Consider the following 72,089-nt stretch of genomic DNA (forward strand, 5'->3'; position numbering starts at 1 on the left):
GCCAACCTTTAAAGAACAGACGATTCCAATGGTATTCAAACTATTCCAGACCTCAGAATTAGACTGAAAGTTCCTCAATCAATTTTATGTAATCAAATTAACATTAGTAGCAAAACTTGATCAATATAATGCAAAAATAACCCCCAGCTAAAGACTATCATTGATGAATATAGATGCAAACATTCTAAATAAAATAAGCAAATTCAATTCAGTAGTATATCAAAATAATATACCCTTGAGCAATTATGGTTTACTGCATAAGGAAAAAATAGTTGAATATCAGGAAATCTATCAACATAATCACATCATAGAATACAAACTCTGCTAGATGCTAAGCTGCATGAGGAAAAGAATATTGCATATTTACCTCACTGCTATATCCCTAGTACCTCAAACAACACCTATCATATAGTGTCTTTTCAATAAGTATTTGGTGAGTGAATGGATTGTGTTAATTAAATCAAAGGAAAGACTAGCATACGATTATATCCAGTGGCATGTGGTAAATGTTTACCAACCAACTCTCAAAAAACCCCCAATAACTCTGATTTGTTGCATTTGCTGATTTCTATGGTGCAAATACTTCTATCAGGGCCATTTTAAAACAGCAACCGTTAGCCAACATGATACCACTGAATGGAGCTGGGAAAGGATTTGTACAGTTGGTCTCCACAGCCTGGGGGAGCTGGCTCAGGCATGCCGCTGACCTATGGATAGAAGCTGAGAAGGCATTTGGAAAGTCAGCAGCCATTCCTAGACAGGTAATGGAGGGCTATTACTTATGTATGGTAAATCATATTTGCTAAGACCACCAAATAAGCACAATTTTAAATATGGCACCACTAGAATAATTTCAATTACAATGAAGAACTAACAGAGGTTGCTGCTATCATCATCATTACTCAACAGTCTTTTGGAGAGGCTTGCAAATGTAGAAAAATAACAATGTTAAAAAATTAGTGCAAATTGGAAAACACATCTTTTGGGGCAAATAATATAATATGTCTAGAGAAATCAAGGTACTCTATTAAAACAAACAAACAAAATCAAGACAAAGTATAAATAGTACAATAATAACACCATGAAATAAAGAAAATCCAAACTAAGCCAAAGCAAAAACTGGTAGAATTAATAAGAAAATTTGGTGAAGTGACTGGATACAAAATGAAAAATCATTACTTATATTAGCATTTAACAACTAGAAATGGAAATAGCAAAAATGGTCCATTCACGAAGACCTGATTTTCTGTTATCGACAACAGCTGCATTCAGACAAATTGCTCTTCTTGAAAGGTGGCATCGTGATTTGGGCTAATCAAAATGAAAAATATGAAAGATACAGTGGTTGTCAAAGATATGTAAACTAGAGTGAGGGGGGAAGTATGGAGTGAGGGTGTTTGTGACACATTACTTGATAATATAAAAATATCAAAATTTAATGTTTTGTTTAGGGTCACATGTTTTTTTAGGGTCACAAAGCAGGAACAAATTATTTTATCTTTCCTGCTATTGCCAAATATTATGATTGTACTTATTTTTTGCACTCATACCTTCTTATAGTAGTTGTTATGGCCCTTTAATGTTCTGAGTAGCATAGAGAACACATAGGCTGGTCTGGCTCATAGACTCTTAAGAGAGTTCATTTTCCTCATGATAGTTCATGCACCAAGCAAACATAATATATCATGTTCCAGGCTGGTCTCAAAGAAGGAAGCATCCACCAAGGTGACATGCATCCTAATAATTCAACACCTGCTCTCACATTCTCCTATTCTGCTTCTTCTCATTGTCATAACCTGCCATATACTAAAATGTTCAGGGGATGGGGAGGCACTTTAATGTTTATATTGCTGGGTCTTCTGATTTTTTCTGATGATCATTGTCTATAACACCTTCAATGAGCAAGTCATAATTTCCAGTGATTCCAGATTTCCTGGCAACTTCATAATATATTGTCTTGGATTTGCACTTAAAAAGTCCTATATTTCATAGATTTCATGCAATAAACAGTGGAAAACAAAATCTTATCCAAGGAGCCATAAAAATAGAGGTTGGGGTGGGGTAGATGGTACAAGGAAAATATTGTATCTTGGGTGGTACAAGTAAAGCACTTGTTTCTATATTTGGCTATGCTTTTGAATCCCATGGGCAAGTATGATTAGAATTAAAATGAAGTTTGGGCACTTAGAGAACTAAGCTTTAGCAATTTGGAAGGTTTCCTTACATAGAATGGATTATGCATAGTATATTTACATATTGAAATAAATCTCAATTGCTCTCAAAGCTAGTGTTCTAACACTGTTGGGTGATGTTCAGTGGGAGATAAAGAGGTGGTTTTACGGCTTGTGGACACATTATCATGAGCCCTAGACAAATAATTTTAGTACTACCAAATGTGAATGTTGTCAAATCTATCTCTGTGGAAGAAAAGATTTGGGAATGTTGATAAATAAGATTTTACCAATATGCCTTTGTGCAGAGAGTATCAATTGTACAGAGAAATGAATATATGGCCCTGAGAATGCATTTGGCTCCTGGATATACCTTAGACTGTTCCACTTTTATGACTAAAATTGTTTAGGTATTTGGCTTAGTTTTGCTTGACATGGCTTTAAAAAAACATTTTATAAATTTAAAAACATCTTAACATATATGCAGGCAAATATTACAATAAACTAATATAAAAATGGAAACTGCGCTGATAGGAATGTAGACTAGTACTGTATTCTAGTGAGCAATCTGGTTATAGTTAGATTAGAATATTTGAATGCTACTCCTTGATATAGATCCCAAAGGGTCCCACATAGATCCATAACTAGGGTGACCACAAAACCTGGTTTCCCAGAGCAGGCCCCGTAATAGTACCCCCATTCACTCTCAGAGATTACCTGGCTTGGACAATGTGGTCATCTAACCCCTAAGTGCTCATGTATGAGGATGTACATTGCAGTGGTGGATCCTTCATTGGGAGAGGGAGTAGGGAAAACACGGTGAAATACACAGAGTAAGTTCTGAGCAGCAATCAGAATCAAGTGATCAGATGTTCGTAACATAGATTAATCTTAAAAACATGTTGCTTGGTCAAAAAGGAAATAGCCAGAGTGAAATGTATGCTACTTTATAAAATAAAATGCATGCATGCATAAAAAAAACCCCAAACAATGTGCATGTTGCAAGAGCACATGCAAACAGAAAGATAGACATCAAAATTATAATTCTTGGCTAAGGGGAGGGAGAATGAGAGTGGGTTATAGAATTAAAAGGGAGTCAATAAAACAAAATTGTGCCATGTACAGACCAGTGCTAATAATGTGCTATGAACTGAGCAGTATGATTAAGACAGCACTCTGTACCTGATGTACAAAAAAAGTACCCTGTAGTCTATAATTATATCCTACATGATACAAATACAAGGAATGTGTCTTTTAAAATATTTTTTACAAGCCAAAATGACAACATTATGTACAACTAACTCAGGTATGAGAAATTGGATATAAAACGAATTTTAATGAATCTTTGCCAAAATAGAAGGTTCTGTTTTAAGACTCTCTAATTTGGGAATTTATAAAGCTATGGGGGGAGGCAGGTGGTGGCCGGAGGAATTAAATAACCTCTGGATAGAAAAGTTCATCTTAGCTTTTCATCCACACTCATGGCCAACCTCTGAATGAGAGAAAATTTCCACAACTTATGTAATTATAAGTTTCATCCTCAGTACTCAGGCATCTCACACCTAAGCTCTTTTAAGAAAATAAATACCTTAGGTATGAATCTCTCCTCTGGAGCCTTAATGATAACACTTGGAGAATTTCACAAAGAAAGAAACTGTATTGATCTTCCCTATGGACTTTCTGGGATTCCCTGGCAGGAGGCCTTGGCTGACTATTCTAGTTTGATTTGGAGATGACCTAGGTTTGACAGTTCTCATCCACAATGGATGCTGAAGCTCGGTAGGTGGGCATCCTCTCCCTTTTCCTGTATGTCCCTCTGGTTCTAAATTCTTGGTAGGAGCATGTGGCTTTTCTGACTAAGAAGGACTGGACTTTACTACAAAGAATATATGTCCGTGAATTGAAAACTTGGAAGAAATTCTCAATTCTAATGGCTCAGGCATGCATGGTTACTAGAAAAATGGTCCCCTTTATGCCTTTGATAATTGTGCCTCAAGTTTGAGATGTCATTGGGGCGCTGCAGGAGATTTTGCAGAGGGCAGTTCTCTCTGCAACTAGTTTTTTTAAACCATAGGAAAATAATTTAATCATTCACTAACCTTTTTAGAACACTACCGTTCCATTATCCTACTGGCCCTACAAAACAATTGTAACAGTAATAATGGTAACAACACTATATAATATCATAAATTGTTCCTGAGTGCTTATGGTAATGGTAGGCACTGTTTTAAGATTTTTATATGCTTTCCTTCATTTAATCCTTTCAAGAATTCTATGAGATAGATAAAGTATGGTCTCTGGTTAACAGATGAGGAAATAGAGGCACAGTGACATAAAACAACTCTTCTACGGTCACACAGCCAGCATCTGGCAGGAGGAGGAAGGGAACTTGGGTACTCCGGTGGTGGCAGGAGCGAATCTTTGTCTACTGAGCCCTACCATCTTGCTGAAGCAAACCAGGGCTCGTTCTAGGGCCTGCTGCTCCTCTGATGTCTGGAAGCTTCAAGGTAGGATGGGAAGAACGCATACTTTGGAATCACATTGACTTAGGATTTGATTAAGATTTTGATACTTTCGATTTGCTTGATTCTGGGGCAAGTGATTTGACCTCTGAATTTCAGTATTCTCATTAATAAAATGTGAGTAATTGTACTAGTTCTAATCTTACAAATGAGAGTTTTGCTTTTAAAGCTAGTACTAAGCCTCAATATGCTAATAATTATTGACGCTCAATTGTTACTTTAAAAATTACAGTGTGGCAAAGTTTATTTGATTTTTAAGCAAAAGCTTGACATTCAGAAATTAATTTTTAAAGATTAATATTAGCCAGATATTTTTGATCTAAAGAAAAATTTAGACTAATTACTATGCAAACATACAGGAGAGATGATTATATTTTGGAGCAAGGAAAGCCATCTGGTTTTAGACTTTTCATCAAATAGTGAGATAGACACTAGTATATTGGAAGTTTGATTTAACTAAATTTGAATAATTATACAATGAATGGTAATGTTTACTGAGTGCTAATTATGTGCCAGGCAGTATATGAAGTAATTTATATTGTATTATCTCATTTAGTTCTTGTATGAACACTCACATTGTATGATTAAGTATAATGATGCTTATTTTACAAAGGAGGAAACTGAGGCATAGAGAAGTCAGTGATTTGTCCAAAGCCACACAGCTAGTAAGCTGCTGAGTTAGGATTTGAACTCATGTCTCTCCAACTCCAATTATTGTGCTCTTAGTTCTTATACCTGCCTCTAAACTGAATCCAATTGTAAGAATGATTCCTAAGGGGACATATGAGCCAGCAGAAAAAGCAAAATAATTAAAAAATTGTTTCTTTAAATAAACAAGGATTTTTGTTAATTAAGATAAATAATTCATTGAGTACGTATCATGTGACATCTAACTTGTAAATTTAATATTAGCCCGTTTAGAACTGAGTTATATGTTTGCATGTAGTCTGTGTTTAGAAAAACATGTCTAGGGTCAAAAAGGTATTGGAAATTCGTGTTAAAAAGATCAAATGAACCGTGAGTGAAACCAAATACAGCAGTTCCCCCTTATGTGTGGTTTCCCTATTCTCGGTTTCAGTTACTTGTGGTCAACCATGGCCTGAAAATATTACGTGGAAAGTTCCAGAAATAAACAATTCATAATTGCAAATTGCTCACTGTTCTGAGCAGCGTGATGAAATCTTGCATCAGCCCGCTTTGTCCTGCCCAAGATGTGAATCATCCCTTTGTCCAGTGTATCCATGCTGAGTACACTACCTGCCCATTAGGCACCTAGTAGCCCTCTCGATATCAGATTGCAGCACTTGTGTTCAATAACCCTTATTTTACTCAATAATGGCCCCAAAGCGCAAGAATAGTGATGCTGGCAATTCAGATATGCCAAAGAGAAGTTATTATTTTTAATCTCTTACTGTTCCTAATTTATAAATTAAACTTTATCATAGGTATGAATGTATAGGAAAAAGCATAGTATAAGTAGGGTTTGGTACTGTCTGCGATTTCAGGCATCCACTGGGCATCTTGAAACATATCCCCCATGGATAAGGGAGGACGACTGTAGCCTATATCTTTCAATGGCATAAAGGACTTACAATGCAATGAATATTTTATTTAAAATTATCTCTGACATTTAATAATGATGATTCTGAGATAAAATATATATCTAAATTAATGGTGAACATCATCTTTCCCTCCAGGACTCCCCTAAATTTTGTCTGATTTTTGATTGTGACTGTAGTGAAATCAATGATATTCCCAGTATTCTAAAATGTACCACAAATAACTTACTATTACTTATGGTTTAAATATTTAATTTGGCAAATGCCTTACTTTGTAAATAAATTAGATCATATGCTGGGTTCTCTCTAAGCATTCATGTGACTTGTACTGAGTGGGAGAGAAATGAGTGGAGTTGTAAATAGGAATTTAAGTGTCCTGCTTGTGTGTGAAGGGGCAAAAAGTGGTGACCATCATTGTTCTAAAAGACTAGTGTGTATCAAACGTGTGTGTGTGTGTGTCTGTGTGTCTGTATGGATTCTTAGGGATCTGTGTTATGTAGGAGATATTTTAAATTTAGTGTTTTATTTGGATTGTACCCTGAAAATTGGTATAAACATTCTGGATGAGCTGTATTTCATGTGGTTTTGGTGCATCTTTGTGTATTTATACTTATTTCATACCATGTAAAGGCTAACTAGTACCTTAGCACACTGTACACACGAAGATTTTTCACAATCATTCAAATACAGAAAAACAGCGGACAAATAGCTATAATGTGGCACACTTCAGTATAGGTATGAAAATTCAAAAGCATCTGTGCCATAGAAGTTAGTGATATATTATAATTTGGAGGGAATGTATTGCGTGAATCACACTTTTGTTCACATTATTCCACAACAGTTTATTAAATATAATAGTATGTATATAAATAAAGAACTTCCTTTTCCTGCTTCCTGGTATAATTGGACCAGACACCAATTTCAACTCAAGTTTTAACAATGCCACAAGTCTAATCTTACGTTCAAGGAAACAAGATACCTTTATAGAAGTATCAAGAGAAACCTCTATTCTTATTTGTTGTTTTGGATAAGTGTGTGATCTGATTATCCTGAAATAGGAGACAGAGATTTGAGGTTATTAATAGTTTTTTTAGAAAACATACTTATTTGAAAGTCAGTCTCCACTTTATCGTCATTGAAGATAAATTGTAGACGCAAAATGGAAACTAAACCTAAAATATATCTTTTTCATTGAACCTGTATTTAGTTTTAACAGAAAAAATTATTTCCCATTTGAAATTAATGTCAGTTTTATATTGAATCAGAACAGTATGTGTTTACATATTTTATTTATATTTTGTTTTCATGTGTGCATATTAAATTGACATTGGAATAAAATAAATTTAAATCCATACTGTTAGTCTGTGAGAATCTTTTCCTTTGAAAGAAGTAGATATATTACTCATTGGAACATTCACTAACCAAAGATTATGCCATTAAAATATTTTAATATTATTCAGACAATAAACATGTAAGCATTTTTAGTTGAAGAATTTAGTTGTCTAATCATATAAGTCATTCAAACTCAGTTGTATAAAATATTCCTGAGGGGGAATATTTACAGAAATATATTCTTAGCCCTTTTATAAAATATCCACATCCTGTATTCATGCATATATTTGTGCTTATGTGTGTATGGAGGGCTAAGAAATTTGCTTATTTTTGAAAATTTTGTCTAGCACAGATCTGAAAGCAATCGTAGTGTGGAATCAATAGATAATACTTTTAAGTCTCTGAACTATTTTTGTTGGTTTTTCCCCAAATTTTATTTTATCCAATGAGGGCTGCTTCATGATCTGCTGTTTCCTAAAAAGGAGCTTCTGGAACCCATCTCCAGTCATGCTGCGACTTTTTTCATTTTAAATCTAGGCTACCTTTTGACTTTCTTACACAAAGGCATGAGAGAAGGATGATGGACATAGGGATCCAATGGTGATTACATATAATTCTTTGCTTAATTTGCTTTGCAGCTCAAGGAATTGTCTCTTCTTCTATAGCTTTATATCTAATCTGGGAGTAAAAATTGAGAAATAAATGAGGTAAAAATAAATCATTGTTCAAAGTAGCCTTTTTACTGCCTTGGAGTTTGGGAATGATTGCTCTCTACATTGGCATTTGAGAGAAAAATTTGGCTATTATGGTTTTTCTTGTTATTTTTATTAAGCGAATGAAAAAGGATGGTAGCAGTTCAGCCACTGGGGTGTTGGAACAGCAAATTGAGGGGCCCCCAAGGACCTTGATACCCGTTTTTGAAGTTCAATTCCAGTCACTAAGATTAGAGCAGCCCTTCCAAAATGAGGGTCACAAATGCATTTGTGATTTAGACTATTTGTCTGGATGCTGTCAGGGAAACAATTGGCTATTATTGAACAGAAGTGCTGATTTTCTCTTTGTACCATTTTTTCCTTTTGTTTTTGTCGTCTCTGCATGGTAAAGTCTGACAGCAAGTAAAAAAATACTAGTTATGTGGAAGAGAGAGGAACGAGGAGATGGAAAGGGAGCAAACAAAGAGATGAGGGAGAAAAAAGAGACAGCTTTTCAATTTCATATGGCATCGATTTGAGTCTTGAGTAATTTGGTTTAATTGAAAATATATTATTGAACATGTACTATATAATAGACATTTCTAATTGATGTTGGGTACAAATTAGACTAGATGAAGATCTATGCCATTAAGGAGTTCATTCTCTAGTGTGGGAGGTTGGATAGAGAGAATGTAATCAGCATGTTTCTTAGCACCAACCTCATCCACAGTCTTTCCAAGGCTGAGCCCTCACTTTGCCCCTGGTGCCTGTTTCTGATCATAGCTGGTTGGTTAGGAATAAGACACAGAGCCAGAAGAAGCCAGTGTATTGACTAAGCAGTGACTCAAGGTGCATAAGGTCTAATCTTGAATGAGTGAGCGATTATCAGAATATCTCCAGTCTATCAGCAATGTTCTTCATTTTCTCTCAAGAATATATCGCAAATCTTCTCCTTCCCTGTGCTACCATGCTATCACGGTCAACATGTTGCCATAGCCTCCTACTTGGTTTCTTCATTTGCAGCATCTTATCTGTTAAGTCCATTCTTGTTAGAGTGATGTTTTAAAGACATTATCAGATTATGTCATTCTTCCTCTTAAAGAATTTCAGTGGTTTCCCATTGACTTGAGGATAACTTCACAACATGGCCCCCCATGACCAGCCCTGGACTCCTGTGTCCTTGTCACTCCTCTCATCAGCTTGCTCTCTATCCTCCAGCCACTCTGACTTTGTTTCAATTCCTCCAATATACTAAGGTGACTTCTACATTAGGGCCTCTGCACACGATGCCTTTCCTCATGTGTTACTCTTCCGTTCATTCTTCACAGGCTGGCTCCTTTGAATACTTTCAGTCTCAACTTAAATTTTATTTTCTAGCTGATGCCTTTCCACAACATCCTAGCTTAGTTGGGTTCCACTTGTTATGCTCCCTGCATCCTGTGATTTTCTTCATGATTTGTTTTACAATTTCAACTATACACACACACACACACACACACAAATACACACATATTCTTACTTAGGTACTGTCTGATCGTAGCACTAAACTGCACACAGTGTTATTCCCTATGTAGATCCTGTGCCTTACACAGAGCTTAGACCCATATAAGAAGCACAATGGCATGTTCAGTAAATAAGTGAATTTATTAAGACACATAGAAATGGTCCATCAGTGGGGAGGCCTAGAATTAGCAGATAATACAGTTCTTGGTTGTGGTGACCATTTTGGGGTCCTGAGTAAGTTTCGCAGTATCACGTAGAGGCTGACCATGAAGTTTTAGAGTCAAAGACATTTGGGTTCATGCTCTAGCCCCACCACTTACTAGCAGCGTTACCTTGGGCAAGTTACTTAACCACTATGAATCCTCTTCCTAATGTGTAACAGGGAGGAAATAATATTCTTTTAGGAGATTGTGGTAAGGATAGATAATAATGTGTGCAAGGTAATTAGCGTGAAAAATAATAAATAACATTTATTTAACAGTTCCCTGTGCCAGGTCCTAGACTGAGAGCTTTACAGTGCTATCTCACTGGATCTCTTCATCAATTCTGCTAGATAAAAGCTATCATTCTCATTTTACTAATGAAGAACTTGGAAAAAGAAGATAAGTTTAAGGTCCTATGGCCAGTGAGTGGAAGAATCGGAATGAAGTCAGGACTTTTCATTACAGAATTTAATCTTACAAGCACTAAGCTCTACTGGCTTTCACATAGGATATGGAAGAAACTTCCCAATGGAAGTAAGAATTTATTATTCATTATGTAAGTATAGTATTTAGCATGTAAGTGGATAAAGGTTAATCTGAAAAGAACAGAGAATTAAAGAAATGTACAATGAGACGTCACATCAAGGCAGCATGTGGCTCCTAAAAGAGACAGCTTTGCAAAGAATAGTTGCCTGTGTTTTGACAGTTTTCAGTTTCCCAGTCTAGTCCCACAAGGCGCACTTGAACTCCGTATCCTCTCCTTCCAATATTTCTCAGATTATTCAGCTATCTCTAGTTTTGGTCAACTGTTCTCTTGTTTGTTGCATTTTCTAGGGTCATGCTGCAAGTTTTATTCCCGGGGTTTGTAATTTTTTATTGTAAAATCATATTCTGTGGATGTTGTTTTGTTCTGGGAATTGTCCATGGGTATGGAACTGTGGAAGTATCCTCACTGAATAGATTTCCATTTGCTTCTTCCTGGCTCTATAGATTTAACAGCATAGACCAATTTTTTATTTTGGTGTTTCTTTATAGCACAGGTCATGCAAATTTAGATCCAAACTCATTCTGACATGAACCTAGGTTTTGACTTCTGATTGACCTCTCCTCTGCTGCCCCCAACCCCAACAGGCCCAGTCAAATGGCTGTGTTCCTTGGAGCTTTTTCTGGCCTAATGATTGGAACTTTTGTAGTCTCATTTTCATAGATGGACAAGATCTTTGAGGCTGTTGGGTTTATTCAGGGTTTTAGATCTGGTTTCCTTTTTTTTTAAAGTATGCTTTTTGGTGAGGAAGATTGGCCTTGAGCTAACATCTGTTGCCAATCTTACTCTTTTTTTTTTTCTTCCCAAAGCCCCAGTACATAGTTGTATATCCTAGTTACAGGTTATTCTAGTTCTTCTATGTGGGATGCCACTACTGCATGGCTTGAGGAGTGGTGTGCAGGTCTGTGCCCAGGATCTGAACTGGCGAAAACCGGGCTGCCCAAGTGGAGCATACAAACTTAACCACTCAGGTACAGGGCCGGTCCCTGGTTTCCTTTTTGATAGTTCAAAGACTACATATTTTCTCCGTGTACATATGTTAGAACCTCAGCCCCCATCCTCCTGGGTCCTTGTCTGGGGCTGAAACCCTTAAGGACATCATACTCCGCTTATTATATTGACCTTACTGTCACTTGTTTCTATAACCTGGATCTTACTCTTCCTTCTTTTGAGGTAGCTATGTATTTAAATTTTTTGGTGTGCTTTATTTTATCCAGAATTTCCGTGTGCTTCTTGAAGGAGGTGTAGCCAGTTACACCATCCCAGTCTATCATTTTACCAGGAGTCTCAAAGCATGGAAGTATGAAGTGAACGATTTCTCATGTGGATGGAACATGTTATGTAAAGGGGTAGAGAGAATTATGTGGCTAGAAAGGTAGTGTGGAGCTGAAGAAGCCATGCAAAGAGATAGGCTTTATTCTGTAGGCCATGGGGAGCCACAGAAGACTTTTGAGTAAGTGTATAACATAATAAATTCTATAGTTTTAAGAAACCAACTTGGTAGCACTGTAAGGAATGAATAGAACACTGAGAGATCAGTGACATTGAAACAAATTAGAATGCTATTGAAAATGTCTAAGACAAAGAGAGTTGAGAGACTGGCCTAAGCATTGGAAATAGAAGGAAGACGATCCAAGAGAAAAAGAAAAGACAGACTTTACATTGCTTGGAGACTTATTGCTTAGGACAGAGGAGGGAGAGGGAATTGAAGATAAATCCTAGCCTTCTAAACTGGATCATTAGGAGGATATTTGGTTGTATTTACAAAACTGTCTTGGAAATATAGGTTCTCACTGGCTACAGGCCTGTCATTGCCCGATTCTTGTACTGTGGATATCCTAACTTATGGTGGTATCTAGGAGAACCCAAGATTGTGGCATGGCTGGTAAGTAGGCAGTGGAATGGGCTGGTGGACTTACTTCTGGCTCAAAGGTAATGGTTAACAACCCTATTTAGTACATTACACAAAAGGCATCCAAGCTAGGTAGAAATCTTCTCATGTTGTGAATTCCATACTTATTCTTAGACTGTCTGGAAACAGAGTTTGATTCCTTTCGCTGTGCTTGTGTTAATGACATTCTCTGGTCTCCCAATTTTTTTATTTAATGGGAAGATAGTGGGTTTCCAAGGCGAGCAGTTTTTCCTTTTCTCTGTCTTGGAATGAAATATTTGGTTTATAGGTGAGGAAAAGTAAAATTAAATGAAACCAAACAAATTGAAAAAAAAATCCACCGTATGTTAGCAGTTTATAAACATTTTGTGCTGACAAAGCTCAGCAAGCATCGACAGAAATACTTGCACAAATCTGATTATAAGGTTTCCTTCACTGCGGCAGGAACTGGCTCAGCAAAGGGAATCAAAAGAATAACCTGATATAATTTATCCTTCCCCTTTTACATTTAAGCAGAAAGGATTGATAGGAAATGCACAGATTTCACCATATTGCACCAGTGCAAATCCATATGATTTCTTTGTTTTATAGAACTGCTTCTACATTCTAGAGATGAGGCAGAGGGCAACGCTTCAGTCAAGCTGGTTGAGACTTCATCAGAAATCATCTCCATCAACAAAGGCTCTTTATCTGCTTCCCCCAATTCTTTCTTCCAACTGCTTTTATTTCCTTTAGGGTTGAAACCCATAAACTCCAGCAACATTAAGAGACTTGACTTTTTGACTTGAAAAGGATGATTATGAGCCAGTGTCAGCATTTTCAAAGACCAGGTCTCCAATTTAGCCTTGAGCTCTGAGGACACTCGTAGCTGCATGGCGGAGCTCCACAGGAAGCTTCAGGGTTGAACACAACAGCATTTTAAGTTGAGAAAGCTTTGAAGATCAAGATTTTTTTAAAAAAAACAATCCCACTGAGAGTCATCCATTTATGAATTGTGATCAAAGAACACTGAACTGGGAGTTGGGAGAGCTAGATTCTGGTCTTCTCTCTGCCACTACCTATCAGCGTGGCAAGTCTCTTAACCTCTTGGAGCCTCAGTTTCTTCATTGGTAAAATGAGGGTGACAGAACAGATTAGTGGGGCCCAGATGCTGGTCAGTGGATGAGATGCATTCGAATCCCCGGAAACTTTGAAAACTTGGCAAGCAGAACTCTTAGAGATTTTGATTTGTAAGACGGGAGTTATGTAGGAATCTTTAGTTTGTGAAGCTCTCCTGGGGATTCAGATATACATCTAACATTGGGAACCATGGTCCAGGTGATTTTTATTTTGTTCTGTTGTATTTAATTAATTAATTTAATTAATGAATTAATTTTTGTGAGGCAGATTGGTCCTGAGCTAATGTCTGTTGCCAATCTTCCTCTTTTTGCTTAGGGAAGATTTTTGCTGAACTGGCATTTGTGCCAACCTTCCTGCACTTTGTATGTGGGATGCTGCCACAGCATGGCTTGATGAGTGGTGTGTAGGTCTGCACCCGGGATCTGAACCTATGAACCCTGAACTGCTGAAGCAGAGTGTGCAAACTTAGCCACTATGCCACTGGGCCAGCCCCTGTTTTATTTTATTTTTAAAGTTCTTTTGAAAAAAATCTCAAACCTAAAAAAGTTCCAAAACAGTACAAAGAATTCCCATGTATTCTTCAACAAGACTCACCAATCTTGAACATTATCACACTTGTGTTCTCTATCTCTGTATATATATGCATTTTATTATTAATATTTATTTCTGAACCATTTGAAAGGAAATTGAAGACATCATGGTACTTCACCTCAAAATACTTCAGCATGCATCTCCTTAGAACAAAGATATTCTCTTTTATAATCATTATCAAAGATCAAATTCAGGAAATTTAACATTGGTTCATTATTGTTATCTAGTAGACTATCTATTTTTAAAAATTAGCAATTTTTCCTATGCTGTTCTTTATATCTAGTTGATTTTTAAATACATTTAAAATTTTTGAAATGCTCACAAAATTATAGAAAAGTTGAAAGTACAGTACAAAGAATTTTATTCCTGAACCATTTGAGAGTAAATTGCCAATCTGGTGATCTATGGTCATGTCCCCCCAACACTCCAGTGTGTATTCCCTACAAAAACTTTCTCCTGCATAACCACAGAACAGTCATCAAGTAGAGGAAATTAACATTGATACATTGCTGGTAGCCAGTCCGCAGTTTTGCCAATTGGCTCAATAATATACTTGATAGAAAAATATCCAGTTCAGAATCATGTGTTACATTTAGTTGTCATATCTATTTAGTCTCCCTCAGTCTGAAATAGGTTCTTAGACTTTCTTTGACTTTCATGACCTTGATATTTTTGAAGATTGCAGGGCATTTATTTTGTAGAATGCCCTTCAGTATAGGTCTGTTTGATGTTTCCTCGTGACTCAGGTTATGCATGGTTATCATGGATACTGAAGATATGATACTGTGTTCTTCTCATTGCATCTTATTAGGTGGCACATTATTTTGACATATCTTATATCAATTCAAATAATTCATAACCAATCTATAAATCAAAATTGGGGTGAATTTATAATGAGCCAATTTGAAGACTAGACCAGGAGAACTTTCCCACCAAGGAAGCAAGCTTTCTGAAGAAGTAGGGTATAGAGAGCAGTTATATACCACTTTGGAACAAAGAGCATACATCACATATGACAGGAATATCTCTCTTACTACTGTCACAAGATGCTTTGCTACAGCAGGTCAGGGGTCACAAGGTGAACACAGCAAGTCAGTGGTCAGCAGGTGAGTGGTCACAAGATGAGTTAAAGAAGGTCAGTAATTAATCCTGAGTTTCTGGGAAGAAATGCTTATCCCTAAAGAAATGCTGATATGGAAAGAGGCAACATCTCTATCTGTAAGGACATCGTTCTTGGCTTTGGGACATTGTAAATGTTTAAAGCAGATGTACAATGTATGCTCAACAGGCCCTGTCAGGCCTTTTGGAAAAACAAGGTCAGGCTGAGTTAGAGTTAAATGAAATGGCTTCCTCGTATACTCCAACATATCCTATTGCTTTTCATTTATTCATCACTTATTACTGATAATCTTCACTTGGATCACTTGATGAAGGTGGTACCTTCCAGGCTTCTTCACTGCAAAATTACTCTTTCTCCTTTCGTAATTAATGAGTATTTTGAGGGGAGCTACTTTGAAACTATATAAATGTCTCACTCATCATCAGACATTCAGTTTATTATTCATGGACTTATGGTTTCCTATTTTATTCAGTGGGTTATAATCCATTACCATCATTATTCTGATACTTGAATTTTCCTGATTTGGCAGTAGAAGCTGCATGAAGCTTTGACATATGTCCCTATTATTCTTTGAGTACTTCCTTGCTGTCTGGTATAAAAAGATGTTCTAGGATCATTTTGTACTTTTTCTTCTCAGCCCTGGATTCAGACAGCTCTTCAAGAAGTCCTGGTTCCTTCTATTGGAAAATGATATTCAGGAGTGCAGATGTGGGTAATAGATGTGCTCATTGCTATTGGCACATTACTGCTACCAGTCCTAGGGAGTATGTGTGTCTGTGTGTGTATACATGCACATATATATGCACATACATATATATGTGTGAGTTTGATATGTATACACAAATACCAGATCCCCACTGTGAGGGAGTGGAATTGGCCACTCCAAGATATGTCTCTTTGGCATGAGGATTATTTTGAGCTGGTTACTTTCAAAAACTGCAGACATGAGAGAAACTCTGAAAAGTAGAATTTACTAAGACACATTTACATTTGTAAAGGAAATCTCCATCTGTAAAGGTGTCTCCCTCTCTGTACCACAAAGAAGAGGGGGATGACCTTACCTCTAAAAACTCTTATCAATACAGAAGGCAAGGACTTAAATCTGCATAATAACCTTACTCTTGTTTTTACTATGCTTTTCTATTAATCTCCCATAACTGACTCCCCCCAACCCCAACATTCTCTTTTGCCTTTAGCTCAGGAGGGTATTTAAGATGAGAACCTCTGCCATTTTGGTGAGTTGCTCAGTTTTTCTGGATCTCTCCCATGTATACATGTTATAAAGCTTTGTTTGATTCTCTCCTGTTATTCTGTCTCATGTGAATTTAATTCATTGTCTGGCCAGAAGGACCTAGAGTGGGTAGAGGAAATGTCTTCCTCCCCTACGCCAACAACCCACATGTATATTCAAATATTCAAACACCTATTTACAAATCTCTGTCTCTCTCTCCATCTATTGAAAAACACGAGTTCACACTGATACCTCCAATTTTTACTCAATACAACAACACCATAGAGTCATTCTAGTCTTCTTATTTTCCAAATTTGTAGCCCATTTCTCCAGTAGCGAGAAACATGTACCCTTTATTCTCATCTGCTCACGTCTTTCATCACACCCCCTGCATCAACCAATTTCCCACTTCTGCTGCCATTTCGTCTCCCACCCTGAGACCTTCCTCACCCTGCTTGGGCTCTAACACCTCACACCACACCACTCCCTCTCTCCCCCACCCTGTGGAAGCCCTTATTACCCTGCTCATGTCTGATACCTGCACCAGGCTGTTCCCTATGTGGATCCCCTGCTTTCCTTGCTAGGGCTCAGACACTTCTCATGGGGTCATCTCCCACTGTGGACGAGCTCTTCACACTTCTCAGGCTCTGACCCCCCATCCTGGGCTGATCCTCAGGTGAGGCTCAGCTCACACTGCTTGAGCTCTGACATTCCCTCATGGGAGTGACCCTTGTGAGGATACCCTCCTCTCCCCGCTCAAGCTCTGGCAACTCTTTCTGGGCCATGGGCACTGCTCCTACCTTGACACGGGTGCCTACTTGTTCTGCCAAAAAGCAAAAAGTTCTCCTTTCTAGTCCTTGCAATTTAACATTGAAGAAAGTATACTAGGTAGTATAAACTTTATTCATTCCAAACTCAAGATTGTGGAGGGGAGAGAACATTAAATAAAGACTGTTAAAAAAATCAACCATAGAATATCAAATAACCTGGAGAAATAACGATTACTTAAAATTATGTATAAGTTTGAATTGCCTATGCTTGATGGAGAAAATTTCATTGTATTTGAGCAATATTTCTAAGTTTATTATAACTTTGAAAAGTCTTCATCTGATTTAGGATTATAGAGAAAACATTGCCATTCAGGGGTCTTAGAAACTCTTACTTGGGGCAGAAGGTATTTCATAATATCAGATTTCTTTAAGTGGGCCTTAAAATTTAGAAGTGTGAACTGCTTATGCTAACAAGAAGAACCCTCCTTATCTCCCTTAAAGATTCACCTTCAGAAAATGACTTTTGTGGTAAAAGGATGGATTTTGTCAAAGAATGGGAAGAAACTGTGACCTTAAGAAATGTGACTTATTGGAATGGGTAACCACAGAAGGTAAAGATCTTCTATGAAGATTTTTGGAAAGAGATAGGACTCAGGGGAATAAGCTGGAGGCCCAAGGTACCCTCTGGTATTTTCCACCACTTAAGCTGACACCAGGTTAGTGCTTATAAACAAAAAAGCTGTTTATTTTAAACACTGGAAGCCTCATATATGTTATTCATTAGATTATTTGCTATATAGATAAGTAATGGATTTTGATAAAGACAATAATTATAAAACCATGGTTATAGTATTTGCAAGTTATTTACTAGTTTTTAAGGTATGATATTTTGTTAGTTGAGTCATCATCAAAATAAGCAAAAGGAATGTTTTGATTAAAAAGAATTCATGAGGGGCCGACCTAGTGGTGTAATGGTTAAGTTGGCATGCTCTGCTTCCGAGGCCCGGGGTTTGCAGGTTTAGATCCCGGACGCAGACCTACACACTGCTCATCAAGCCATGCTGTAGCAGCATCCCATATACAAAATAGAGGAAGATGGGCACAGATTTTAGCTTAGCAACAATCTTTCTCAAGCAAAAAGGAAGATTGGCAACAGATGTTAGCTCAGGGATAATTTTCCTTACCAAAAAAAAAAAAAGGAATTCATGAGACCTTGCCTTGATTCCAATTATTGGGACCAGGGCTGCCATTTATGTCTGCAGGAATTGTGCCCTTCATAATCCCATGGGACACCGTTCACAAAATGTGAAAAGGGCCCCTTTGTTATGCAATGAAGCAGCTCTGAAAAGGATACTTAGTCAGCCATCACTTGTCTGCTTCTTGCATACTTGAGCAGCAGAGGAAAAAGGCTTGGTCCCAGGAAAGGGGGAGAAATTATTGCAACTGGCTATAGATTGCGCATATTGACAGGCTTCTTCTCCAGTCTAACACCCAAGTCCAGAGGCTTTGAGTGGACGTGGACACGTTGCCACTGAATGCGTGTGTGACTATCCTGGCATTTAACAATTTAAACTGCAATAACTCTGTGTATCAGTAAGAGGAATTAAAAAGGAACCAGCTTTTTGCAGTGTAATTATGTTTCACTGAATTAGCAAAGTAGCATGACCTTCGAGCTAGTCTTTGGGATACCAGGAGAATTGCATCTTTGCCAGCCTGCCAGCCCACCCGCCTGCCCTGCTGATGCAGCATCTGCAGAGCTCTGGGGAGTCCAGTTTGAGTGTGTTAAGAAGGAACTCTTCGAGATTAAATCCCTTTTTCCATTAACAAAAAAGGGAACACTTTCTAGAAGGCCAGTCTGAACCAGCAGAGGGATTTGAAACACTTGGCAAGATCCTTTCTGAAAATAGGCTGAGTCTTGCGTCTTGCTCCATTGAGGCCACAGCTGGCCATAGGCCCCGGCTACCCTGGCCATGCAAAGGGCCCTGCTTTCATCGGGCTATTTCAAATGGCTTTCTTTCTTTACTTTGATGCTTGCATTTTCAGCATCGATTTAAGAGAATTAAGTAATTAACATGTTGATCTGTTTAGTGACAACTAGATATTGATAGCATGATATAATAGTTAGCAGGTGTAAGATGCTTATCATGTGCCCTGCACTGTTCTAGGCTCTTTCCGTGTGTTATCTCATTTACTCCTCAGCTCTGCTCTCTCAAGTAGTTCATCAAGTCTAAGATGTCTTCAATTGTAAAATCATAAGACAGGAGGCCTTCATATAAATCGGGGCCTCCACCCTCAGGGTAAGGGTAAATGAAAATAGATTCATCACCCAGAAGAGTGAAGAAAGAAAACTTGCATGGCTCAGTCTTGGCACTGTGTGCAGGGAGGGTAGAAAATTCTCCCATCAGGAGAACATGAAAATCCTCTCTGGCAGAACTTCATTTCTGTTTAGATTGATGGAAAATGTAAGACACCTCCTAATTTAGAATGTTAAAACCTGGAAGCTTCTGTCTTCCAATGAATGAAATAGAGTATTTTTATCAGCTCCATTCTACAGATGAGGAAGATGAGACAGAGAGGAGAAGCTACTTGTCTAAATTTGTTAAGTGGGAGAGCTGGGATATAGAGCCTGTACTCTCAACCCCTGAACTTGACCCCTTCCAGAAGATTATGATAGTCTGGTATATAAATAATGTCGTTATGTATATTATTATGTCAGGGAGGAAATTTCGTATATAAGGATAGAGAACCAGAATAGATTTCTTAAGTATAGAAAAAAAGGAAGAAATGCAAGTGTTCAGGAACTTGGCATCCTATATTTGGTTCCTCTCATCATGTTTTTGCCAGAAACATTTTAAATGTTATAGAATCATATTTTTCTATGAAAAGGAGGGCTTTTTCTTCGATGCTCTTGTGGCTGTTTAATTAGAAGTTAAAGTACATAAGGGAGTAACACTTCCCTCTGCCTTTCTTTATCCCTGTTTAGCAAAGGATACGCTACGCATTTCTCAGACTGAAAATATTCCCTGTAATGTGCACTGCTATGTGAAGGGTATTCTTAGAACTCAAAACTCATGGCTAGTTAGCACAGCACAGGTTTTTCTCATAGAAAATATTTGAAATTAAAATAATCAATAGAATGGTAGTTTTTGAAGATGAATTTTTATCTCCTCAAAGTGTTTTTCCAGACCCTAATTTTATTTCTTCTTGTTTTTAAACTACATTGTTAAATTGAAAGATAATAAAAGTATATCACTTTTGGCTGGCTTTGGGATGCTTTCACATTAGCATTTAAACAGCATTTTCAACAAAATAATATAGCTATGGAACTATGTGACGGAATTGGCCCATGTAAAGATTAAGATGCTTCTCAGTCATTCAAATTAATGAGATTATTGCTTCTAGTTTAGATAAAAAGAATTAATTAACTCCTGCTGTTTAGGAGCAGTACCGGTAGTTTTCTTCTTTTTAAACTCCTCAAAGGAGAGTGGCCCATTGGTTTTACACAGTTGCGGTATTAGGCTTTTCATTGCAGTATATGTTTTTACATTTACCTTATCAATAGATTTTTCCCAACACGTAGAGGCACGTTAATAGTGCTTAAATGTTTCTTAAAATGTCTCTAATTTGGGGCATAAACTATTAATTGCTTTTAGTTTTCTTGTTTGCACAAAGTCAAGTGCTTAGCTGGGCACTGGATGTGTACTGCCGATGAAGCCCCATCCTTGCTCTAAAGTATCTATATTCTAAGGTTGAGACGTATGGAAATAATCACCATAAATGTGATATGCACTAAAATAAGGTTTATATAAAGTTATAGCTTGCTTGCAGGATAGAAAATGACCTGGGTTTAAGTAAGGTTGATGGAGAAGTTATTTGAACAAGGCCATCACAGACAAGTAGACATTTACCGAGTAGAGTGGAGGAGCCAAAAGTGCAAATCTATGGTGTGCCTTTGAAGGACACATAGCCAGCTGGGGATGTGGTGTATAGATTGGAACAAGGGTCTGTGGATGGTAAAGGGAGCAGCTGGGATCAGATCAGCAGGGGCTTCATATCTGATACCAAATATGACAGTAATTGTAATTTCAGAGTAATTTCCAGCCTTTTTCAAACTGTTTTCATTTTCATATGCCTTATCTTAGTTTTGTGAGCTTTTGAGTTTTCACTGGTGTTCCTGATTTGTGATAGGAAAATCACATCGAGAGGAATATTCTAGTGAAAGGTTTGTCTTGGGGCCAGCTGGGGTGGGCAAAGCTCATTAAGCTTACGGTTTTGAAAGCACACACATGATTTAATAGTTAGGAAATGTGCCCAGGGACTTGAAGGACTAAAATACTGAGGGATGGTTGCTGAAGTTTTCTGCGTGTGCTCCCGGGACATTTGCTGTGCTGGGAAATGGTGAAGAAAGTGCTAATGAAGGATGCCAGCGGAACCCTTCGTTTCGGGCTGTCATCCAGGAGAAGTTCTGGAGAGTGTAATGAGGCGAATGATCAAGCTGCTATAGTCTGAAAAGGTTACAACAGCTTCAGGGATCACTATTTATGCTTCTTGGGTACTGGAATGTCATGCCAGTAATAAGCAATATGCAATCCAGAGACAAAGAAGCAATTAGTTCTTTGCATTGGTAAAAGGTTGCCCAGCTTCAGAATGGATCGTGAAGACTGTGAATTCCTTTCCTTTGAGGTTGAACGGAATCACAAAGACTCAAGCCAGTGGTGAGTGAATCTTGTCAGTCTATCAGCAGCAGTTACAGAGTTCCCACCGTTCACATGCCATATAATTGGGTTTAAACAAGCCCTCAAAAGTTTAGAATACGTGCTCTATGATGTCAGCAAGCAGCTTTGAATCACTGGCCTAACCAAATTCTACTATACTTTTGTTGACATTTGGATTTGGAACAGACCATAAACTCCAAAAAACAATAGTTTTGGCTTGGTCAGTAGCAATGAAACTATGAGGGGAGGTAATCTCATGTTGATCACACCAAAAAGGCTTGTTCTAGGTGTTGACATGTTTATCTATTTCATCCATGATTTTGGTGCTCTTTGGATCCCATTTGCGATTTATTAGTGAGCTCCTTTTATATGCTAAGAACTGCCTTCTGCACTGGAGATACGATGGTCGAGAATAGCTAATTGTTTATCTAGAGTTTGATCATCTGTGTGGTCCACCTTAGACAGAGCACTAAATGACACCCTACTACTCTTCCCACTGAGGGGAAACACGAGAGACAAATCTCTAGCACGTCTTCCACCCAATCCATGCTGGGCAGCCTCTTCAGGCACAGCAGAATCAGAATCCGGGGAGCAGGGTGAGCCTGACGCGTGCATAAAACGTCCTCTTTGGTGATTCCGATTCCCTCCTCCTCCTCCTCCCCATGCTCCTTGCCCATGAAAGAACTTCTGCTTCTCAAGCTTTAAAGTATGTACTGTTAAAAAGTGACTAAAGAAGCCAATTTAGATGACACAAACAAACTTGATTTAACATTTTGTGAGGCAGATAGTCTCCATTTGGAGAACTGAAAGATGGGTTGGAGGCAGGAAGCTTTTAAAGGATAAAGAATAACCAACAAGGAAGAGGAAAATAGAAAATATCTGATTGGCTAGGACACATAGTCAGCCTTGGGGTGAGAAGGAGTGAGGAAGTGAGTACAGAGCCCAGAGGTGGCCTGGCTTTTGGGGATTGGCTGACTGGAATGTACTGCGTTTGTAGTTAAGTTGACATTGAGGGGGTTACTAAAGTTATCTAAGTTTCAGTTTGCTGACGTGGCACCCTGGGCAGGAGTGGCTCCATCTTGGGCCTAGAAAGTTCTTTCAACAATAGGAACCACATTGAGATCTAGTTAAGATGAAGATTTAGATTCTGTAGGTCTGGGATAGGTCCTGAGAGTCTGCATTGCTTTATTTCTCTGGGTAATGCTGATGATCCTGGGCTGCAGACCACACTGAAGGAACTCCCATTGCACGGAAATATCCTTAGACAAGCACCTGATTACTGTGCACATCATTTCAAACCAGTTCTTTCCCAGGGGGCTGTCAATTCTTACTGATAAGACATAATGTGGTAAAATAACAAGGAAAAAAATAGCAGGGCAAGGTAGAAAGACTTAATCTCAGAAATATGTAACTATGGTGAGGAACCAACCTTTCTGAGGAAATAAATCTTGGAGAGGAAACCACAATGAAAGAGGTAAGTGATATTTTGAATCAATATTGAAACGTGAATACAGATATAGCATGCGGCCTGGAGATGAGAACGGATAAGTAGCATTTTTTACTCTGGGGATGTGAATTATCTTCCAGGCTGGCAAACTTCAGTGTTTTCCTGGGTTTCTTGGCAAATGTGGCTTACTGAAAGGAAAGCATACAACTTGTAAGCTTTTAAAAGGTAGCAGAAATTGTGAGAGTTGCAAACTTTTTACTAATATTTGTGCTCCTCAGCAAGTTTATTATTTGATTCACCCATCCCAAGTTGATATCCTTGGTGGCAGGGACAGTAGAGTTTTTTGCAGAAGTAAGTTTCCTAAAGATTTTTAAAAATGTATTTACCTTTGGGAATGTGAGGCCTAATTGTAAATAAACTCTTACTGTATTCGCATCAGCAGTCCTGGACTAGTTAAGAGCTCTACTTGTATATGCCAAAAATAATTTTTCAAAAATGGCTGAAACTATGTAATCAGCAACTTTGCATTTGACAGTGGAAATCAAGATCCATTTCTCTTTGTCCTCGCACACTCGACCCAACCAAGTGATGACTCTCCTTCTTAAGGAAGTGTTTATTACATTTTCTAAATGTTTACAGATTGTTACTGTGCTTGCACTTGGCATACTAAACATACTTTGCTCTTTTTCTCTTGTTTTCCTTTTTTTTACATTTTTAATCAGAGATCAATACTTCTAGTTCCTCTGATCATTTTTTTTTTCTTATAAGTTATAGCAGCTGCTTCTCATGGAAAAGAAAGACAGGAAACTTTTAAACCATTTAAATGAAATGTGGAACTGGCTAAAAATACATCCTTGTGCAATGATTTCAACTTGACTGACTGCAACACTGGTGTCTACTGAGGGATGGTACTTTTAGAACTGAATATGAACTCAACTCCCCAAAGACATCTGAGGAAGGTCTCAAACCAAGTGCTGTTTTAAAATATAGATCATATCTGTGTGTAGTTGTGTTCCTGTACCCTTTAAAAACATTTCCTTTAGGAGTAGACATGAGTGAACGTCAGTGAATGGAACAACAAAAAAACTAAAATATTCTTCAGACACCTAGGGCAAACACATGTCATTGAAAAAAACCACAATAAAGAGAACACTTGTCTAAAAAATATACTGTTACCCTTTTCCTCCACCTTTCGGGATGGTAAGAGCCTACTGCTGTCAATCAGTTAAGTTTATGCCATTACTTCACTCTACAGTGGTGTTTCTCAAATTGTGGTGCGCTAACTTGGGATATTTGTCACAAATGCAGATCCCTGGGCCTAACCTCAGATCTTCTTAATGAGAAGCTCTGGATTCTGCATTTTCAATAAGCATGCCTAATAAAATATTATACAACTTAAGTTTGAAAGCTACTAGCAAGCTACGGCAGAGAAAAAAGTCTGCACGAAGCTTTCTCTGGGGTTAGCAAAGAAGCTCTTTCAAGCATGGTAGGTAAAAATGAGTTGAAAGTGTCATCTATCTATTCTTCACACCCTAAATTTCCAAAAACTTTTCCTGTACTCAGGTGTCCCAGGAAGGTTTGCTTCCAAATTTATCAATTAGTTAGGACAGTAAATAAAATGCCTTGAAACTTCTTTTCATGCTTAAGTTATGAGCAACTCATTCAGAGCTCATAAACATCTCAAAGGTCTTAGAATTTTTCCATAAGTACATAAATAGTACAAAAACAAGGAAACAAACTTTATTTTCCTTTGAAACTAAAAAGGATCTAGACTTAGCAAAAGAAGAATAGACGCCATTTTAAATTTAATGAGTAAAATACTTTCCTGTGCCTAGGTGTTAGTATTTCTTCAAGTTTTACTCTCTCTTAAATCTTGACTTACATTCTTAAAAAAGTAGTAAAATTTAGTTAAATAATACTATAATTTTAATAAAGATATATATTTTTATAATAAGTATTTATTGAACTAGTTTTCAAAGTTTTATTTATCTGTTTTTCAATGGTAAAACTATTTTAAAACAATACCTCATATGGAAATTCAATATGTACAATAGATAAAAATAAAACTTCCTTGGTTGAAGAGTGTGTGCGTGTGTGTGTGTGTGTGTGTGTGTGTTGGGGGCAGTGAGGCCCAGGGCCTACTCATTCAGTTCCTATCTCATCCTCCTAGAGTAAAGGGCAGTAAACTATGGCCCATAGGCCAAATCTTACCACTTCCCATTTTTGCAAATCAAGTTTTATTGAAGACATCCATGCCCATTTATTTGTGCATTATCTATGGCTGCTTTGGCGCTACACCATCAGAGTTGAGTAATTGAGACAGAGACCTATTTAAGCAGAAATCTAAATAAAATATTTACTATCTGACCCTTTACAGAAAAAGTTTGCCAATCACTCTTCTAGAAGAGACAGTGTTTGAGAGGCACATCTTCTTGGCCTTGCATCTCAACCCTGCAGGTCATCCCCGTCCACAAGAAGTATTTACTACAGTGTACTTTGCAGCTTTGCTGTTGTAGTTGTTATTATTATTTACTATGTGTTCCATACCATGAAAAAGTGGAAAAGCCCTCCCTTAGGAGCGTGATTCAGCTGTTGTAGAGCTGACCTTGCATTTCCTAATATGTTAAGTGATAGTGAATGATGCAATTCCTTATGGAATATTTGGGAATATTCCTTCACAATATTTTTCATCCCACGTTGTTTGGGTTTATCTTTTCCCTGGTAAAGATTTTTTTGGACACTACTTTATATTTAAACAGCATTCGTTCTTTTCTTTTTCCGTGCCCTTTAGCCAATTGGGGGTGGATCCCTCTAGTCAGTGACCAAAGCAATCTGAGATTTTGAGAGCAGGGTTGTAGAAGACTATTCTTTCTTTCATGTCCATTTTCGTATGTTAAGAACAAGCAGACAACATACGTAAACTATCTCATCAGTAATGGGTCCAAGTGAGAAGAAGTTAAAACCTAGTCATTTATATCTTATAAGATTTGTTTAAGCTGGCCTACCATCCAGCATGCTTCTTTAGTACCCATGAAAAATATTTGTTCAATCAATGGTGCTATATGACTTGGCTGTGATTCCCCATTTAGTCTTGCGTATAAGCAGAGCCAACCCGCCTTTGAAAAGTTGTTTCTTAAACGTGACAATTTTTATCGCCCCTGCAGTAGATGGAGTACAAAGCATATTTCTTTTCTGATTAAGTACACCGTTCCTTTGTAACAAGGTCACACAAAGCAGGGTTATATGGGGGGAAATACACTAAACTGTTGAATTTCTAGTCTCTTTAAGAAGTCTATTCCATTCCATTTTATTTTATTTAACAGGTGCTTCTGAATTGCCAACCAGAAGATACTCAGCTTGGTAGTGTAGGGATGATAAAGTCATATATGACTATTTTATCAGTGGTCTAAAATTACATTGTAGTCTAAGAGAGGTGCTATGTGGCTGATAGTGCATTTAGGCTTAATCAAAATCTTTGTAGTGTAGGCTAAAGGAGACACTTGGAAGTCTCTATATGATACCTTTAACAAAACCTAGTCTAAATTTTAAGTCTTGTGCACTACTGCTGGTACCCTGAACGTCACAGATTTTTGCTGTTCCTAATTGCTTTTGATGGAGCTCAAGACAGTACCATTTTTCCTCCCTGGGATTCTCACAGTTTAACTCCTAGGTCTAGTTCTAGACTCATTAGAAGGCCAATCTGAGCAGAGAAATAGCTCATTGTAATGCCCTACCTGTTAGGAGAGAAAATAAAATTAGTTACTTCTTTTAGTACTTTGACTTTTACAGTAGAGGCTCATTTTTGGGGCATGTAGTGGACCAAGATTAAAGTAGAGGTACCAATCAATTATCCCTTTAACAGCCACCTGGAGGCCCAAGATAAGTTCACTGTCCAGGTGCCCTTCTCTGGGCTGAGACAGCCTAGCACTGGGCACCATATCAGTCATGCCTCCTGGACTGCGTCTTGTCTATTGCTGGGCTCCTATTCAAAAGCCAAGGAGTTGAATTGATTTTCAGAGAAGCAAAGTGTGTGCTACAGCCAGAGACCAGTTTCCAGGCCTCTTACAATGATTTCCAGGTTCCCCTGGCATCAGAGGTGAGAACCTGATCCTTGCTAATCCACCTCTCCTAAGGAGGCCACATCGGAAGGGGGCTCACTCCTAACTGGCTTATTCCTTCCATCAGAGAATGTTCTAGAAGCAGGGGCACCTCTTGTTGGATGCTTTGTGTTTGTTAACTCTCAAGTAAAAAGAGAAAGGATCTGTTGTTACTCATTTCCTTCTTTCAAATAAATAGATAACAAATCTAAATATTTTCACATTTTTTAAGGTACTAATTTTTTCTTTTTCCTAAGGTGAGATAGTCACAACAGTATACTTAAAGAAATTCCCTTGTCCCCTAATAGTTTATGGTCTCTTAAGTGAGACAGCACTCTGTGATAAATGCTAGATGAAAGGTACTGTCAGGAAATGACAAGTATCCCACTAGTTGACGGTTCTTCCCATAGGGGGATCAAGATGCTTCCTCTTCCTCGGTGACGCACTTTGGGGTCCCTCAGTGGGCACAAGATACTAGGTAGGGTCAAAAACATACCAAGTAGTTATTAACTCACAGATTTCATGAAAATGGAATTTCATGGGGAAATAATAAAGGGGAATTAAAAATATAATTTTACAGTGTTTATCAAAATAAAAAAAAGGTTTTTTTCAGTCAATCAGAAATCTCTTAGCTCTCCTACTTTTCACGATACGCCTGATCCCTTCACTGATCAATTTACCTCCCTCAGCCTGTGTTACCTTTGTAGCAATTTACAAAAGAAAGACCTCATAATTAAACAGATTTTTTTCTATAGAAAAATCCTACATCTTTGAAGCAGGAGCATCTTTCCCTTTTCTCCCTTCAAACCTTTCTCCATCCTTGATCGTAATTGCCTGATTTCACCCATTCTTTATATATCCCTCTGTGCCTTCTTAGCAATTCCCCAGGTGGTTAGAAATGTTATTTGAAAGACACAGATACAGATGCATGTTATGCAATTAATAGGCCTTCGCTAAGTGGAACCAATAGACCATTAAAATGAATTTGTGCTGTCCAAGCTCTCTCTCTCTCCATCTTTCTCTCTCCAGCAATAACTTGACCCAATGGCTGAAGAGATATGAAAATCCATCTCTTCAATCCCACTCTGTTTTAAGTGCCAAAGAAGAACAGGGTACAGATAATGATTTCCTGCTCTCAGAAACAAATGTGCAAATACTTCCATCCCAAGTACGCCTCCTGTCGAGGCTGCTGAATCAGGAGTTGCACCACTTACAATAGAAAATGGAATAATTTGCCTACTGCAACCCAGAGAGAGGCAGTATCTTGCAACAAATGGCCTGGCCATATAAATAATAAAGTAAAAATGGGCCTGAAGCTGCTGGGATTTTTGTTTGCAGGAAATAGGATAACTCTAAGCAATTTATGGCACTGTTTCCCAGCTAGAGTCCAAGGGCTATTTAGTTAGTAATGGCAATAACAGAAACAGCTTCATGTCAAGATGGAGCCACAAGTGCTAGGCAGAAAGAGAGCAACAAATATTAAAAGATGTCAACTGGCAGCACAAATTGATTGCAACTTGTGGTGCTGGGAAAATGGAGCATGCCAGGAGCATTAGCAGTGAGAGAACCAGCCATCAGAAAACCTCTGAGGCCAATAACAACTCAAATCCCCTGGATCCCTAAGATACTCCCTGAGAAAGGAGAGAAAGAATAATTTATGAGCGCTAGAGGCCTGATCTGTTAACACATTATTATCTTTGTCAGTTGGAGTAATTACTGACCTGACAATATTATGGATACACATTCGGAGTAACAAACATTCCTGGGGTGCTTGCATGAAGTACAGTTTCCAGGTTGCCAAAGTGACCAGTCCATTCTTGCACAGGTCCTGGAGCAGCAAGGAAGAAATGCTGAACTTTCTGGATGAGATGTTAAAACACAAGGGAGATATACTTCCCTGGAGGTTTCTCCAAAAATTATACAGCGGCAAATCTTCAAACTTCCCCAATATCAGATTCTACTCTAAGATGATATTATTAATAGTGATACAAAGCTGGCATCAGGGAAGTCCTATTATAGAAAAGAAGCCATATTGTAACTTTGAATGACGTCTGATTAACTAACCCAGTTGGATATGTACCCTCCGGGAGAAACCCGGTCTGCAACAACAGAGTGTCAATGTTCCTGATCCCCTCCTCTAGAGCCCACTAGCCCTATATAATGGCTTCAAGATACTGTGCCCCTTTAAGATGGTTCTTTAAGATGCTAGTCCATCATCTTCCAATCAGCTAGCTCATCACTTAATAAAATGCCCTTTCTCTGCCACCATCTTGCCTCTTGATGGATTGACTGTTGTCTTGTGGTGAGCAGATCATGCCCTTCGTGCAGTAACGGCAGCCTCCACTTACTGAGCACTTACTGTGTACGAGTGTGCCAAAAGGTTCACGTGCCTTATCTCATTCAATGCTCACAGTGAGCTTCTGAGGAAGGCACTGTTATTATGTGTATTTTATAGATGAGTGAAGTAAGGCACAGGACACTAAGGAACTGGCAAACAAAGTTGGTCAATGTGGAGTCAAGAGTCAGATCCAATTTTGCCTGATTCTAGAGCTTGAGCTAGAACTACTGAGCCATATTGTCTCATGTAATAATAATAACAAAACAACAAATAATAATTAATGTTAATATTATTAACTACTAATATTGTTAATATTGTTAATTAATAAGTTAACAGCATCCTCAGCTAACATTTATCGAGTACTTACTATTTAATAAACATTACTGTGGGCTAAATGTTTGAATAAATCAGGATAGGATATCTTCTGTAACAAACAACCCCAAATCCTTGGTGTCTTAACACATTATGGTCTTTTGCTGCTGCATTTCACAGACCAACAGGTGAGCAGAGAGTAGGTGTGTGGTGGTGTGAAAGGGCTCTGCTCCATGGAGTCATTCAGAGACTCAGGTTTCTTCCCAGGGAATGTTCAACACGTGGACTCCAAAGTTACCCTAAAAGAAAGCAGAGATCATGAGAAAGACACACATGCTCTTAACTGCCTTAGTCCAGAACTCACACAACCCTTGGGCTCACATTTTATTGTTGGTAACTAGTTACATGGCCCGTCTAGCGTTGTTGCAAAATGTGCTGTAATTGTGCCCAGGAGGAGTAAAACATTTGGTGAACATCTATTTCATCTCTGACGTGGCATTTCACCTGCCTTAGCTCATATTTCACATTAACTTTATGAAGTTATTATTTCCGTGATACAGATGAGGAAACTGATACAGGAAAGTTCCACTTTCTCAAGATCACACAAAAAGTAAATGTTAGAGGCGGGATTTTGGGGGAAAAATGATTGATCCTCTTACACAACAAAAGTAAAATTTGTAAAAAACTTTTTCTTAGATTTGTCATTCCTCTGCAGTCATTTCCTATAGTCAATAACTAGTTCTTCAGCTCTGCCCACTTATTGTAGTACCCTGAAAGAGCTTCATTCTTTCTTATCTCTGGGACTTTGCATGAACTACTGTTCCTCTATCTCTTGACTTGGGCCACTTTGACACATCCTTTGTGTTTCAGTTTAGATCTCACTTCTTCAGAAACTCTCCTCTGATTTCAAAGCCTGAGTTAGGGATTCTGGTCTGAGCTCCCTTAGCATCCTAGGTTTCCCTCATCATGGACTTGTCACATTGTATTTTAACTTTCAGTTAATGGATCTGTCTCCTTTGCTGTAGGCTAAGTTCCACAAGGACAGAGATTCTGTTTAGATAGTTTATCTCTGCATCCTAGCATCTAAGGTGCCTGGTACATAGTAGGAGCTCAAGAAATATTTGTTAAGTGAATGAATGAATAAGTAACTCTCCCAGTATCCTGAACCTACCCTTACCCCTCCATGGATTTAGTCTCAATAGGTTACTATTCCTTCTGTAATATATCTAAAATCACATTTAAGTGAGCCTGAGTACTTAAATATGGTAGGTACCATATTTAGCCACAGGCAGATTCAAAGAAGAAAAATACTCACCCTGTACTCTTAAGGAGCTCTAAGTTTAGGGGCGGATAGAGATATGTAACTCTGAATTAGGACGTGATATGGTAAGTGCCACTGTAGAGGAATGTGGGAACAAGGTCCTGTGAAAACACAGAGAAAGGAGTGATTGGAGAAGGGGGAAAACCTGCATGGAGAAGGGGACCTATGAGCCAGACTTTAAAAAAGTCTCTCAGATAGAGACAGAGAAGAAGGTCATCCAATGCAGAGTGGATCACATGGGACAAACCAGAAAGGTCAAAAGATTTCCTTTTTGAAGAGTATAAGAAGCCAACCCAATAGACAAATAGCTTACAGATATTTCATGAAAGAAGATATAAGAACGGCCAATAATACATGAAAAGATGCTCAACATTATTAGACATGAGGAAAATGCAAATCGAAATCACAGTGGGATACCTCTCTGTACCCACTTGAATGGCTAAGTCCAAAAAGACTCAAATACTAACTGCTGGCTGGCAAGGAAGTGGAGCAACTGGAACCCTCATACACTGCTGGTGGGAATACAAAATGGTACAGCCATTTTGGAAAACAGCTTGGCAGTTCTTTATAGGATTAAACATATCCTTTCCCTAAGAACCAGCCATTCCACTCCTAGATAGTCACCAAAGAGAAATGAAAGTATATGTCCCCACAAAGATTTGTATGTACATTTTCCTAGCAGATTTATTCATAATAGCAAAAATCCTCAGGGGCTGGCCCCGTGGCCGAGTGGTTAAGTTCGCGCGCTCCGCAGCAGGTGGCCCAGTGTTTCGTCAGTTCAAATCCTGGGCGCGGACATGGCACTGCTCATCAGACCACGCTGAGGCAGCGTCCCACATGCCACAACTACAAGGACCCACAACGAAGAATATACAACTGTGTACTGGGGGGCTTTGGGGAGAAAAAGGAGAAAAAATAAAATAAAATCTTTAAAAAAAAAAATCCTCAAATAACCCAAATGTCCCTCAGTAGGAAAATGAATAAACAAATTGTAGCACATCCTTATAATGAAATATTCCTCAGGAATAAAAAGACACAAGCTACTTACATACCTGACAGAATGGATGAATCTCAGAAACATTATTCTGAGAGAAAGAAGCCAGACACGGAGCATACATCCTGTATGATCACATTTATATAACATTTTAGAATGGGCAAAACCAATCGATAGTGACAGAAAGCAGTTCCATGGTTGCCTGGGGCCAGAGGCTGGGAGTGAGTGACTGTAAATGGGCATGAGCTAGAATTTTGGGGTGATGGAAATATTCTATATTTTGATTGTGGTGATCACACGGCTTCATGTATTTGTTAAAATATTAAACTGTATCTTGGGTAGCAGAAACAACAGAAGTCCATTACAGAGATTATTCTTGACTCAAGCAAGTAGGACGACTTGTGGATTCCAACACCATGTGCTTTCCTGCATTAGGGTCTTTGATAATGCTGTTCCCTCTGCCAGGAATCTCCAGCCCCATCTCTGTTAGATGAAGTTCTCCCAACCTCACTTTGCATCCTTTCAATGATCTCCATCTATCTAATTAGATGACTTTGGGCTATCCTTCTCTGAGTCTTATAATTATTTTTATCTTTCTTTCAAGCCTTATTCTACCTTGCATTATAGATATTTGTACCCCTACTTGTTTTGTTCTCCAATAATGTCTGAGCTGCCTGAAGGCAAGGGCTCTGGACCTCCAAGAGCGTAGTGCCCAACAATGCACGTGTGAGTGGATGTTTGTTATAGGTTTGCTGACATAAATTAATTGCAATAAATTTTTTATAGGTCTGATCTGAGCCGTGTGTAAAATCACTTGTTTTCACGCGGAGATAGATTTGAAAGAGACTCAATATTTTTCTCTGTTGTTCGGACCAGGTGTTCACAATAGAATCAGGAGGATTTGCCCTTGGATTAGATTTTAAAATTGAAACAGCTACATGTGAGTTGAGCCAGAAGAATGTATGACAGCTTTATAGAGACATGTGGCAGTTGGGTCAGGAAATGAAAGGGTTGCCAATGTAAAACTATTATTTGTTCTGGGGAACTTCTAAAACAAAAGAAAAATAATTTTGCTTTTGTAAAACATGAAAGCTGATAGACGATAATTATATTCTGCTTGGCTGCTATTATGACTTCATAACATAATATAGTATATTAATGACTGTGCTGCATTAATTGGAGACACAGGTATATTAAGAATATCTATGAGATTTTAACACTGGTAATGTATCTGAATCCTTAACTTTATGGAAAATGGTGTAAAACATTATTTTTCAATGCCATGGATTTCGTCCTCAAAACCAAAGAATCTGAGTAGTGAATTTATAGCCTTATCAATGTGGAAAATCAAATAATTGACAGATCTTCACACAGTTTGTTCCAAGAAATGCTAAACCTGAGATTAGAAAGATGCAAATGCTGTAACCTTGGGTTACAGAGGAGAGAAAACTAACCCTATTGCTCTCTTCAAGTGCCCCCTGGCCAGTATTCTCTTGGCTATTGCTGAAAGGTGTTTTTCTGTGTACTAATTAGGTGTAGACACAGATTTAAATTTTAGAGCTTGTGATTCCAGAACCCAGACTTTTTTGGGTTTGTCAGGCCTTTGTGTGGTTCTCAGCATTTCACATATTATGCTCAGTCCTTCCTACTGACCTACTGGTGAAGACAATCAGTACGGTAAAGACAGCCAACATTTACTGAGTGCTGATGGTGTGCTAAGCACTTTACATACAATTCTGAAAGGTATTAATATTATTCCTATTTTATAGGTGAGTAAACTGAGACGGGTTTAGTTAACTTGCCCAAGGTTATATGCTAACAAATGATGGTGGTTTTTTTTTTTTTAAAGATTGGCACCTGAGCTAACAACTGTTGCCAATCTTCTTCTTCTTCTTCTTTTTGTTTTTTTTCTTTTTCTCCCCAAATCCCCCCGTACATAGTTGCATATTCTAGTTGTGAGTCCTTCTAGTTGTGGCATGTGGGACGCTGCCTCAATGTGGCCTGATGAGTGGTGCCATGTCGGTGCCCAGGATCCGAACCTGCAAAACCCTGGGCCACCGAAGCAGACTGCACGAACTTAACCACTCGGCCACGGGGCCAGCCCCTAAATGTTGGGTTTTGAACCATAAATATTTTCTCATTTTGAGGTCAGTTTTAAAAATGTACTCTTTCATGGCTGTGATCTTTGGCCCTAAATTGAGATTAGAAAGAGCTGAATATATTATCACAAGTTAATCAAACAGTACGTACAAGTATACACTCTGCTCCGAATAGCTTTTTGCTCAGGATGGGCAAAGTGAATTCATATATGGCCCAAGTGGGAAGCATTGTTCTTTTTTTCTGTCTTCAAATTAAAGTTATAGCCTTTTGAGGCTACATATATATACAAATATAATCAATACATTTGCCCTCTTATTCTTTGGACTTGAAAATCAAGTTTTAACAAAGATCTGTCAATGCATGGTTAATAGATTCCATGTATATGCACTTCATCTCCAGAATGTATAAGGTTATGATTTCACATATTTGTCATAAATGGCTGCAGCATCCATATATTATTGGAGTGAGCTTTTCTAATGGGGATAAATGTACCGCACTGTGGTCTCTCAAGATGGCAAGATACACAACTCATGCTCAGCGAAGCAGCGGGAAATATATTATCCCTCTGCCATGCTGTGACATGCATATATTCCATTCGAGCTTCACGAGGGCATTAAATCCAGAGAGAGATCAAAAGAAAATACAGAGGCAGACTTCCACTGCTGGCTTTTACAGCAGTTCCTGTTGCCTCCATGCTATTTGAAGAGAGCGGAAGGCTCAACTGCTTCTTCAAAAGACGAATTTTGTTAAAACATTACATTTTATGTTTTTTTTTCTCCTGCAAGTTACATTTCCCTAAATTGCCTGAAATTCCAGGGAGATTTTTAGTAAATGATAGCTCAAGGGAAAGAGTTCTACTCCAGTTTAATAATAATGGAGTGTGGAAAAAAATTTTGAAAAGTTACTTACAAATTGCCAAAATAAGTTCAACATCTCATTTCCTAAAGACATGGTTCCCACAAAACTTGTTTCAAACAATTGTTTTTGTCTGGCATATTTCCTTCCATCTTTTTTGTGGTAGCACTTTAGAAATGGAAATAAAGGTGCCCCAGGTTAATCAATAAATTCTATGGGCAGACACCATTCATTTCATTCAGAATAGAAAAAAAAGGAAAAGCATAATTTAAGGAGTAACTTTTCACAAGAGTTACCATTTTCACTTCTTGTTTTCTGCGTAGAACAATAGATTGCTCGAGCTAGCAGAATCGTTGTGGGGTGGGGTGAGTGTTCCAGTGGCTCATAGAAAGTATTCAGCAACTTCTTTGCTCCACGTACCACACTAAGCTTGGTGTCAGAACTCTGTTGAACCAGAGAGACCAAACATAAATGCCCACCTCTGTGGAAATATAAGTGTGAAGAGAGGTGTTAAAACTTTGGGTAACAACCCCCTTAGCAATACATCAGATTTCAGGATGGCATTAAACTAAGGGGTTGGAGCCAGAAGTTTTGGATTCTAGCTATTGAAAATTCTACTACTTTGACCTCTAGAACAGAGAGATGGCATTGCAATTGAGAATTATACATTTGCACAGGAAACTTGACAATAGTTTTAGTTTAAAGGAGAGAAAACTGAGACTTAAGGAGTCTATCAGTCATGATCAAGTCGACTTGGCACACTAGAGATATAGTTCTCTCTTAAATTGTTGAGTGCTAGAACTTTGTATTCCGGGGCTGTGGGCACTCTACAAAATTGTCAGGGACTCAGGCTCTCTCTAGCTCACTGCTTCGCCTTTCTTAGGATGTTCGAGACAATGATTGGAACTCTACCTAACATGGAGGAAGGGATTAAAAAGCAGATAAGGAATACATGACACGTTTCTAAAGGAAGTTTCGTAGAAACTGCTTCATAAAACTTTTCTTTACATTTTGCTCAAACTTAATTCCATGGCCACACATAGCTGCAAAGGAAGTTGAGAAAATTAGTCTTAATTCTAGGAGTCATCTACTCGACTAAGAATCAACAGTCCTGTTACTGACTAAGAGGGAAGAAAGGATATTGGAGTGGGAACCTCCTATCTCTTTTACAGTGAGATTAAATAATGGCTTAGGATCACACAATTTTCTAATGGCAGAGATTAAAAGTAGGTCTCCCGATGGTACAGTGCTCTTTGAATCAAAGAAAATGAACTTCTAGGCTTAAATGGGGACAATTTATGTATAGAGGAAAATGAGAATAAAGATCATGGTGATTTTAAAGTTAGTTTGGAAAGTTTGGTTTTAAACATTCTTCCACTCCTGTATTTTGGCCTATTAAAACATGATTTTTATTTTATTTAGTTTTATTCTCTTAAGGTTAAAATAGAAAAAAATTCCCACTTAGAATATAAAAATACTATTCAAATTTCCCATCCAGCAACACTGGTGAAGCAATGGGAGGCAGAGAGGCATTGAACTTGTGACCACAAATCTCAAGTGGGCTCGTGCACTGCCTGGACAGCTGTTAGGTCCTCTGGTCGACTCACTCCACCTCTGAGACACTTTCGTAGCTTCTCTCGCTCCCTTAGCATCTGAGGCCCTTTCCCTTTACTTTCAGCTGATGATCTTGTCTGTTATTTCACTGAGAGAATAAAGACAAATACAAAAGAACAGCCAGTTCCCACCATCACAAATCCACCTTTCCCTGAGTCCATACACTCAGCCTTCCCTTTTGTTACAATGAAATGAACAGTCCTGTTTCTTTCAAAGCCCAACTATACACTCATGCTCTGGATCCCATCCCTTCATGCCTGTTGAAGAACTTTGCTCTTGCAATGTTCTTTCTCCGGCATCATTTTCTCCTTCTCTATACAATAATTCCTACCAGCATTCCAAGATATTCCAAAATCTCCCTTGATAAAATCACCCACTCTAACCCAGATTTCATACCCTCTTTCAGATATTCTCTGTTCTTGAAACAGGGGTTTTATGTTTTATATTCATTCCTTGGTTCATTTCACTTAGGCTTTCATACCCAATACTCTACTGAAACTCTTCTTGTGGAGCCTCCAATGATTCCTATCTTGCCGGATCCTATGCGCATTTCTCAATCTTGGTCTTACTTGACTGATCAGTAGTACTTGACCCAGTTGTTCACTTCTGCCCTCTGGAAGCACTTTTTTTACTTGGCTTGGGTAACTCTATCCTTCCCTTGTTTTCTTCCTATGTAATGGCTATGACTTCCCATTCTTCTTTGCTGGCTCCTTCTCTCCCTAGCCTAAAGATTTTGGGGGTGCTCCCGGGCTCAATCTCCTTGTTGTTTTTTCTACTTTTTCTATGCTCTCTCCCTAGATGATTTCATTCACTATCATGGCTTTAAATATCATCTGTGTCTAGATGGTTCTGAATTTATATCTTTAGCCTTTTGCTTTTCTCTGGGCTCCAGACTTATATGTCTACCTCCCTTCTTAACATCTCCACTTGGATGTCTAAAAAGTATTTTCAGACTTAACATCTTCAAAATAGAACTCTTGATTCTCTTTTCCCCAACTGTTTCTTCCTGTAATTTTAGTAAACAGCACCACCATTCACTAAGAGGTTCAAGTCAAAACCTGGGAGTTATCCTTGATGCCTCTCTAGCCCACAAACCTCACATTTAATATATCAGAAAATCGTCATCTCCAACCTCAAAATATGTCTAGCATTTAATCACTTTCACCATGTTCACCACTGTTTTCCTAGTTCAAGAGCCCCATTTAGACTCCTAACTGGTTTCTCTGCTTCTAATCTTGCCCACTCCCAAGTCAAGAGCTCCAGACTTATCTGATTAAAATGTAAGTCAGGTCACGTAAGTCCCTTTTCTGCTCAGAATCCTCCAGTGGATTTATTCAATCAGAATAAAGACCCAGCTCCTTACTATGGTCTTCAAGGTTCCGTTTGATCTGCCCTCTCATGTACACACAGTCTCATCTCCCGCCACTCTCAGTAATATCACACTGGCTCTTCATGGTCATCAAAAATACTGAGCTTGCTGCCCACCTCAGGGCCTTTTAACAAATTATTCCTTCTTCTTGGAAAGCTCTGCCCCTAGATATCTGTAAGGACCGCCTCCCCCAGGTTATACAAGTCTTCGTTCTGATATTGCCTTCTCAGATGAGTTTCCTGTGGGTACACACTCCCTCTTCACCTCAGTGCCATTATCCAGGTTTATTTTAACTCACTGTACTTATTACTACACAACATTGCGTTGCACGTATGCAGGATTTTTTGGTTTCTTTATTGTGTAAGTTTCCCAAGGGCAGAGGCTTTGTCTTGCTTACTCTTTTATCTCCTATGCCTAGGAAGTCTCAAGGTGATATGTGATTGTGCACACTTGTGTGTATGAATATGTAATATGTGAATAAATGATTCTAAAGCCTTGGAGACACTTCAGTTAGTCAGTTACCTGAAGAAAAATAAAAATCTATTTCTCTTTCCCTTTGATTTGTGCTGGGCTGCCTAAGCCTTATGCCTCTTCTCTTTCTGGAAGAACAAACCAGTATGAAGCAAGATCAAGGGCAGTTGAGAAGCAAAGTTCAATCTGACCCCCACTCGACAAGGGTTGCATCCCAAAGACGGCATCATGGCCAGAAGCAGACCCATTCGCTGCTTGAGTACATTGCTTCAAACACTGACAAACAGGGAGAATTATCTTCTGAATCAAGCAATTCACTAGAAAGTCCTGGTTGCAAAGGAACATGTGCAAATTTCATCTTTTCTTTCAAGCTCATCTCTTTATGTCACAGAGCATCCATTCCACACTTGTGGAAACATATTTGGTTTGAAAAGCATTCTCAGGGTGTTCAGAGTTGCACCAAGGACACCTGAGGGGGGAACAAGGTGGTTAAGCAGAAAAAGAGTCTCAGAAGACCAGGAGAAGTTGTGTCCGGCATCCGTTTAAAGTCATTTTCGTGTGACAGCCTTACCTGCGGCACCCATTCCGCTACACCACTACTTTCCTATTTACATAAAAAGCAACATGCATGCTTTTCAGCCTCAAGCAACTCCTGACAGGTTTTGAGAAGATAACTTGAACTCGGGTGAATCACAGCCATTTTTAAGGGGGAGGTGAAAACAGCTGTTTAATACCAGAAGTGCTCTCCTGCCGGAGGGGAAAACATGTTTCTTAAGTGTGTATAAGTGATCCTGGGTGTTAGGAACTTTGTTTCCTGTCTGTTATGAATACCTTGACTACAGATAAGGTGAGCAACATTCAGTTAGGTTCTCTTACCAAATTTTGTCGGTTAACATCAGTCATTTTATGTTTCTAATTGAAAAGAGCCACTCTTTGGTTTCCATGTACGTTGAGCTTGAGGTGTGCAGCACCAGCTTTGGCCTGTCATTCTGTGATTGCTTCCATCCCATGGTAGGCAAAAATATAAAGAACATGAAGTTTGCCCTTGGCAAAGGCCCAGCTCAGTATTCAGGCACCAGATATCCAAATACCCTTATCATCACTCCTCCACGACTTGGCTATATCAGCCTTGAGTTGGCTCTGGACCTATCCTTTCCTGTGCTCTTCCTCTTACTCCCTTTATGAAAACAAAGTCTATTCATGGCTGGATAATGAGAAGAGGTTCTAATAATCCAATCAATGCAAATAAACCAAGGAACCAAAAACAATTTAATGTGCTACTTCCCATGGATGGATTAATAGGAATAGGGTGTCTAATTTGGAATTTTAGGCAAAAGGTATTTTGGGACTGGGACAGAGGGAGAGTCCCCAGAACCCTTTCATTTCCTATAGGTGGCCACCTCCTAAGGTTGCCCTTAGATTGACCTTGCATGGGGAGTCATATTATACATGAGGCCAGGTTTTGATTGGTCATTGCTTTCTAATGAGGGTCCAACCCAAACCCTTACCATTGTAGATTTGGTGCAATTATTCTTGGCTCTTAAACATTTGTGTTTAATTTCTTTCACATTTTTACTTATAATATTGATATATGTCTTTGGAAAGTCAGTGAAAAATATTTCTTTGTAAATTTGGTCAGTCTCTGACTCAGCTAGAGAGAACTGTTAGCTTAGAAATGCCTTATTATTTTTTAGATGGCAACTGCTCCTGGACGGAGCAAGTAACTCACCTGGAAGAATTTCAGTGAGATCAATGGAGCATTCTCTAAAGGACCAAACCCATCTAAGCATAAATCTACTATTTTTAGTCTTGGATCTGAAATCCCTCTTTTTCTAACTCTTTGGCCACGATCTCTATTAAAACAGCCAGCTTGTCAAATCATAGATCATTAGAAGCTTTCATATTGGACTTTTATCCTAACACTGAAGGCTAGAGGGTGCTGAAGCCTAGAAGGCAGTGTGTTTTATTTTAAGTGTCTCTACATGGCCAATAGCAGAATGATTTCTAACTGAACCACATCCCTTTTGTCATTTATTTTTATGGTAATAGTAAGATTTGAGAACATTTTGGAGGCTTTGGGATAAAAGAAAATATCATTTTTAGCTTTCCCTACACTTGTCGCTTGGGAATGTGCATTGTTCATTTTCTCTTAAGAAATCACCTAAATAGATTAACTGTTCCATATGGCTTTGGAGAAATGGAAAATATTGATGAAAAGGTGCTGGTGACCACAACAATACACTTGCAATTGCCATTTAGCTTATCCTTTTGTAATCCTCTGTTCCACATCACTGAGGCTGGTAATGTGAAAACCAGACTCAGTGCCCCATCACTCAGCAGAGGGATTGCTGAGCTCATTGCACCAACCCCTTGCCTCCCTCAATCCTTTTTCCATGTGGATGTATGCTTTTTATGGGCCGAGAGTGCCGCTGGGGGGCTCCTCATGCTGCTTTATTCTCTGAGGCAGGCCGTGCAGATGCAGCAACAGTGCCTGCTTTTGCCTTTTTTTCTGTAAAGAACTCAGATGTTTGTTGTTTAGGACACTATGGTCAGTTGTGCCTAGCAAATGGCCTAAACCTTTGATACTCAAAGTATGGGCTCTGGACCAACAGAATCAGCATCAGTCAGAAGGCGGGTCAGAAATGCAGAATCCCAGGTCCCAACTCAGACCCAGTGAGTCAGAATCTGCATTTTAACAAGATCCTCGGTGATTCATATGCACCTAAGGTTTAAGTTTGAGAGGCACAGCCCTAAATTGCTTCATTTATTTACCTTTGGCTTCCAGAGAAGACTCTCATAGGAAATGCCACGGGCTTTACGTTTCTGGCTTGCTCCTTAGCCCCTGCGTTCCGAGGTAGGGATACAATCTTCCTTCTCTGCCTCCTTCCCTGGTTTGACAATGTAAACCTTTCGAATTCATGTCTAGGTGTCCTTTCATAAGTAATAGTTGATCTTCGGGAAAAGAAATCAATATTTGCCACAAGTCATTCGTTTCTGGGCTCATTTCAAAAGAAGAAAAGGATTGACGAATATTCTTAGCATCTGCCACGGCCTTTATAAAGCTGCAAATCTCTTAGGTCAGCAGAGAGTCTGTGATGACTACTAAAGTGTACAAATACCGTTTGAAAGCATTGCAAAAATTCTTACCTAAGGCATGCCTTTTTATTTCTTCACCGAAGCAGCTAACACGACGACCACTGGGGCAAATCTTCAAAGGGGGCAATTCTCTGTAGAAAGCCGTGCCACGGGATTTTGTAACAAAGGACTTCTCAAGAGCAACAGCAGCTTGCTGACACTAGAGCGGGTTGAGGGACTGAAAAAAATGATTAAACAAAATTAAGACGCAATAGCAGTCGTGGAGAGATCCTGCGGAGCCTGTAATGGGGTCCTGTGCAAGGAGAGGTATAAACCAGCAGTTTTCTGGAGATTGGGATAGGAAGCCGTTGAAGGTGATGGACTGAAGTGGTGTTTCTTTCTTGTAGGAAAATAATTATGATTTTCCCCCATAGATAGCAATAAACATGCAAAGTCTACAATGTAACATAAGACTGCTCCAAAGTCTTAAAATAGTAAAGTTGAATAGCTGTTGTTCTCTACTCAAGTAAGCATTGTTCCTTAAATTTAACTGTTTTTGCAGATTCCCAGTTCATTTAATACAATTTACACATGCAGACCCAGACACTGACTATTCTAGCAAAAGGAATGACAACATAAGATGTGCTTATTTAAGACTGGGTTTTGTAATGCTTATCATATCACTGTGAAAATGTTCTCTACTATCAGTTTGGAGAAGAATTTAAGGTATTAAATTCTTCACAGGTATTTGGAAAACCAAAACCCAAATAGGACTCCCTGTCAAGACATGACATCTTGGAATAGGAATTCAGGTGACAGCAGATTTCCCATAGAAAGCATATGATCACACACACTGTGCACTGCACAACTCCAGGGGGCGACATTTACGTGGCCTCCCTGAGCATCATTCCACAGTTATAAAATGCAGCAGCTGTGAATATTGTCATGTTCTCAATACACTCCTCATAAACTCCAGTCTTATTCATTTTTGGTAATATTTTAAAGTCTATAATTATAGAGCAGCTCCAGAAATGCTCTTTACATATCCCGCCATTTGATTTATAAAAGGAATCCAACAAAGTTAAAAGCCAGGTCTATTTTTTTTTAATTGGGGAATGTGCTGAAATGCTGTTTCGGAACCCTCTTCTCAGAATTACTGTTGTAACCTGGCACCGATGTAAATACACAAGTTCAAATGGCATTTATAATAAAACATTTTACCAATGTTATTCACTGCCATGTATTGCTTGGGAATGTGGACTACTGAGTCCACAGCTGGGACAGATTGCATCCTCTTTCACTGATGAGTTCTGTAATATTCTTAACATTCCTCATTCAAAGCATGGGGATGGTCATAGATTTTACATACTTCACACAGTTGCTATGAAGAGTAGATGACATGATACCTACAAGCCACGAAGAATAACATTTGGCATAGAATCTAAATAAATGTTAGAGACCACACATTTTCATCTAATTTTCTCAAGTCTGTGCTAACCTTTCCTAATTTTTCTGGGAAGTTTTGAAGCTAGCCAAGTTCACATTTAGCAATATTGTGGAAACACAAGAGGAGGAGAAGATCATTTTAAGCTGCATATGTGCATTCACAAGTAGACGATACTATGAGAGAAAAGAGTAACTCTTACTCTGTTCACCCCTCTACCTCCTTGGTCTGAGTTAGAAAGGAATAGGATGAATGTCATTGAAAGGAGTTTGGGCATTTGTTGGGCCAGTTGTTAAAACCCCTGCCTTCTCATGTCTTTCCTTGATGACAAGGTGCGTGGGGGTTGTGATAGCCATGAGTGCCGCCCACCAAATATGTCTGGTTACCCTTGGCACTTGGAGGAATCACACTCCCCTGCCCACATGAACTTGGGTGATGCCATGGGCTTGCCTTGGCTAATGAAGTGTGAGAGGGAGTGATGTTTGTGACGTTTAGGAAGAATCTTCACTGCTGAATGCATGATGGACTAGGCTCTTTCTCCCTCCTGCTTCAGTGATTGCTTAAGCACAAGCTCAGATGGAGCAGCCAGCAGCTTGGATCCCTGAGAGTCTATGAGGAGCAGAGGGCCCTGCTGGCCTATGATGGACACATAGCATGAGCTGTGTATAAAGCTTTGTCGGCTTGGTCTCAAGCCACTGAGATTTCAGAGACAGCTTGTCATTGCAGCATAACTTGCCAAGGCTGGTTTTTTCAAGAAGTCTGTGCGGGCATACACAGGGCTGGCTCTGAGAGATGCTCTGAGAGGCACAGACTGTGTTCTGGTGATGGTCAGTGTATGGCGTTCCTTATAGATAATAACTTCCTGATTTTTTAAAACATTATACATTTGTATATTGTATTAATAAATTAACCAGTTTGTATATTTAGTACTAAATAATAAATATTACTTATTAAAATGTCATTCATTCATTGTCTTAAAAATAAACATATGACTTTAGCAAATTAATCTTGCCTTGTTAAGTCTAACATTATTGAAGAGGAACTGAGGTAGAATATGTTTCTGTATCCTATCCTCAATTCCATTTACTTTTAAAGAACCCTGAGTAATATTTATCTGATTGAGGACAAATGACCGCAAAGTTACTGGCTAATTTTCCCAAGAGAAAATAGAAGAATATTAGAATTCACAAAAAGAGATTCTTTCCTACAAAAATGGCATTGAACCAGCAATCAGATATAAAATTATTATTGATTTTTACATATTTATGGTATGTGAGAAGGTGACATATGTGGAATGCAGCAATGATTTCTGTATTTTGAACTCTATTCAACCCACTTTAAAGAAAACAAGAAAGTTTCTCACAAAGAGCCTTTGAAAACTAGGAAGTAGAAAACATGACTACTAAGAGACTAATGGGGTAAGAAAAATATTACTGAGTTTAGAAAACAATTGAGATGTTGTTCAATTATTTCTTGGATAGAAAATTTGTATTTTATATACTTTAAAATATTATTCTATAGCTGATTGAAATATATATACAGAGAGAGAGACAAAATCGTAGATTCATAACCAATCATTTCTCTGCTAAAACAAATTCGATTAAGAAAATAAACATAAATAATATGAGAAATTAATATGTTTTCAAAAACCAAACCAAAAATATAAATCTGATTGATTTATCACAAATTGAATTCTATATTCCACAGGACATTTTAAATTCCTATATTCACTAATTACATCCACTTCAATGTATTTTATAGGAATTTGTTCTTAAACTCTAATGTTAGTTTAAAAATGATTCTTGATTATTCTGTTGCTTTAGTGATTGGTAATAGAGGTATCAAGGGTTAGTTGAACTTTTACTTTTACCAAGGTCAGCAGTTTTGGTCACCTGTTAAGGATGATACTAGCTTATTTTTTCAGTAACCCACATTGAGTGTTTTCTATGTCCCTGCATAACAGTGTGTTGTTTTTATGAGCTACTTCATTTAATCATTCTTCTTTATTTTAGAGATGAGGAAACTGAGCCTCACAGAGGTTAAGGGACTCACTGAAGGGCACTGGTGCAGAATGGCTTCTGTGGACTACGTTAAAAATGCATAGCCTATTTCAGTTCTCACTAGCCTACCTGTGTGATTAAGTGTGGATGTGAAGGGAAAGAGAAATGGCACAAATCACCTGGTCCTCCTTCTCTCATCCCTTGATTCTGGGTAGAAGACTAATGCGCCTGGTCTTCCTTATCCTTTGAATGGAACTTTCTTTGGGCAGATGTTATGTTAATGGTTCATTTGGACCTCATTCAGAGTCTCAAACCCTGGTCTTTCCCACCTCAGAGAGGGCGAGACTGGAATGTTGGGTCCCAGGACATTCTTCCAATGGAAGTCTCTATTGTTAATTACAGCATCACAGCATGTGTGACAGACTTGGTATAGAGACTTCCTTAAATTCAACTTCCATACAGTCCACCCTTTTCTTAAAATATACTTTCACCCTTCTAAATCATTTTTCATTCATTAAATTTGGGCTTACCTATATCAGCTGACAAAAATTCAAGCTCTTGCATAGTAAATCCATGTGCTAGACAATAATTCACTTTCAGCAGTTTTGTCTTTTTGTATGGTTTTTTGTTCCATTATTTGAATATTAGATTGCATTTTATTTGCTTACTTAAAAAGATTATTTGAAAATAGAAATCTGAAAATGTTAAACGTAATGATGAACCAGAGATGGAAATTCTTTGATCTGCTGAAAGTGGCATATCTTTGGTCCAGACACTCATTGGTCTTAAGATGGCTTCTGAGTATCAACTTAGAAAAGTCAAAAAAAATAAATAGTACATATTTCATAAATATAATCATACTACTTTTAAAGAAGCTATGTTTTTGGTGTCTATGAAAATGTGTCATGATCCAAATAGGTTTTTACATTTCTTCCTTAATACAGCTGGTATAAGTGTCATCTGAAGTTGTTGATCTTGATCATTTACAGACACTGAAAATAGCTATATAAATACATTTGTTTATTTTTGTTTTTCTCCAGTGAAAAACTAAGTTCTCTAGGAGTAGAAATGTTGTCTCATTCAGAGCTGTATCTGCAGCACAAGGAACAGACAGTAGCCCAGAGTAGGTGTGGAATACAAGTGAGGAATTACTATTTTATATAATCACACTCGTTATATGTGCCTTTATATGCATCCATACCTCCTTACATTTATTTAGAAAAGGACTATCTTTCAACCTTAAAATTATTCTTTTTTTTCACTCATTTTTCTACTTTATGCTTTCAGGCTCAATTATGGTTATTAGGAATTGATAGAACTTAAAAATGCATTAGGCGTTTGATGGCTATGGTATACCATCTTTAAATCCACTTTTCCTGCAGCCTTTCATATGCTTTTATAAAATTCATCCTGATGTGGGTATGTGTGTGTATTTCTTAAACAATTCTCTGAAATTTAGATTCTAGATCTTTCTCTGAGTATTGTTACGTCCGATGACTCTGAGTAGGAGTTTCCTGGGTGAGTTCAGAAAGCATCTTGTCAGCTGACTTTTGATTTTCAATAAAATCCACATTCTCCAGTTAGTTTTCTTCCTGTGCAAGGGCTGGTGGGCCAGCATAATTTCAATGGCCATTACTGCCGGGCAGCTTCAGCAGGGCAATGTCGTTGAGTGACAGTACAAAAACGAGATTTTATCACCTGCTCTAAGTTCTTTACCACTCTAGTTTCTCAGAAGCATTCCATTTCATAGAAGAGCAGAAAATTGAAAAAGCACACCAAAACAGGCCTCTCTGTATCTGTGCAGATGGGGAAAGTTTATACAGACCACATTAAAAAAGAACAATGCAGCCCACACATTGAAATCTCATTGACTTTCTATTAATTTGCCTTGGAACTGTGGAGCGGCTGAAGAAAAATAAGAAAATAATATTCTTGAATTTCAACCAGGGAGTTTAGATTCTCCAAAGTTGCTTCTTTGGCCCCATGAATCGTTTTTTGAGATTATACAGCATTGAATTAGCCACTTGAAATTGCTAGAATCAGATAAAGAAATATTCTACATCAGGGAATCATAGATTGTGAAGTTCAGCCTGATTTTTTCCTATTTCTCTTCTAACTCCCTTTGTGTAACAGAATTATTTTCACGTAAAACTACAGGAATCTTAACTGCACCCTCCCTGGACCATCCATCTTTCTCTTTTCCCTGTGTCTCATGTTATCTCTGTTTCTTCTTTTTCTTCCTTTTTCCATTCAGGGCAGTACAGCTATCTTGCTGTGAAGATCATTGCATTGTCTATTTTGTTTTAACATTCAAATGCTCAACTTGATTCCTGTCTCTTTAGATATCATGTAAGAATGGTATGCATTGGAGTTTTAAGATATAATTTCTTTTCTCCTCTCTCCACTCCCTGTCTCCAGCAGCCCTGTAAAATAGCTCATTGCTTTGCGTTTCTCAAGCATTCAAGTGTTTATAGAGTCTAACAATCCTGATCTCTCACTTTCTTTTTATAAGCAGAAAATGATAGCTGTGTATGGCGCAGTTCCTAGGGAAGCTGCACGAAAAGTGGCAGGCAAGCTGATACCAGAGTATGGAAAAGAGCCATAGGTATGTGCTTTTAAAGGAGTTGTCCCATCAACTCAACTGCCACACTTAACGGTGGAAGGACTGTTAAACTTCATTTTCTAGGAGAAAAGAAATTGGAAAGATGTAGTCTTTGAAAATTTCCCTGACCATTCTCTTTTGAAATTCAGCTTTACAGCTCACAGTGGTTCCATAGCAAAGAAAAAAAAATGTAATGCCAAGTGAATGAAACAGCTGAGGCCAAATGGGAAGAGAGGGCTACTGGAGCAGGAGAAACAAAGCCAAATATGAATAGTAATTAGTCACTTATTTTTCGGCACACATTAACCCACAAGAATAGGCCCTTAAGAAGTAGTGTATGGCAAGAACAACTGGTCAAAATGTACTCTTCTAGCATTAGACGTATTTCTTTAGGTTACCAGCTTATCTTAGCCATGTTGTCTCTGGGAGTCCTTGACGGGAAAATTCCAATGTCTAGAGCTGGATGTGAAATGGTCAGTCCAAATTCAGAATGACGCAGGTGCAGTGGCTAAACAGACCCTTAGATTGGATTCAGGGTTGGAGACTACAGGTGGTGATCCAAGTAGATGCAAGGAGTGTGGAATGGGGTCCCGCTTTTGGGAAGAAGGAAATCAGGCAGTAAGCATTGATGAAATTCATGTAATAATGATAGTAATTACATGCCAGGCCCAGTTCTAAGCACTTTACATGGTTTATCTCATTAATTCTCATACAATTCTTGGATGTGACTATTGTCCTCACTTTACAGATGAAGAAACTGAGGCTTAGAGAGTTTAAGTAACTTGCCTGAAATCGCAAAGGAAATTAGTGCCAGGGTCAAGGTTTGAACCTGTGCTCTTAACTCCTACACTGTCTTTGAAGTAGGCAAATAGTTTCAAGGAGACTTCGTCTACAGTCTAGAGAGTGACTACCTCAGAGACTCATGGTGCAGGTGGATGAGTGAGGTCAGCTAGGAAGCATTTGGAGCCAAGTAACGGCTTATGATTTAAACATATTTGTTGACTCAGTAACTGAAAGTTCAGAGTTATTGTGGTCATCTGAGCTGAGTCCTGATTCATTTCCTTGTGATTCTTTTAGCTCTGCCCTCCTCTGAGCAATGCCTGGGTAGAGATGTGGCTGCGGCAATTCTGGACCTCATGTCAGCACAGAACACTGGCTGGAATAAAGAAATAGCTATTCTCTGGTACAGTCCCAGAGGAACAAGGATGGACTTCCTCAAATGCTTAGAGCAAACCTCTGCCTGCATCTCAGGAGTCTCAACACAGTCACATCAGCTTGCTAAGCTAGTTGCTGAGTAAAGGCATGGATTACATGTGAGCTGTCAGGAGCTGGGGTGGGGCTAAACTTTCCTGAGCCACACAAAGTTGGAAAGATGACTGGATACTTAAGTAAAATTGCAGATTTCTAAGGGAAAGGAAGAGGAGTCAGAGCTGGGTGGCCACCCACGATGGCTCCTCCAGAGAGGCTGTATGTTGGTCTTAGAGCTATGATGATCACATAAATCCAGGGGCCCACTTCTTAGAACTCGTAAATCTGGACAGAGCTTGATTCAAAGCTCAGTTACTTGGTTTGGTATACAGTTCTAGAATGGAGCTATAAACAAGGTGAATTAGATGCTGTGACATTTATCTACCAGTCTAGAATTTCTTCTCTCTCTTCTGCTGGGGAAAAGTGGTTTGAGGTAGTGGCCTTGGTGAAGCATAGGTAGAAGTTCAAGTGGGTCTTCCTATGACTGGTGGAGCCAAATTGATTATTAAAAAATGAGGCTAAACATTTAGCATGTCAAGTTGGCTGGCCTGGTCTACTTTGGATACCATATATAATGCTGTCTTCTATTTACTATATTTCCCCAAATTTATTTTTATCATTGGCTCCTTAGGCTTTATTTAGGGAGTAAGATTTTGTTGATTGATTGCCTCATTTTAAGGGTTTTTCCTAAACACAACTGTGAAGTTGGTAAAACATTTCTTTGGTCCCTAGTGTTGTGCTTCAGGCAGTAGTGGCAAATACAATGTTCCAGACTTCTATTCCTGCCTCCAGCTTCCATGGTAGACATTGGTCATTTATCATGATCCTCTTTCCTGCTGAGCGTGGTTGCAGCTAAAAATTATTCTCCATTCAGTGCACAAGGCAGCCACCACAGAGCTGGCACAAGAAGTGGAAATTATCTCACATTCTTGCTCAGGGAATTCTGTCTCTGAGAGGCAGTATGGGAAAGCAGAGGAACATTCTAGAATATATATCAAATCAAGTAACTGAGGTTTGAATCAGTCACATTCAGAATCAGACAGGCTTGGGTTTGAATCCAGGCTTTGCCACTAACTAACTTGGCAAGTTAACTTACTTCTCTGAGTCTATTTGCTCTTTCTAAAGTGAGATTAACGATACCAATTTCCTAGGCTATTTGGTGATATTAAATGAGATGGAATATGTACTATTCTTACCAGATTGCATGGTTCTCTAAATGTTGGTTCATGTTGCCTTTCTATCAAAACCTAGACCAAGGGGACAATATGATAAACTTATTCTCAGTAACATGCAAAAATATTTGCATTTTAACAGGAAACCCCCTTTAATAAAAGAAATTAATTGTTGTAGTGTTTTATATGTTGTGTTTAGGGGTCGAATGTTTTGAGCTGGGGCTTCATTTGCTCAAACCACTCAGACTATCATTGATTCTACCTAAAGACACGACTCGATTTCAGTTTCTGAAATGTCAAACTTGGCAGAGACTAGTGTTTCAGGGAATTACAGAGGGAGGAGAATCCATAATCTTTGCCCTTGAGGAAGTCAAACCAGAGGAACACGGTGACAAATAAACATACTGTAGAATACAAATAACTGAAGCCTGGAAATATACCCAAATATGCTAAATTATAGCTCCTTAAATGTACTCATTTCCAAAAGATCTGCATAGGCAGACAGATCAATGGAACAGAATAGAATCTTAAGTAGGTCCAAATACTCCAGGGAATTTAGTGTATGATAGGGGTGACATTTTAAATCAGTGAAGAAAGATAGATTATTTAATAAATGGTATTGAGACAACTTTTTAGTCATTTAGGAAAAATATTGGATCTCTATGCTTTAAAAAGAAAATGTAAAACCATAAAAGTTTTATAAGGCATCATGGAAAACTTTTTTCTTAAAGTGAGTAAGACCTTCTCAAGTAAGAAACAACCTAAGTAGACATTTAAAAACTAGTGATAGAGATAAATTTTGCTATAAAATATTAAAACTTCTCTATAGAAAAATACAGTAATTAAATGCAAAAGACAAAACTGAAAAAAATGTCTGTATGTGTCCAATTGTATTCCAACAAGGTGGTACAATTTTTATCACACCTGCACTATATATAGACCTATATTCTCTCTCTCTCTATATATATATATACACACACATAAGGTTCTTAAGTACCAATGAGAAAAATACGAACAGATCTCACAAAATAGGCAACGGATATTAAAAAGAATTTGAGAGAGAAGAATATGTTTTAAGCATATGAAAATCTTCAGTCATTCAGAATTGAAGAAATGCAAATTCAGACCACAAGACAAGTTTTTACCTATCATCTTGGTGATAGTTACAAAATTTAGAAATTCACAGTGGATCATGGTGTGAGGGGACAGGAATACATACAGTGCAGGAATGGTAAAAATTAGTACAACCTCTTTGGAATGCAACTGGACAACATTATAGAAATGTGCAATTTAAAATGTGCAAATCTTGCAAGTCCTACTTCTAGGAATTTGTCTTCTGGTTCTATTTGCACATCTGTGCAGAGAGATCTGAACAAAAATTGTTCATTGCAGTGTTATTTATAGTAGTTAAAAAAAAAAGAACAGGAAACAACCTACATGTCCATCAACAAGAGATTGACTACAATATTTTGATACAGTCATATAATAAATTATTATATAGCCATTAAAAAGTGTATCGACGTGCTGATTTTCACAGACCTTCAAGATATATTGTTAAGGTAAACAAAAGGAAGCTATTTAACAGTGTCTATAGATATGTATTTGCATGGAAAAGTTCTGGAAAGGTATATAAGAGACTGCTGACTGTGATTACCTCTGGGGAGTAACTCAGAGGGACTAGGCTGGGAAGGAGATTTACTTTTCTTTGGACACTTTTTTGTACTATTTGAATCTCTGACCAAAAGCATGTGTTATGTTCATGGTAAATGGACAGATTGATGGACAGAGGGAGTGATAAGCAAGCCAACTGCATAGGAATTTTTCCCAGCTAATTTCTTCTGTCCATACTACACTCAGCACTTCCCTCATTCCACTGAATCAAACACAAGAATGAATTCTTCTCCGAGGAAGAGAAATTGAAGCATTTCTGAAAAATAGGAAGCAGATGGATTCAAAGAGCTAGACCAAATACACATGAGGAGGAGACTCCTGTGTGAGTTGGAGCTATTTGTCGGTCCTCTCAGCTCACAGTCAACAGAGAGCAGGCAGGAGTCGGCCTTCAAACAATCAGCCTGTAGCATCAGTTGGAGCAGCTGGGCTGGTTGCCTCTTCCCTGACCCTTGCTTTTTCTAGAATGGCTCGATAGAGTTATGTGCCCACAGCAGATGAAGTCACTGTGTGTTTTGGATCTGCAGAGGTGGAACAGTATCCTCGGTCGTTACCATGACCAAGAGGTCTGGGAATCATCTTCACAGAAAGGAATCTATCAGTATATCCCACCAACCCTCACGTCTCACTGTTCCTTCACAATAATCTTGAGCAGGCCGGAGTGAGGAGGCCATAGAACTGGCTTTCTTAAAAACAAAGCTGTTCAAATAGCAAAGACTCACCAAATATGAAAACAAGCGTCTCTATAAAGGTGAGATGCTAAATCCAATGAGCAGAAGAGTTACTACAGTCATGCATCACTTAATGATGGGGCTACGTCCTGAGAAATGCGTTGATAGGCTTTTTGTCATTGTCAAACATCATGGAGTGTACTGAAGGGGAACAAAATTTGCCACCCTAAAATATGTCTCTTTAGCATGAGGATTATTTTAGGCTGACTACTTTTAAGAAACAAAAGACTCAAAGTTTTTCTTATCTCCCCTTTAACTGCCTAAAAGAATTCAGACAAAAGAACTTGTCTCAGGAAGCAAGCTATCACCTGAGCATAACATGAACTAGGTGGTGGACGGGGAAGAATCTAGAAAAGCCTGTTTGTTGGGCTTCCCTCTGTGTTCTTTTGTTTCTGTGTGGCCAAACATAATGGTCTTCAGCCATTTTGGTGAATTATTTCATTTTCCTGGGTTTCTCCCATGAAAACTTTTGTTGGTTTTTCTCCTGTTAGTTTGTCTCATGTCCATTTAACTCTAAGACCAGCGAGAAGAATCTAGAAAGGTAGAGAAAAATTTCTTCTTCCCCTACAGTGCTTACGCAAACCTAGATTGTATAGCCTGCTACACACCTAGACTGTATGGTATTAATCTTATGGGACCACCATCGTATATGTAGTCCATTATTGACTGAAAGGTCATTATGTGGTGCATGACTATATCCAAAGAAAAAGAGTTAATATAGCAAACAGAAGATATTAAAATAAGTATAATCAATATCTTCAGGGATATGCAATGGAATATTAAGGATATCGCAACCATGAACCATAAAGATATTTAATTAAAATGTGTATTGAAATAAAATCAAGTGGTAAATTTTCTTAACTTAGTATTATGAGTAGTTAATTTTTTCATTAATTCAACAAGTATGTTGAATGTACTCAGTGTCAGACACTCCTAGATGTTGCTAAGTCTAATAATGGCATCCTTTTCTATACTATTTGGAAAGTGTTTTCTGATTTGCTCCTCAAAACATCCCTATAAGGTGAGCAGGATGGGGGAGTCTTTATTATATCTCATTTTATACATCAGGAAATTGTGGCTCGGGATAGAGTTAAATATTTGGCTTACAATGAAACAATTAGGGACAAAGCTGAGACTTACATCCAAAATTTTTAATTTCAAATACGTAGCACTTCTAAATCACATGGTTTTTCAATAAGAAATGTAATGCTTACCCTACTTTATAAAGTGACATAGTCACTATGACTTTTTCTGAAGTCAGGACACAATAGCATCGAGAAGATGTGCATGTAAGGAATGATTGGATTTTTGTTTTCTACTTGTATTTCTTAAACATCACCAAGTACAAAATTCCTAGAGGCAGCTTCTGTGTGTCTATAACAACTTGGATTTATGGTCTCAGGTAACTTAGTAGGGAACTTAGCAACATGCCTTTAAAAACAGTTTTGTAAGTTGTCTGTTCCAACCTGAAAGAAGTAGGTCATGAGAGTGGCCACAGATTTATCAAGAAATTTAAAAATTTTTATTTCAGCTGCAACTCTGCTTATCCCCAGATTTGACAGTGATGGCATGAACTATGGCTATGGAAAGGCTCCTGATCCACCCGTGTTTGTTTCAGGACTTATTTTAAGACTGAGGCTGGAGTTTGCAAGGATGCTGGGGTAGCTGTCCAACCTGATCACAAATGTTCTTATCCCCAGGGACATCTTCCAGGAATAAAATAGTTTCCTCAAATTCTATTTGGATTCTGAGAGCTTGTAAATACACCTGGCCTCTGCAGATGAAATAGCACAATGGATGAGCTTGGTGCCGTTGAACTGTAAAGTACCATGAAGAGTGTCTGAAAGTTGAAATTAACTTTTTATTAGCATGACACAGCTGTGGGCTGTTTCATCTTGTCAGCAGCAAATTTCTGGTTCTCTCACTTGCCTTTTCATAGACCTCACATTGGTTCACCTCCAGCTATTCCTGCCGTCCTAACAGGCACTGTCCTGCTCCTTGTCAGCTTTTTCTAGTCCTACCGCTTCTTTATGTGGCTTTTTGATGTTTCAAAAGAAGCGTGGAATGTGATAGACCTTTCATTTTCAAATGTGCTTTTACTGGCTTTGATGCCGTATCAGAGCAATAGCCTGGAAAGATTGGGTGAAGGAGAAATGGGGGACCAGCTCTCCCAAGGGCTGACTGAATAACCTCGGTTAAGCTATATTTTCCTATCTATGTCAAGAATGTGGGTTAAACAGTAAGTCTTCACTTCCCCCGATTTTGCTAGCTACCTGCCAGGTTTGTTGCCTAGACACCTGACAAAATATAGACCTCCAGGGGTCAGATGCGGACCAGCTCTGAAACGGAATAATCCTTGATTTAGCAGTGTAGCAGTGCATATGTCCTTTTTTATTTCTCTCTTCTGAATAATTAGGATTAGGCAGAGTTCATGCCTTGTTTTCTATGTACCTTGTCTCTCTCTCCCTTTGGCCACCCAAATAAGCATCTCGCTTTTGCCTGTGAGCCTTGAAAGCCATGACCTCTTGAAAGAAATAACCTGAAACAGCTGAGAATGTGTGAACGTTTGCTGTGTGACACAGTTTTGATTTTGGGAACATCATGTTTTAAACTGCGCTGGAAACAAAAGGCCTCTCTATGGCATTCAGCAATAGTACGTTTTGTTCTCAGAAGATTTGATGAGCTTAGATGCTATACAAGGTCTCTTAAGGATTAAGATAGAACAATAAAAAAAATAAAAATTTGACCTAAATTGTAAATATTTCTAGTTTTAAAATATGCAGTTATTTGACTTTTCTGTGATTTTTAGTGGCCTGGGAAAGAGAAGTATTGGACTCTGCCTTGTGGATCCATGTCAAAGTTAATGATGGTGAAAAAGTTCTTCCCTAAAGGACATAAAGATGACTGCATTAACACCATTTGAACTTCTTTATTTGAATAACTGTAATCTCACACAATAAATCCACCAAAAAGTCAAATTTACAATTAAAACTACAGGTGAAATCAACGGGCCAAAATTACTGCCAGGATAACAGAGGTTTGCTTGTCTCGTATTTAGACTTGAACTATCACTTCATGAGGTTTTCCCAAATTCATTGAATATTCTAGTCACCTTGAGAACAATGGTTCATTTGTCTCATAGGCATCTAAGAAGAATATACATCAGACAAGTTAAATGAAAGCACAATCTAATTACCTAAGGAAAATATACTCCATTTATTCAAATTACTGTTCTGTTCTCCAGGCATTCTGAGTGAGAATATGATGTAGGATTGAGATGGAAGTCTCGTGGTTCTTTTACTCCTTGATGAAACTCTGCTAAAAGTGTTAATTTGGTGAATACGTGATGTTGAAAGTGATAGATTTAATAAATATAACTGAGAAATATGTTCCAGCACCTACTGTGAATTAGATAGAACATGTTTAATTGTGAAGAATACAGCTCTTCAGAATATGCCAGCACTGGAGACTCTGGTCATTTCGTGTCACCTCACCAGGCTAGAGATGGTAAGGATTTGTAGCTCTAGGCTTCCTGGGGCAAGGACCCCTCCCTCCCCTATATGGCTTTTCCCTTCCTGATTAAGGCTACCCAATAAAATATCCTCTCAGTGCTTGTATTCTTGACTACTAGGGATAGATTTGCTTGCATACAGGTTTTTTTTCTGACAGTTATCTTTAAGTTCTGTTTAATGTTTTAAGAACCGAGTTTCACATTTATGGCACATTGTGCAGTAGATGTAACAGACTTTAAAGAGTTAGGCTTAGACATTTTATAACTCGAAGTCTGGCCATTCACCTTGTAGAGTTAGTGATCCAGAATATGAAATAAAATACCATAACTGTGGAGAGGCATATCAATTGCAAATGATGTTCTGCTCTAAAAAATATGGAGACAATTATGCATTTGGCCTTTTGGTTCAGACTATTCATGTTTAACAGGGGAGATTGCCTGTTTTTCCTAAGTGCTTCTAGGAATTCTCCTTAAAGGAAAACACAAAATTGGCATCCAAGAGAGTTTAAGGACACTAGGTAAAACCCAGAGGTCAAATATGTAAAACTCAGAATTAGCTAATTTAAAAGCGGTCCAATAAATTCCATTTAGAATGCTGCCCTTGAGATGTGGCTTATTCTGCACACTTTGAATATTTCCGTTTATATGTTGAGAAGTCATTTTGACTTTCATTTCTAAAGGTGAATGGGTATTTCAGTCATGCAGTGATTTTTTGAGGAAGATTAGCCCTGAGCTAACATCTGCCACCAATCTTCCTCTTTTTGCTGAGGAAGACTGGCCCTGAACTAACATCTGTGCCCATCTTCCTCTATTTTGATGTGGGATGCCTGCCACAGCATGGCTTACCAAGCGGTGCCATATCTGCACCCGGGATCTGAACCGGCGAACCCTGGGATGCCAAAGTGGAATGTGTGAACTTAACGGCTGTGCCACCGGGCTGGCCCCAGTCATGCAGTGATTTTGAAGAATGCGCCTAGTATTTTGAGGGCCTCCTATATATATTTTTATATCTTTAAAAAATTATAATATATGTATTCTCTTTGCAGATGATACAAACTTCAATACAGGGCACACAAAGCAAAATGCTATTACCCTCTTCTGTCTTGTATCCTTCTTTCCTATATTCTTTCCTAGAGGCAACTGCAATAGCTAGTGTTACATATGCTGGCATCCTCTTTCCTACACATTAATATGTGTTCACATACATCATGCTGCATGTATACTTACACATACAAACATATACATATTTTAAAAATACATGGGATTAAATATACAAGTTGTTCTATGACTTGCAACTTGCTTTTTTTCGCTTACTCTTGTAACATAAGTTTCTATATTGGTCCATTTAGGTTCACCTCATTCTTTTTAGTAGCTGCATAGTATTCCATGGCGTGAATGTGTCATAATTCATTTAGCCACTCCATTTTTGGTGATCATTAAAATCACTTCCATTTTTTTAGCCATTTAAAACAATGACAAAATCAACATGAATGTACATATATCTTTGTGCACGTAAAAGAGAATTTCTTTGGGATAGATTTCTAGAAATGGAATTGCTAGGTCAAAGGGCATGCACACGTTAAGACTGGATAACTTTTGCTGGAGTTGATACTCAGCTGGTAGGTATTGGGAAGAGTGTACTGGCAGAACATTATCAACTGGTTACAGCTGGCACCTGTTTTGATGAGCCAGGGCCTGTGCCACTTTGGATGTAAATGCTTTGAGTTTCATCCTTGAAATTGCCTTCCAGGAAGATTTCATTAATTTATGTGTACTCTTCCCAAAAGTGTACAAAAATACCTGTATTTGCCTTCCTCACCCACACTTAATATGTCTTTTTAACTGTTGCCAATCTAAGAGAAGAAAAATGGGGAGTTGCTGCTCAATGGGTATAAAATTTCAGTTTTGCAAGATGAATAAGTTCTAGAGATGTGCTGTACAACATTGCGCCAATAGTTAACAATACTGTATTGCTCACTGAAGATTTTGTTAAGGGGTCAGATCTTGTGTTAAGTGTTCTTACCACAATGGAAACATGATATTGTATTTTAAAACATTATAGTTGCCTGACTACCAGGGAAGTGGTGTCCTTTCACAAGTTCATCACTCATTTGTGGTTCTTCTGGGAATTACCTGTTCATTTGCCATGTTTATTTTCTAGTGGGTTGTTCGACTTTCCTTAACTGATAGGCAAGTCATTTTTACATATTGCACATATGAAGCCTTTGTAGAATATGCTATGGGTGTTTTCTCTCTGTCTCTCGTCTCCAACTTTGTTTTTTGAGTCTTTTGTTGTAAAGTTACCTTTACTTTTTTAAAACTACTTTATTGAGATAGGATTGCATACAAAAAGCTGTACATATTTAATGTATACAACTGGATGAGTTTGGAGATTATACACCTGTGAAACCATCACAATTGATGTCATCAACATATCCATCACTCTAAAAGTTTTTATATGCCTTCTTTATTATCATTTTCATTATTAGTGATAAGAACACAACATAAGATTTATTCTCTTAGCACATTTTTAAGAGTACAATACAGTGTTGTTAACCATAGGCACTATGCTGTACAGTACATCTCTAGGATTTGTTCATCTTGTGTAACTGAAACTTCATACCCTTTAACTAATACCTCCCTGTTTTCCCCTGCTCCCAGCCCCTGAAAACCACCATTCAACTCTGTGTTTCTACGAGTTTGATTATTTCAGATTCCTTATCTAAGCGGTATCGTGTATATTTGTGCTTCTGTGTCTGGCTTATTTCATGTTAGCGTTATGTCCTCCAGATTCATCTGTGCTCTCACAAATGGCATACCCTTCTTTTTTTAAGGTTGAGTAACATTCCATTGTACTATATAAAGCATTTTCTTGATTCATTCATTCATAGAGGGACATTTGGGTTGCTTCCATACCTTGGCTGTTGTGAATAATGTTGCAGTGAACATGGAAATGTAGATTATCTCTTTAAGATCCTGATTTCAATTCCTTTTGATATATAACCAAAAGTAGGATAGCTGGATCATATGATAGTTCTAGTTCCAATTTCTTGAGGAATATCCATGCTGTTTTCCATAGTGGCTGCACCAATTTACATTCCTATGAACAATGTACTAGAGTTCCCTTTCTCCAAATCTATGCAAAACTTGTTATCCCTTCTTTTTTTGATAATAGCCATTCTAAAAGGTGTGAGGCGATATCTCATTGTGGTTTTGATTTTCATTTCTCTGATGATTAGTAATGTTAAGCACATTTTCATGTACCTGTTGACCATTTGTGCGTCTTCTTTGGAAAAATATCTATTCAAGTCCTTTGCCCATGTTTTATTTGGGTTATTTGGTTATTTTTTTGCTATTGAGTTATAGGAGTTCCCTATATATTTTGGATATTAATCTTTTATTAGATATGTGGTTTAGAAATATTTTCTCTTGTTCTGTAGGTTGCCTTTTCTTTCTCTTGATTGCTTCCTTTGCTGTGTAGAAGCTTTTCAGTTGCCTATCTATACACCACCAACAAACTATCCAAAAAAGGAAATTAGGAAAACAATGCCATTTACAATAGCATAGAAAACTTAAATTACTTTGGAATAAACTTAACCAAGGAAGTGAAAGACTTGTACACTGAAAACTACAAAACATGAAAGAAATTAAAGCAGACACAAGTAAATGGAAAGACATTCCATGATCATGGATGAGAAGAATTAATATTGTTAAAATGTCTGTACTACTCAAAGTGAACAACACATATGCATGCAATCCCTAGCAAAATCTCAATGACATTATAGAAATGAAAAACCCAATCTTAGAATTCATATTGAACTGCAAAAGACTCTAAATGGCCAAAGCAATTTTGAGCAGGAAGAACAAAGCTGGAAGCATCATACTTCCTGATTTCACAATATATCATAAAACTACAGTAATCAAAACAATATGGTTCTGGCATAAAAGCAGACATATAGACCAATGGAACAGAATAGAGAGTCCAGAAATAAACATATTCTGTCAGCTGACGACCGACAAAGGTGCCAAGAATATATGATGAAGAAATGATGCTAGTGATAGTGTCTTCAAGATACGGTGCTGGGAAAACTGGATATCCATATGCAAAACATTGAAACTGGACCCTTACCTTACACCATACACAAAAATTAATTCAAAAAGAATTAAAGACTTAAATGTAAGACCTGAAACCATAAAACTCCTAGAGAGAAGCATGGGGGAAAAGTTTCATTATATTGATCTTGGCAATGATTTCTTGGACAAGACACCAAAGTACAGGCAGCAAAAGCAAAAAAATAGACAAGTGGGACTACATCAAACTAAAAAGCTTCTGTACAGCAAAGGAAACAATCAACAAAATGAAAAGGCTTTTAATTTTCATCAACTCAAAATTGTCAGTTTTTCCTTAAGGACTTTTCTGTTTTATGGCTTGCTTAGAGAGGCCTTTTACATTCCAAAATTATAAAATAGTCCTCTGCATTTTCCTCTAACAAATGCACACGTAAATTTAATTCTTTAATCCATCTGCAGTTTGTAAATGCTGCATGCAATACTGCAGCCCTAGTTGTGGGACTGAGATCTGAACTTATTTTCCTTACCAATAACTAATTTTCCCTATGCCATTTACTGAATAGCCCATTTCCCCCACTAATTTGAAATATCAACTTTACTATGAATTTTGTAGCTAAAAGCCCCTTGTAAATGTGGGTATGCTTCTAAACTATATTATATTGGCTTGTTTTTGTATTTCTACATGATACCATACAGTCTTAATTAGTAGAGTATTTTAGTATGATTTGCTATCTGGTAGCGCAATATCTACAGATGCTTGATATTAACTTTGACTTTCTCTTGATTTAATTATACTTTTATACCCTAATTCTCAAAACAGTATTTTTGGTTTTTTTCAATATTACCAGACTTTCTGGGTTTCAGCAACTGGGCTCTGGTCTTATTTCTTGTTTTCCTACTTGTCAAGCTGGAACTTCTGGGCATAAGTGGCCTCTTGCTCCCCTCTGGCTGAGTCTTTTATTGGTTGAGATATTAAGGAATTAATAATTATTCTTTAGGTGGTAAATTTCAGGCAAGAAGAATTCACAAAATGTAGCTTCTTAAGCTTGAATTTTTAAGTTCCCCTCATTCTTTTTATCTGCTATATAGCATCACATGGTATGAGTGTTTCATAATTCACTTAATCGCTCCCTTTTTGGTGGTTGTCACAATTGCTTCTTTCTCCTTTTTTGGCTTTCTTCTCTCTTTTCCAAACAGTGATGAAATAATCATCAATGTACGTACATCATTCTGCACTTAAAATGAGAATTTCTTTGGGATAGATTCCTAGAAATAGGATTGCTGAGTCAATGAAACAAATATTCATGTTATTTTACTAATGAAATAATTATCCATGGTGTTTTAAGGACAGCTCTAATTAAATTTAAGATTGTAAAGATCTTTCTCTCTCCCTCCACGCTTCCTTCTAGAAACCACCTCCTAAATAACAATGAAGATGGAACACAGAAACAGACACACTTTGTTCTGTGGAACTAGGAGACAGCTGGCACATAAACCATACTACATGAAGATGGACAGGTGATGGAGGTGTGGAAGCTGACTCACCAGAGATGAGGAAGGCAATGCTGGCACAGAGAATGGTGACAAGAAGAAAGCTGAGTAATGGAAAGGCTCAGGAGTCACCACCAGAGAATTGAGCCAGAGCAGTTCCACACTGGAGGACCCAAGCAAAATGGAAGGTGGGGTGAGATCTGGACTGAACATGGGGAGACTAAGTGACTGACAAAATCCCTACCACCTCCCCAACCAGGTTCCCAGAATGCCTGCTGCCCAGAGAGGAGATTGGAGTGTCCTCCTCAGAAGGAACGGTCCCAGGAGAAAAGACTTGTCAAGTCAGGTATCTGAAGCCTTTCATGCACTGACACCTCCACCAAAATCCAGATCTGTGTGTTTTCTCCACCCAGATATTCCTTAATCCTCATCTCAAAACCCAAATCTCAGCTTTTAATTTTTTAAATTTTTCCTCCTAAATCTGCTCTTCATGCAATCCTGTCATCTAGCTAGTCTCTCAAGCCTGAAAACTGAGTGGTCATTGATTTCCTCTCTCCATTTCTTAGTGATGCAGTCTGTCAATTTTTAGTTCCCGAGAATCTTCCACATCTGTGCTTTCCTCACAGCTCCTGCTTTAATTCACGTCACAGCATCTCTCCTTAGGATGACCACAATAGTAACCTTCTAACCGGCCTCGTTAAACCCGTCCTCCGCAGCCTGCAGCGTGCTCTAAAATAAAAATTAGATCAAGGTCTCCAGCCCCCTGAGATCCCTTTGTGCTGCTGTTACCTTCTTCTCACCAACCACGTCCCTTGCCCCAGCCCAGTGAAATGGTTCTAAAATTTAATAAGCATCAGCATAATCTGAATGGCACCCTCAAAATGCATATCCCTGGGCCCCTTGCTGATTCTAATTCAGCAAATCACCCAAGGTCATTCTCTGCAAATGTCCTTTGATCACAGTAAGAAACACCTGGCTAGAGCTTCCTGTCTCAATTCCTCCGCATGACATATAAAGCCTTCGATGCCCTGACTCCTGCCCACTGTTTGTCTTCTGCCTTCCCCTTCTACTTTGTGTTTCGGGGTTATCAAGCTCTTACTCCCCCATCATATCATTTTATACATGGGACTCTGTGTCTTCCTTGCTTCAGGGCTTCAGTGTCTAGCTCAGTTCCAGTTACATGAGACGGGTGTTCTTAACCTGGGCTTAATGATTCAGAGAATCTCCAAAGTGCCTACAATTGATATGTGATATTTTATGCATTTGAGAGTGTGTATATACATCATTTTTCTAGGAAAAGGGTCCATCAAATTTCTTGAGATTCTGAAAGTGGATCAAAACCCTCAAAAGGAAGGTAAGTGTCCCTGATGGAGATGTTGAATAAAAATTTGTTGAACTGACAAAATCCGTTTGAATGATTTATTTTTCCTCAGGCTGACACAGTTGATGACTAGTGTGTGTGTGTGTGTGTGTGTGTGTGTGTGTGTGTGATAGAAAGAGGGGATAGGGGCTGGCCCGGTGGCACAGCAGTTAAGTTTGCACGTTCTGCTTCTCAGTGGCCTGGGGTTCGCCAGTTAGGATCCTGGGTGCACACATGGCACTGCTTGGCAAAAAGCCATGCTGTGGTACATGTCCCACAAATAAAGTAGAGGAAGATGGGCATGGATGTTAGCTCGGGGCCAGTCTTCCTCAGCAAAAAGAGGAGGATTGGCAGTAGTTAGCTCAGGGCTAATCTTCCTCAAAAAAACAAAAAGGGGTATAAAACCAACATAGTTCATTTAGATGAGAGTAAGATATGATCACTGGTGAGTTTAATTGCATCTTATTCTAGTTTAATTGGAGAACTATTGTATATTTTAGAATAGATCAGGCCAAAAATATTTGCACATGTCAAATATCCATTATAGAACAAAAATTTGTTTTGTTTTTGATATAAAATCCCTAATAATTGACTCTGCACTTTTCGCCATTTAGTGTGTGGACTAACAGGATTGATTGCTTTGACTGACTAAACTCTGTCCCAGATCAAGAGAACGATAACAATTGGCTTTTCCCACCACTTCGTTGACTGAATCAACTGGCTATTTTGGTGCCGGAAAGAAAGCCTCACTGTCTTTCATCCACATGTTCCCTGTTGGAGTCTAGCCTATGTTGGCTTTTCCATTCAGGAACATTGAGTTATGCGTCAATGAGTTTTCTAGTTTTGTTGGCTTGAGACAATCTCCCTGTCTCTGCCCTGGTGACTCAAAACTGTCAGGTCAATCTTGGCTTTTGCAAACAGTGCTGACGCTAGATGGCATTCAGCCTTATCTATGTATAGCATTCAAAAAATCAGTGGGTGGCGTGAAAACTGATGAGATAATTAGAATAGGAAGTCAAGAAAATAGGTTCAATAAGACACTGCCCTGCATGACCTCTTCATTCATATTACATATTTAAATATAATTTATCAGTCATTTCATTTAAAAAAAAAAGCAACTAGTTTTATTTTATTTTTAGTTTTTGGTGAGGAAGATTGGCCCTGAGTTAAAACATCTGTTACCAATCTTCCTCTTTTTGCTTGAGGAATAGTGTCCCTGTGCTAACGTCTGTGCCAATCTTTCTCCATTTTGTATGTGGGGTGCTGCCACAGCATGGCTTGATGAACAGTGTGTAGGTCCATACCTGGGATCCAAACCCGCCAAAGCAGAGTGTAGGAACTCAACCACTATGCCACTGGGCCAGCCTCTAATTAGTTTTATTTTTAAAAATTTTGGTAAATACTAACACTAATGTCTAATAAAGAGAGTTTAAAATATGTAGTAAGTTTGTTAACCGTATACCAAACTGAGTAGATTGGTCATGTTTATGTTCTTTTTCTTATTAAAGACTTTATTTTTAAAAACAGTTGTAGGTTTACAATAAGATTGAGAGGAAGGTTCAGTGATTTCCCATATACCTCCTGTCCCTATACATGCACACTTTCTCCCATTATCCACATCACTCACAAGAGTGGTACATTTTTTAACAAGGAAGAACCCACATGGGCACATCACAATCACCCAAAGTCCATAGTTTACATTAGGGTTGACTCTTGGGGTTGGACATTCTACAGGTTTGGAAAAAGGTATAAAGACATGTGCACATCATTACTGTATCATACAGAGTGTTTCCACTGCCCTAAAAATCTCTGTGCTCTGCCTATTCCTCTCCCCTTCCTGCCCTGGCAACCACTGATCTTTATGTTGTCTCCATAGTTTTGTCTTTTCTAGAATGTCATATAGTTGGAATCATACAGTTTGTAGCCTTTCAGATTGGCTTCTTTCACTTAGTAATATGCATTTAAGCTTCCTCCATGTCTTTTCATACCTTGATAGCTCATTTTTTTTTAGTGCTTTTATCCATTCACCTACTGAAGGGCATCTTGGTTGCTTCCAAGTTTGGGCAATTGTGAATAAAGCTGCCATAAACATCCTTGTGCAGGGTTTTGTGTAGACTTAAGTTTTCAACTCCTTTGGGTAAATACCAAGGCTCATGATTGCTGGATCCTGTGGTAAGAGTATGTTTAGTTTTTAAGAAATTGCCAACTATCTTCCAAAGTAGCTGTAAGATTTTGCATTCCTGTCAGCAGTGTATGAGAGTTCCCGTTGCTCCACAACCTTGCCAGCATTTGGTGGTGTGAGTGTTCTGGATTTTGGCCATTCTAATAGATGTGTAGTGGTGTCTTGTTTTAATTTGCATTTCCCTGATGACAAATGATGTGGAACATCTTTTCATGTGTTTATTTCCCATCTGCATATCTTCTTTGGTGAAGTGTCTGTTAAGGTCTTTGCCCCATTTTTATCAGGTGGTTTGTTTTCTTATTGCTGAGTTTTAAGTGTTCTTTGCATACTTTGGATAACAGTCCTTTATCAGATACATCTTTTGTAAATATTTTCTCCTAGTCTGTGGCTTGTCTTCTAATTTTCTTGACATTGTCTTTTAGAGAGCAGAACTTTTAATTTTAACGAAGTCTACATTATCAGTTCTTTCTTTCATGGATTATGTCTTTGGTGTTGTATCTAAAAAGTCATCATACCCAACGTCATCTAGATATCTTCCTATATTATCTTCTAGGAGTTTTATAGTTTTTAATTTTACATTTAGGTCTATGACCCATTTTGGGTTGATTTTGTTGTTGTTGTTGCTGAGGAAGATTTGCCCTGAGCTAACATCCATTGCCAATCTTCCTCTTTCTTTGCTTGAGGAAGACCAGCCCTGACTTGACATCTGTGCCAATCCTCCTCTAATTTATATTAGGTCACTCCACAGCATGGTTGATGAGTGGCATAGGTCCATGCCTAGGATCTGAACCCGTGAACCCAGACTGCTGAAGTGGAGTGCACTGAATTTAACCAATATGGTGTGGGACCAGCCCCATTTTGGGTTAATTTTTGTGAAGGATGTAAGATCAGTGTCTACATTCATTTTCTTTTTTTAAATATTGGCATCTGAGCTAACATCTGTTGCCAATCTTCTTTTTTTTCTGCTTCTCCCCAAAGCCCCTCCCAGTACATAGTTGTACATTCTAGCTGTAGGTCCTTCTGTTTGTGCTATGTGGGAGGCTGCCTCAACATGGCCTGATGAGTGGTTTCATGTCCATGTCCAGGATCTGAACCATGGAAACCATGGGCTGTCAAAGCAGAATGTGTAACTTAACCACTCGGCCACGGGGCTGGCCCCTACATTCATTTTTGTGTGTGTAGATGTCCAGTTGTTCCAACACAATTTGTTGAAGAGACTATCTTTGCTCCATTTTATTGCCTTGCTTCTTTGTCAAAGATCAGTTGACTCTATTTACGAGGGTCTATTTGTGTTCTTTTCAGATTCCTTGTTTCTGTCTATAGTCAGTGTTGTCAGATGTGTTGTCCTCCTGGAACCCACATGTCATTCTATTTTGTAATGGAAAAGCAAGAAATAAGTAGATCAATAATAATTCTGTCTATCTGAACTCAGGCACCCAAAAGACATTGGAGGGAATGTCCAGTGTCATTTATCTCATAATATCATAAGCTAATAAAACACTATGTTGGCTTCTTCCTCTTCTGTTTTCTTTCTGTTGGTATTCCCTTGGTGATGTTGACTCTGACATGAGTGGGCCTTAAATCATACCCAAGAGGAATTGGAGGGAGTTGGGTACTGTCTTATGAAAGGTCTGTCAAAAGTTGGACTCCTTTTTATTATATCTGAAGATTTAAAAAGTTAGTATAAATACATGTATATTCTTTTACTAAGTTTAAACGCTGAGTTCCTTTGTCTTATATTTGTGTTTTATTATACCAGCTGTAATATGGTAAAAACTAAGTTTTGGCTTGAGTAATTCTGAAAAAGTGACCTTTGCTCTAAAATCTGGCCAGTGCTCCACAAGGCTCAAGTATTAAGATGCAAATGAGACCTGGGGTCTTAACAAATTGTGAAACCCACTTGGTAGCATCCCTCAGTTGAAGTCCTATTGGATTGTGAATTCTTAAAGTTAGAGGCTTGTGTCATGTCATGTGTCTCTAACACCTGACTCAAATCCTAGTATATATTTGATACTCAGTAGATGTTTAAATGACTACAAGAATAAAACAAAAAATAAATGAAAGAATTTCCTAAAACAGTGACATAAAATGTACCAGGATCACTCTTAAGCACCGGTGAAGTAATTACTTCATGTCAAGAGCAGACGTTCCCACCTGTATTATTTTATTGTATCACGATTTTATGTTATAAAGAAACTGAAATTCGGTGGGTTTTAATGACTTGGTGTTAAAAGGTAGAGCCAAGATTTAAACCCAACTCATTTCCCACAGTTACTGTAAATCTATTAATAGAGATTCAAATTTGTAACTTTAGATGAGGAACGGAGAGGAGGCAAATCACATCTAAATCATCACTAAAATAGAATAATCTTGACATACTTGAATGAAATAGGAAACTGACAGAAACATAAGTGTTACCTCTAGCCCAGTAATCTAAATACCAGCGAGACCCTTTTAATGGTGCTCTCTCACGTCTTCCTTCCCATGTCTTTCTTCGCTCCACATGCTGCTTATTACATTTCTCTGTTAATACACTCAATGATAGGTTAACCGAATTTTCCACAGTACCTAATTCTCTGTGCCTTGATTTACTTTACTGCTAATGAGAAAGAGAGAGCACAGTTTCTAGTAAACTAATAGCTATCAGATAGACCCAAGGAGCAATAGGATGAAAAGATAATAGGTCATAGTGGGAGGGAGATGGAAATGGTCTTTGAAAACAAAACTGAATTATGGTATTCATTAACTCCTGATTACCAAGAAATCAGAAACTGGATATTCCATTTCTAATTCTGTACATCCTACACAGGATGAATTTGAAATCCAGTAGTGTTCTGTAATTTCACAAAACCATTGTTCTTCTATGGTCTATATTCCCAGAATTGATTTTCTTTGTTATTTTCCCCTCATAGTTAAAGGATTTTTACATTCAACCTCAACAGCTTTTGATTTGGGATTTGTCGCAGAGAAATTTGAGCAGAAGCATACCCATAAGTTAATCTCTCAAGGCAAAGCAGAGATGAGAGTAGTTTTATAAGAAAAAATGATTATGGAAATTATGTTTCCATTTTTTTTATACAAATAACCTTTCCCATGGCTAGAGTTTCATAGTTCAGCATTTTTAGATGTAAATATTTTTTCCTGACTGTGGCATAAATGTTTCGAATAGCAGAGAGGTATATTTGGCTTTAAAATAAGTGACCTCTCATTTAAAGGGCTTCCTGAAAGATGCAGCGAAAGGGAGAGTCAGAGTGGGAGAAGCGGTGGTGTTTATTATTTATCAGGTTTCTCTGAGGTCCCCATTGGCATATACGAGCTTGACTGTGTCTGCACTTGCCACATTAATCACTTTCTATTTTAAATTCAAGAGCATCGTGCTTGGTGTACGGGGTCAAAGTCAAGGTATAACAACCAGAAAGTCAATTATGGTAAATAAGTCTCTGATAGTAAGTTGGAGTTAGTTCCATGATGATTTTAGCATCAGCCATTAAAAACAGTGTGCTTTCAATTTATATCATTATGGATAACTGTGTTTATAATTTCTCTTAGCAAAAATCTATGCCTGCTAAGGAGAAAAGGTATACAATTTTTGTTCCACTGAGCATTATTTGAAATGTAAATATGCAGAATCTCTGGAGATATCAAATACTGTGCTTGTGGGAGGGATTTTTGTCGCAAGAATGCAGAGATTCCTGCCTGACGGGAATATCTGGTTTTTCTGCTGGTACCATCAACTCCTCGCAGGTTTGTCTATTGTATACAGATTTTAGGCCTTTCAAGAAGGATGTGGAGTGAGTCTGCATACATTTTCCTCTTGGCAAAGTTTTATTTCTCCTCAGAATAGAAGAAAGAATGGAAACTCAATTTTGCACAAATAAATCTAATATCAGGAAGTCAGAAGAGGTAGTGGTTTCTAGTATTTTCAGAGATAAGGACTTTTAACATCAACAATTTCACCATGCCCCTACCCATGATAGAAAGCTGCTAGACATTTAGTAACATACTATGCATAGGCATGCCTATGTCGCTGTCAGGATTCACATGCGTTTAGACAACAGCAGTACACGTCTGTGAAACAGATTTGGTCTATGAACAATGTGAGTTAAAATAGCATTAAAGTTCTGCAGGCTTTGCTTTGGCAGCCCGGGTTTGCAGGTTTGGATCCTGGGCAGGGACCTACTCCATGCTGTGGAGGCGTTGCATATACAAAATAGGGGAAGATTGGCACAGATCATAGCTCAGGGCTAATCTTCCTCACCAAGAAAAAAAAAAAACCAAAAAAAAAAAAAACAAACCACCACTCTCCCTGCAAGCACCACCTCCAGCTCCACAGCTGCATTCTCTCTGGAACATGCCCAGTGCCCTCCTGCTCAGGGCCCTTGCACTTGCCCTTCCTCTCCTTGGAATTCTTCCCCCCCAACATCTTCACAAGACTGGCTCTTTCTTGTTATTCTGGATTCAGCTCAAATGTTTCCTATACAATAAAACCTTTTCTATGGCCACTCAATCTGAACAGCACTCCCACCCCCCACCCTCCTCCAATCACTCTCTGTCACATTACCTGCCCTATTTTTTTTCATAGCACTTATTACAATCTGGCATTACATTATTTATTGGCTATACTCCTTTGCTGGACTATTCTTCACAAGAGCAGAGATTTTGTCTGACTTGTTTCTGCAATATCCACAGGTGCTCCTGATCGATACTCATTAAATGTTTGTTGAATGAATGAAAGAGACTATAAATCAGTTTGCAGAACCCTTAAAAATCACCAAGTTTTTCAGCCTACAAACTTGGAAACATTGGTTTAGATTCTTCCTTCCACGCAGAGTCCCAACTGACTAATGGGTTGTATAACTGGATGTTTAATGAATGTTATCCTGTTGTCTCAGTGTTTTTAATGATGTCCCAAAGTTGAGGACAAAATGTTCTACAGAGAGATTTTACATGGATCCCTAAAGCACTTATTAAAACGTAGCCAAACTATTAACGCTCCTTATCCACCTCCAGCCCCTGTAGTAAAGGGATTCACCCCAGTTGAGAGAATAGTGGATGAGGGAGGGGAGAGAGAGGCTTCCCCCACAAGGCGATTGAAGGGTGCTCTAAGTCCCCTAACCGGGGGGCCTCTTGCCTCTGGCTCCCAGCCTGGAGGCTTGCTGAGCCACAAGTTGTATTTCTGAGGCTGCTCCATGTACTGCTACCAAAGCGGAGAGCTGGAGAGCTCTTTGTGGATCCATTTTTTACTTTTTTCCCCTAATTTTCTCCTACTCATGTGAGATGTTAATACCACAGATATACTGTATGCTAATGTGCTGTGGCCCTTTGGAGGGCCACGAACCATTGGAGCATCTAACATTTTTTTCACCCCATCAAAAACCAATTTTCATCCCCTTGGGAGCAATCTCATTCCCATGATCAAGGCATCGTCCAGAGGAGTGATCCTTAACCAGGTGCGATTTTACCTCTTAAGGGGCATTTGACAATGTCTGGAGACATTTTTGGTTATGGCACCTAGTGGGGAGATACTCTGGGATCAATTATGCAGAGGTCGGGGCTCTGCAAACATCCTACAATGCAGGGGATAGCCTCCCACAACAAAGAATGATCTGATCCAAAATGCCAATGGTGTTGAGGTTGAGAAACCCTGGTGGAGAGTCTAGAATTTTCAGAGTGAACATCCAGGGTGAGGCTTTTGCCGAAAGGAGGGGAGAAGCTTTGAATTCACTCAGAGAAAAATGCTTTGAAATTGATTGGAGTTTTTAAAATCTGAAGGTGATCCAGAATCTATGGGGTCTGAACCTAGTGCTATCACAAGGCAGAAGAGGGAGATTGGATGGAAGGAGCCAGAAGGCAGTATGGGAGAGTCAAGCTGTGTCCTGATGGCACCCTCTTGAGTTTGCTTTTAAATCAACTAGTTACAGTTGTAACAAAATGGGTTTGTAAGTTAGTGGTTTGGAACGATAACTAACGCTGCATGTGGGTATTAGGTTCTCAGACCAGCTTCCAAAGCCCACCATGCAATGTACCTAAATGACTGTACTGATGGAATGTGGCCCGTGGCCACCATAGTGGCTGTGTCTAGTGGAAGGGGAACTTTAGTGGCTTTCTACCATTCCAGTTCTAATCGCGGACAGTATATCCTATGGCCTATGGCAGGCAGAAGGGGCAGTAGTTGTGAGGGCTAGGGAAGGTGTCACAGGTGTAGATGGAGGGAACTAGAACTTCTGCTGAGGAGGAGGTCGTTTTTCTTCTAGGATGACTTCTTAAAAACACTGTGTAGACTTTTATTTGTAGCATAACGTGTTGCATATCCAAGCAGAAAAATAAAAGCTTCTGAAGAAGGAGCATGCTTTATTTGATTTTGCATTAAAATCTTGACTTCAATAGTCAGGGAAGAGGTATCAGTGTTCTACCCTAACACATAGTGACTTGAAATAATTTATTTGCTAATAGTTCTGTAATACGTTATAGGCTTAGCTGGGTGGACTTCTGCCCATGTCGCTGATGTGACTGTTGTCAGTTGGTGTGTCACCTGGGGCTGGCTGGTCCCAGATGGTCTCTGTAAAATGTCTGGGCCTCAGTGGAGATGGCTGGACCTTTTTCCACGAGCTCTTAATCTCTCTCTTCGTGGTCCATCCTGGGAGGGAGGGGGC

The 72,089-nt window shown here is 38.4% G+C and overlaps 1 long non-coding RNA gene across 11 annotated transcripts; it reads right to left on the reverse strand.

The window, feature by feature from the left end:
• Window positions 1-23,423: 23,423 nt before the first annotated feature.
• LOC102148129 (uncharacterized) lies at window positions 23,424-45,767 on the reverse strand. Of its 11 annotated transcripts, XR_011430745.1 has the most exons (9): window positions 45,580-45,752; window positions 42,029-42,194; window positions 41,654-41,833; window positions 39,758-39,879; window positions 35,724-35,908; window positions 31,473-31,579; window positions 30,213-30,456; window positions 29,229-29,335; window positions 23,425-23,598 (listed from the first exon to the last, which is right to left on the reverse strand). It is a non-coding gene; the product is annotated as an uncharacterized lncRNA (long non-coding RNA). The 11 variants fall into 11 exon arrangements; XR_002803623.2 differs by lacking the exon at window positions 31,473-31,579; XR_002803630.2 differs by lacking the exons at window positions 39,758-39,879; window positions 41,654-41,833.
• Between the last annotated feature and the right edge of the window lie 26,322 nt (window positions 45,768-72,089).

Source organism: Equus caballus, chromosome 2 (genome assembly GCF_041296265.1).
Source record: "Equus caballus isolate H_3958 breed thoroughbred chromosome 2, TB-T2T, whole genome shotgun sequence".
In the NCBI taxonomy this organism is placed as follows: Eukaryota; Metazoa; Chordata; class Mammalia; order Perissodactyla; family Equidae; genus Equus; species Equus caballus.